Source organism: Sinohyriopsis cumingii, unplaced genomic scaffold (genome assembly GCF_028554795.1).
Source record: "Sinohyriopsis cumingii isolate HCF-2022 unplaced genomic scaffold, ASM2855479v2 utg002317l, whole genome shotgun sequence".
Lineage (NCBI taxonomy): Eukaryota > Metazoa > Mollusca > Bivalvia > Unionida > Unionidae > Sinohyriopsis > Sinohyriopsis cumingii.
The window spans coordinates 332,092-404,180 of record NW_028316184.1 but is presented as its reverse complement, the minus strand read 5'-3'; the positions used below and the strand labels follow the sequence as shown (position 1 = coordinate 404,180).

General features: G+C 36.7%; 2 protein-coding genes across 3 annotated transcripts in view; one reads left to right on the top strand and one right to left on the bottom strand.

The window, feature by feature from the left end:
• LOC149770803 (uncharacterized) overlaps positions 1–1,112 on the bottom strand; it is an 8,348-nt gene extending 7,236 nt beyond the window's left edge. The window contains exon 1 of the mRNA XM_089949103.1: positions 541–1,112. The gene's annotated coding sequence lies outside the window, so the exon portion shown is untranslated. The remainder of the gene's footprint in view (positions 1–540) is intronic.
• An 18,178-nt stretch (positions 1,113–19,290) lies between these two features.
• On the top strand, positions 19,291–66,467 carry LOC149770802 (trafficking protein particle complex subunit 14-like). Of its 2 annotated transcripts, XM_089949106.1 has the most exons (12): positions 19,291–19,652; positions 23,500–23,743; positions 25,174–25,260; positions 34,969–35,089; positions 38,831–38,963; positions 44,003–44,076; positions 47,265–47,348; positions 48,955–49,040; positions 52,067–52,145; positions 57,954–58,023; positions 60,095–60,372; positions 65,832–66,467. In XM_089949106.1, the coding sequence occupies exons 1-12, from the start codon at positions 19,350–19,352 to the stop codon at positions 65,968–65,970; spliced, it is 1,698 nt and encodes a 565-aa protein (XP_089805232.1). In that variant the 5' UTR covers positions 19,291–19,349; the 3' UTR covers positions 65,971–66,467. The 2 variants fall into 2 exon arrangements, with proteins under 2 accessions (XP_089805232.1, XP_089805233.1); XM_089949107.1 differs by lacking the exons at positions 60,095–60,372; positions 65,832–66,467 and adding an exon at positions 59,534–60,065.
• Positions 66,468–72,089: the final 5,622 nt, after the last annotated feature.

Sequence of the window (72,089 nt, the reverse complement as noted above, 5' to 3'; positions counted from 1 at the left end):
GTAATATGACTATCTATATATTTATATATATTAATATATATTTCCTACACAAGCGTACCAAATCCACAATATTCACATTCAAATGGTGATAAACGGCAATCCGTTACTCAATGGCAAAATCTATCATTACGTAAACAAATTTCTTGTCTACCAAAATATAACTACGCAAAGAATTACAATATTAATTCTTATAGCGGCTAGCGAGCAATGCAATTCTTCACAAATACAAATCGTCCTTTCAAAAGGGCGTAAACGTAATAATCCACGAAATAATATGCACACATATTACTAGCGAAAGAAGAGAACATTTTCGCCTCACAAATAAGGTGTACATAGTAACATTATGAATAATGATGCAACGAATCAACATCGTAATCAATCGTAAACAAAAGTACTAGCTAAAGTCATGAAAAAAATGCAAAATATTAAGGTCATAATTAACTATTCATACTTCAATACAAGTAAAATGTATACATACGACAAATTCTCTTCAATTAACAGCAGTCGTATCAAGCAGAATCAACGTAACATCAAACTTACCTGATCGAAGCTATTTCATGAATTTCCTAAATTCCGCCAATTTTTACGAATGGCTAACGGAGTGTGTGTCACTGCGACTCTTAAACACCAACTGACGAATTTCAGGCTTGTACAAGTCTTATGCCAGTTTCTCGAATCAAGTCCCACCTACAACGCATCCCGATTGGATGGCGACGGACTCTGGTCGTTTGATCGAACTGTCAATCATAAAAATGTCAGTCTGTGTGTCCCCATGTACTGTCCAGCCTACCATTGTCGACTTCCGGCTCTTTGAAGTTGTCTACGTCACGTGTTCCCATGTACAAAGATTCCCGCCAGATTTCCACTCAAGAGCTCAAACAAAGACTGGGTTACGTAAGAGGATTAGCCAACTTAGGTACTTGGAAAAACAAAGCTTACCTGGCTCCACTTACAGACTTACAAATACATGTATAATACAAGGGGTTGGGGTAAAACATCACATTGCGTTTATTGGATACTCTCTAGATCTTGGTTGATCTCGCTCGTCAAGTCGGATATCAAGTCTGGTTTCAGGACCACAGTAATTATATCCAGGAAGATGTTTTTCTCCTGGGTATTTAGCCCATGGAGGTCCTGGTAATTTTCCTAATGAAGTAGCGATATCACGACCAATTTTCCTTGACTTGTCAAGGGAGATAAATCTATATTTATTTGTACCACATCTTACACATTTTCCTGTATGCACATTTTTTATTTTTTTGTGAGTATTGTTGTCAATCTACTTGTGGGAGTGGATGCTCTACATCGAACACAATAAAGACCCATATTATTTATTATATTTCTACAACATGGATATCACTGATTTCTCAGCGACCCGAAAACAAGAGCCAGTAAAACATATTTCAGCATTACCGAATTCTATCAGAGTGATAATAATAGGTCCATCTGGGTCCGGGAAAACGCAATTATTACATAATTTGATAATGAGTTGGCTCAAGTGGGACAAGTTATATTTAGTGGCTCCGTCAGTTGATGATCAGAGATGTTACTATGTACTTAAAGATTTTAATGAAAATGCAAAGTTATTAAATGAAGATGGCGATGGTATCTTAATTTTATAACTGATATTAATGAAGCACCGTCCGTAGATGAATAAGATGGATTTATGAATAATTTAGTTGTGTAAGATGATGTTATGCTTGACAAACAAATCCAGCATGAATATTTTCCCGTGGAAGGCATACAAATACTGATGTGATTTATGTTACTCACCGATATACACAAACACATAAAGTGATTAGAGATAACTGTACTATTTTAGTTGTGTTTCATGGAGTTGAGACACATACTTTGAGGAACATTCATCAGACTTGGAGTGGTGGGGATATGGACATGATTAAGTTCAAAAATTTCTTTTCAAAAGCACAATGTACTCCACACGGATTTGTAACAATAAATTTACACGATCCCAGAACAAGATATCGTTTAATTCTTGATAAAATATTTGGTTGATATAATAATGATTTAATTATAGCAGCAGAGAGGGTGCGACCTTAATGAAACGTCCCTGCGGTAAACGAAAACACACATATAACTTTAGAAAAACACGAACGACAAAGATAAAGTAACAAAATAAACCAACCCAGTTAGAGAAACTCTCGGTAAATTTAGAGGCTTTGGTTTAGCGTTATTACGCTTATAGTTTTTTTTTTTCGTATGAGGTTTTAGTTTTCAATGTGACGTTTCAGCAAAAGGTCTGTTTACCCCCTCTGCTGCTACAATGGACGAGAGGGAGAACTACACCCTAGCTGTCCTTTGACAAAGGAAGAAAAATGCCTCATTGTCACTGAGGGACGTTAACATCAGAACAATCAGTGGCGTCACTATGGGGGTTCAGACCGCACAGGGTGACACCATCAGAGGGGGTGATACCAAAATGACTGTCTATACAATTTTTGAATTTTTGTGCAGGAAGGAGGTCCAAGGGGGTGACACCATGAGTTACCGCACATGACTGTCTATAACATTTTTGAATTTTATGCGGGAAGGAGGTCCATAGGGGTGACACCATGAATTACTGCACCGGGTGACACCAACCCTAGTGACGCCACTAAAGGCAACGTTAGGAAGTGGAGTCAGTTCTCACAGATTACCCAACTGTCTTGACAGAACGACGTGGCAAGACCGATGTTTTGGAGTTCAGTTTGAAGCTATTGGAAGAAAAGCCCGTGGAATTAAAACCCTATCACCACAACACTTAAAACTGGAAACTGTCAGTAATGAAATCCAAGCCATGATCGACTAAGAATTCACAGAGCCAGCTGAATTAGCATATAGCTCTACTGTTGTTTTGGTGCAGAAGAGAAACCACAGTCTCCAATTTTATGTCGACAAAAAGGATTACAGAATTCAAAGTAGAAATGTTACCGGAGCCAGAGTCTATATTTGCCAGAGTGAACAAGGTGACATATTTTTCGAAAATAGATCTGTCATAGGGTATTGCTAAATTCCACTCCGAAGTGAAGACAGCCATCGCAACTGGAACTACTGGAGGAAAAGCCCGTGAAATTAAAACCCTGTCAATGCAACAAGCTATCCTTCGCAAACAAGGATGTGATGTACCAATGGGTAGTCATGCCATTCGGGGTCCAGAATGATGAAGAAATTACTCGAACTATTAAACAGGACTGAAATTTCGAACTTCATGAACGAGTTATTATTAGCGATCTTTCGTTGGGACGAACACATAACCTTGCTGAGGAAAGTTCTAGAGCTACTTAGACGGGGACTCACTGTCTGACTGGTGAAAAGGTAAATCGATTCTGGCGTGTCCGGAACAAAAATAAGAAAGGAAGTTTATAAACATGCTCACCCACGCACATTATATTTTAATGGGGATGCTACAACAACAACAACAACAGCAACAAAAACGAAAGAACAAAAAAAAGAAAAAAAAGAAAACAATTATGAATTTTTTTAAAGACCCCCCAAAAAGAAAAAAAGAAAAGAGAAATAGACAAAAGAAAAAGATAAAAAGAATAAGAAAGAACACCAGCGCTTATAAAGTGAACGAACATACATATAATGAGAATGAGTGATTCATGTTAACTACCTAAAGCGATTTAAAACAAGTTGGCTATATTTAGTTACTTAGCTTTGATACAAGGTTGATGCAAGGTAATTCCTGTCAAGGAACTATCACACGACTGGAAGTGTGCTGGTTAAAAAAATAAATAAATAAAAAATAAAAATAAAATAAAAATATGCAACAGTTTTTTTTGCAGAAAAAAAAAATAACCTCCCCCGGTCTGTAGACTGTCTGACGCTAAAATTGTCTACTTTTACTTTTTGTTTTCAGAGAATTCTCTGTGATGGTTTTGCATTTATTTGTTCTGAGGTGTTATGTCTGCCTATTTTATATATTACCAAGAAACGTTCCTTGGTGTGAACAACCGTGTATACTCGCCTATATGTCGAGTCCAGCTGCAAACTGCAAAGACCATGATCTACCAGAGCATAATGAGCTGACAGATCTGGGTCCATGCAGTTTGTTGGGAGTAATCAGGACAAACAGCATAGGCTCTAATCTACCGGTGCATTATGTTACGATAGATCTAGGTCCATATTGCTTGTAGTTGGACTCGACTTAAAGGCAAGTATAGACGGTATTTAGTTTTATACATATTTCTGTTCGTGTGTATGTTTTTAACAATGTTTGTACATCATGTTGGAAAATTTGTCCACTTTGGAAAACCGTACTCCCAAAAATGGAAATTAAAATTTAATTTAGCATTGTTTGATTGTTTCATAAGGATATTTACAAGGGTTTCAGCATTATTGGGAAGGAGAGGAAACGGGTTTGGGTGGGTTGGATGGCTGCTGGAAGTTGGTTCATGGACCGATGGTCGGGGTCCGAAATTGCATTATATTAAGGTCCTGTGATAAATTATGTTTTACCGAACTGTTTTTATCGGGATGTCGATGAAGAGACCTCGGTTCAAATGCCATAACCTGGATAACAGATGATATGTTTATCACGACCCCTATCCCCAATCTCTCATCCCCATCTCCCTACACCCTATTCCAAAGATCAATCAGAGTTTTTCTATTTTGTTAAAGTTGTTGTTGCTGCTGCTGTTGCTGTCATTTTATTGGACATTCGAAACGCGTTGGAATAACACCACTCTAAAGTAATTGATGATATCTACATAACAACACAACGTGGATGCAGCAGCAGAGGGGGCGAATCGGACATTTTGTCCAATCGTTATTTTGCTTAATTATTACTTTCTGCAACTCAACGATCTAGTGTCGTCAGCGCCTGGTAAAAAAAAAACGACGTCGTCGTTGGGGGATCGTCCAAACGTCATTTGGTTTAATTAACACCTTCTGCGCGCCGATCCCCAGCGTCGTCAGCGTCCGGTAAGCACATCGACGACCGCGTCGATGTCATTGCCCCCCTCTGCTCTTGAATATTTGCCTGATTTATATGAATTCATGTGTGACATTTCCTCATAACTCCGTTATGGATGATTCTGTCATTGATGACTCTGTCATCCATGATTTATCATGGTGGGGAAACTGTCATATTTCCTAATAATAATAATTATGACACTTTCCCCACTATCTGGGCTGACATTTCCCCATAACTCCGTTATGGATGACTCTGTCATTGACACCATTGTTGATGACTCTGTCACCATGACAAGTCATGGTGATAAAATCATGGGTCATTGTTGTTGTTGTTGTTGTTGCAAAATAAAAAATTTTTTTATTAAATAATGCCCCATCGGCGGATATTAACCGACGATGATACCAATGAAATAATAAGACTCCGTGGGAAAACACCAATATCGGAAATAGCAGATCGATACAAAATCAGTTACCAGCGGATATACAAAATATGGAAAAATGAAACCCATAACTCCGTTATCAATGACAGGGTCATCAACAATAGTGTCAATGATAAAATCATCATGACAAGTCATGGTGACAGAGTCGACAACGATATCAGAATGATGGATCTCAGTATCGACGATGAAATAAACCAGATTGTTGATGCACCCAGTAATGCGAATTCATCCATGGACGCCATCGTGGATAAACAGACCATTCAGGATTTGCAATGGCGGCTGAATAATTTAATCAACGAGAATAAATCATTGCAACGACAACTCAAGCACGCGTCAAGCACGGCCGATTATAATCGTATACAACGGCGTTATGATTATTTGCAACAGCGTTATGATGATTTACAACAGCGCCACTATGACATGCAACGGCGTCACGATGATGTGCAACGGCGACATGATGATGCGCAACGGCGTCACGATGATATGCGACGCACCGTTAGTGGGCTTCAACATGAACTCGGAAATGTTCGGAAGGAATTGAATGAAGTGCAACACGATAATGCGCTACTGATTCAGCGAATCACCGAAATGACCGCAGTCTCCCCCCATAACTCCGTCATGGACACCATCGTGGATGATTTTATCATGGATGACTCCGTCATTAATGACTCTGTCCATAACAAAGTCACCATGACTTGTCATGGACCTGAAATAATCAGAAAAAAGAATAAAAACCCCAAGAATAATTCTCCCGAGAAATCTCGGGGGGATAATAAATTCACGATCAACGAAATTCCCGGTGTAGTATCTCGCAGCGATATTAGATTTGTGAACCGCATGGACAAGGTGCTTCAAAATAGCGACTAGGGTTTTCGTTCGGTAATTACCCATACTGTACCAAATCGTTTGACATCGTGGTTGGGAAACATTTTTTCATATTCTCGTTGGTAATATTTGTCGCGGAGACACAACCGAGCTTTCGCTGAACGGCTTTCAAATACCATACAATCGTATTTATCCCCGCTGGGGAATTTCTGAACTGCATGATACTTTCCGTTTTTAAATTTGACACTGATCGGCGTTTTCGGGCAGGATTTTTTATAGTCGCTGATGACGCTGTCGAATTTCACCGGGTGATATTCCAACAGTGACATTATAATTAAAGCAGTTATTTAATTAAATATTAAAATGATATCAGATAATAATGTTTGGACGAACCTGGATGAACAATTGCGTCGAAAACCGCTCCAGACAAGCTAGTCAATTTGTTGACGATTTTGCCTCGGGGCGACTTAAACCAGCACCACCGAAGTTACCATTATTTCGGTACAACAAAACCAGAAACATTTCTTCGACGAAACAGCGTTACGCGGACACTAGAGTCAATACTATCTGTTTAAATATCGACAGGAAAAAGATCATCGAATTTGATTCCATCGCGGACACGTGTAAATGGTTTGGCCTCAGACCGGACACAATCCAAAAACCCTCTTTTTATGCACGATGGGGATTGTGGATTGTGTTGCGCGGTGATATTGACGCGGAAAAGCGGGTTTGGTTTGATGACATTGATACGTTATTCGATAACGCGATTAATAGTATACCAGAAATATATCGGCCTAACACCCGACCATGACTCTGTCATGGACACCATTGTGGATGATTCTGAGGTATCGCGAATGCTTTGGTGATCTATTCAAAACCAATCGTGATTTACCGTGGTCGTAGAAGCCTTATTTCGTCGTAAGAACGACTTATTGATGGGGAAACTGTCATATTTTTTATATAATAATAATTATGACACTTTCCCCACCATGACAGAGTCATCCATAACGGAGTTATGGGGAAAACCATCCATTGACCGACCACACATGAAATCGTAACATTGTAGTGTGTTCGTCCGTCGCGGTAACATCTCCCCCGGCGAATCCAACATCATCAATGACCTCGTTGATCCACGCCGGATCGTCCACAAAATCAGATTTGGGCCACTCAGGATAATACAGCACATAGTCGGATCGATCAGCGTGTTTAGTGTCATCGGATATCAATTGCCCGCCGAATCCCTTGTATATCGATTTGATTTTTTCAACGATGTTTTTTAGCGTTAATTTACCCCTTCGGAATCTCATGTCCGGAAATATATCGCCGAAATGTTTCAACAGCGTGTTGTACTTGTCAAGTCGGTCTGGTTGCGCTAGCATTTCTGAGACGCTATTGATTAACCCGGCGCGGCTCACAGGAACACTCTTCACATCAAGTCGATCCGGAATCACATCGGGGAGACTCAACGCACCAATAACATTTCTGATAATTTTGAGTTGTTGCCGCGGACTGATTTTATCAGAACGACATGGCGTCGTTGCTACGGCGTTACCGTTATTATACTTGTCGACGAAAACGCGCTGATATCGTTGCAGCCGTGAAACATTTTTATTCAGATGCTCTATTCGGTATTTATCCAGTTTCCTTACGTCGGTCTGAAACACGTAGTTGAGATATGTCAGCGCCTTTTCATATGGCTGCAGCCGCTGTTCGGGGTCGTATTGGTAGTATTTATCACCGATTTCATCGCCGGTGTTATCACCAATTTCATTACTGCCGGTGTCATCACCGGTGGCGATTTCATCACCACCGGTAATTTCATTACTGGTGATAAAATCACCCGTGACAGTATTTCCCGCTGCAGCAATTCTCTCTCCGACGGACGATTTTAAAAAATCATCTACGCGTGGATCACTATCGAGTACAGCGTCGCTGACTCGTTTCTGCCCTTGATGTTTTTTTTTCTTCCATATTTCGTATTCATCTGGTAATTCCCATTCAACTGAATAACCGGTTCGTTTCATCATTTCAACGAGTCTGCACGTGAAATAACGTTTTGAATTGTTCTCGTCGATGATTGTGCTAATAAACATGTATCCGTAACCGGTATGTACATCACAGCGGTTTGGCGTTCTAAACAGCAACTCTGTCGACGATAAATCCCTTTCATGTGATTCGATTGCGGAAATAATATCATCGCGGGTCAGTGGAAGCTCTGTGCGACTCCGTTTTGTTGCTGAATAATGTATTTCAGAAATATTTCGGAAACGATGGATGGCTTGTTTGGTAGCCTCTACAGAACCTAATTCCTCGGAAAACACCGTCATGTACTTGAATCGCGGGTCCACAATGGATATCCCGGCCTCGACAGTACAATTGTAGATCACCACGTCGATGTTTTCAAACGCCGCAGTGGTATCGGCGAAATCTCGTTGTTTTTCGGCCGGGTCAGTGTCCGCGTGATAGTACTTTACTCGGTATCCTAAGTGCTGTAACAATTTAGCGAGTTTCTCCACGGAATAATTTCCGCGTCGTTTATTGTGAGTGAATACAACCGCGCGATTTCCTCGTCGTAGCGTGTCTAACAGTTTACTGTAGTTGTCTCGGTGAGATTGTTCCACAATAAATTTTTTACCATGATCGGGCCGATATTCGTTGATGATGAATTTCATGTCCGGGCGATTTAAGTATTTCTTGAATAATTCCAAGTCGTCATTGTTAGCGTCCGCGTCAAGTACAATTACCCGCGCCGCGGATGAAATCAGCCATGTTAGTGTCCCCCAAATTTGTTTACCGCGTCTTGATGAGACTATTTGTCGAAGAATTCCATGCCACTCATCCAGCAATATAACATCGGGAATCCCCCCGACCCGTACAATTGATTCTACTTGTGAAATGACTTTACGAGGCTTTTTAACGTCGAATATAATGTCTCCATGGACACTCTCGTACGATTCGAGATTGTAGTCGATGGCGGTCTTTCTGGTAAAAGTCTTTCTGTACGATACGCACAATACAGACTGATCATCTCGTATTGATTTCCACGCTGACTCTGACTTGCCGAGTCCACAGTGGGATCCGTCCATGTAGTCATCGTTGAGAATGATTTTACATCCCCGGCCACCTTCATGAACTGGCGACTCGCGATAAGTATAATCGGGAGTCCTCTTGGGAAACTCTCCACTGTAGTCGCTGCGGCGATAATTAAAACCCCTTACATATCTTTCGTAGAGGGTTTTATCGTCAGTGATTTCATCACCACGCTGTACTATTATTCGCTGCGTGCTTCTGTAACAACCGATCACAAACTGATCAGAGTAAACACGCACAAATGCGTCAATGGCTTTTCCCTCGATGAATCCACCTATCTCATTGTACCCGTGACGTCGCTGACATATGTTGCAAAATGAGCCTGCAACTCGCCGTAGCGACACTATGTTGCCAAGCCGATTTGTAATCCCGGTTATTTGATCGGGTTGTCCGGACAACAACGTGGAAAATTGTCGAATTTGTTCAGCGGTGATTTCATCGCCGGTAATTTCATTACTGGTAATTTCATCATCACCGGTGATTTTATTGCCAATTTCAGGTTTTAGTTGTTCGTAACACGGCTGAATAGAGACCGGACAAGATAGCAGCGTGCTGGTGAATCCAACAGGATAAATCAATCGCTTATCAACGCTATTTGGTCGCGCCGACCTGGTTCCGGACAATTTGATGCTATACAGCCCAGCTTGCGTATCAACATTCCATGTTGGTCTATCCGCGGCGACTTTCTTCAACAGCGATTGATGTTCCTCGAAATCTACCGGGATCGTTTTCAACATGATGTGATAACCGCCGCTGGTTTCAAAAACCAAAACATCGTTGACGGAGTCAACTAACTCATGGAAATACAACAACAACTCGGCCAGCGATGGCGTCTTGGAATCCACGTCGATGGTAGGATATCTGCATCGGTGTTTTGGAATGATTTCATTAACAGCGGAATATCCCTGAAAATCCCTTATGTCGGGATCATCTACGAACACGTGAAATCGCCCCATTTGTTGTATGATTACTCCACGAATTTGATAGTCTGCCACAGTGAGAAGATCAATTGCGGATTTTTTACTGGAAACACTCCAAGATGGACCTAAATGCCTTCGGTAGTATTCTCGTACATCGTGATACGTTTCCGGGTGTGTAAAAAATTCATCCGGGGATTCTTCGTAGTAAGATGTTCCGCGCCCCAATTCGTCGATGAAGGTGTTATTGGAATAATGATTATCCATTATACTATATGCTTTTTAATATTTAATTGAATATTTAATAATGGTTAATAATAATGGTTAATCCGGCGCTTGCTGTCAATAAATGCAAATGGCTCCCCCAGGGATCAGGAGTCCCATGCGGAAAAAACTGCTACGGTGAGTTTTGCGGGGTGCATAACAGTAGATCAAAACAAGGGAGTAAGAACGGTCCTCAGCCCTGTCTCAGATGTGGAACGGGCGTCCGAGGAAAGATCAGAATTTGTATCAGCTGTGGAAGCCCACAGTATCGGTCCGCGGTAGAATACTGCCAACGAAAGAATAAACCGATACCATCCCAGGAAGAATTCTTGAAATCACGATGGGGCGACCCGTCATTGTACCACCATGACTCTGTCATGGACAGGATTATGGAAGGAAATATCCCGTCCATGACTCTGTCATTGGTGGGGAAAGTGTCATAATTATTATTATATAGAAAATATGACACTTTCCCCACCATGATAAATCATGGATGACGAAGGAAATGTCAATAGTACTTCATCGGCGGAAACTGGTCAGAGTAAAAAAAAATATAATTATTATTCTTGTTAATTCTGACTGATTTTTGGTCATTTTTGACTGATTTTTGGTCATTTTTGACTGTTTTCAGTCATTTTTCGACTGTTTTCAGTCATTTTTTTACCATTTGTGAGGGCAAAAACCCAAGGAAATCATTTAGAGAAAATCGATGTTTTTCTGAAAAATCGAGAAAAAAACGACTATAGTTGTCAAAAAACGATCAAAAATCAAGAAAAAACCAGAAAAAATCAAGAAAAAACAGGTTTTTAATAGAGTGTAAAAACCCAAGGAAATTTTGATAAATTCATTATGGTTTTTAACAGGAATAAATTCCCATGGTCGACCCACCACCCCCATGATAAATCAACGATGACGGACTTATTACACCATGAAAATGACTCTATCATCGATGACGAGTCATGGAAGGAATTGTAATAATGACACTTTCCCCATTGATGGGAAATTATCTCCGCTGATGAGGAAACTGTCCTAGTTGTTATAAATAATAATTATGACATTTTCCTCACTATCTGGGACTGATTGACATTTCCTTCATGACTGTCATGAGACTGTAGGGTAATGATTTCACAAGTGAATTACCTATCGCGGCGATGAATTACAAAAAAAATATCGCGGCAATAATTACAATTAATTTTTTTCTCCGCGGTAGAAATATATCAGTTGTTTTTATTGTTATTGTTATTGACCCCTAAGTAGTTACTATTAATAGTGACCTTGCTATAACAATAACAATAAAAACAACTGATATATTTCTACCGCGGAGAAAAAAATTAATTGTAATTATTGCCGCGATATTTTTTTTGTAATTCATCGCCGCGATAGGTAATTCACTTGTGAAATCATTACCCTACAGTCTCATGACAGTCATGAAGGAAATGTCAATCAGTCCCAGATAGTGAGGAAAATGTCATAATTATTATTTATAACAACTAGGACAGTTTCCTCATCAGCGGAGATAATTTCCCATCAATGGGGAAAGTGTCATTATTACAATTCCTTCCATGACTCGTCATCGATGATAGAGTCATTTTCATGGTGTAATAAGTCCGTCATCGTTGATTTATCATGGGGGTGGTGGGTCGACCATGGGAATTTATTCCTGTTAAAAACCATAATGAATTTATCAAAATTTCCTTGGGTTTTTACACTCGATAAAAATCCTGTTTTTTCTTGATTTTTTCTGGTTTTTTCTTGATTTTTGATCGTTTTTTGACAACTATAGTCGTTTTTTCTCGATTTTTCAGAAAAACATCGATTTTCTCTAAATGATTTCCTTGGGTTTTTGCCCTCACAAATGGTAAAAAAATGACTGAAAACAGTCGAAAAATGACTGAAAACAGTCAAAAATGACCAAAAATCAGTCAAAAATGACCAAAAATCAGTCAGAATTAACAAGAATAATAATTATATTTTTTTTTACTCTGACCAGTTTCCGCCGATGAAGTACTATTGACATTTCCTTCGTCATCCATGATTTATCATGGTGGGGAAAGTGTCATATTTTCTATATAATAATAATTATGACACTTTCCCCACCAATGACAGAGTCATGGACGGGATATTTCCTTCCATAATCCTGTCCATGACAGAGTCATGGTGGTACAATGACGGGTCGCCCCATCGTGATTTCAAGAATTCTTCCTGGGATGGTATCGGTTTATTCTTTCGTTGGCAGTATTCTACCGCGGACCGATACTGTGGGCTTCCACAGCTGATACAAATTCTGATCTTTCCTCGGACGCCCGTTCCACATCTGAGACAGGGCTGAGGACCGTTCTTACTCCCTTGTTTTGATCTACTGTTATGCACCCCGCAAAACTCACCGTAGCAGTTTTTTCCGCATGGGACTCCTGATCCCTGGGGGAGCCATTTGCATTTATTGACAGCAAGCGCCGGATTAACCATTATTATTAACCATTATTAAATATTCAATTAAATATTAAAAAGCATATAGTATAATGGATAATCATTATTCCAATAACACCTTCATCGACGAATTGGGGCGCGGAACATCTTACTACGAAGAATCCCCGGATGAATTTTTTACACACCCGGAAACGTATCACGATGTACGAGAATACTACCGAAGGCATTTAGGTCCATCTTGGAGTGTTTCCAGTAAAAAATCCGCAATTGATCTTCTCACTGTGGCAGACTATCAAATTCGTGGAGTAATCATACAACAAATGGGGCGATTTCACGTGTTCGTAGATGATCCCGACATAAGGGATTTTCAGGGATATTCCGCTGTTAATGAAATCATTCCAAAACACCGATGCAGATATCCTACCATCGACGTGGATTCCAAGACGCCATCGCTGGCCGAGTTGTTGTTGTATTTCCATGAGTTAGTTGACTCCGTCAACGATGTTTTGGTTTTTGAAACCAGCGGCGGTTATCACATCATGTTGAAAACGATCCCGGTAGATTTCGAGGAACATCAATCGCTGTTGAAGAAAGTCGCCGCGGATAGACCAACATGGAATGTTGATACGCAAGCTGGGCTGTATAGCATCAAATTGTCCGGAACCAGGTCGGCGCGACCAAATAGCGTTGATAAGCGATTGATTTATCCTGTTGGATTCACCAGCACGCTGCTATCTTGTCCGGTCTCTATTCAGCCGTGTTACGAACAACTAAAACCTGAAATTGGCAATAAAATCACCGGTGATGATGAAATTACCAGTAATGAAATTACCGGCGATGAAATCACCGCTGAACAAATTCGACAATTTTCCACGTTGTTGTCCGGACAACCCGATCAAATAACCGGGATTACAAATCGGCTTGGCAACATAGTGTCGCTACGGCGAGTTGCAGGCTCATTTTGCAACATATGTCAGCGACGTCACGGGTACAATGAGATAGGTGGATTCATCGAGGGAAAAGCCATTGACGCATTTGTGCGTGTTTACTCTGATCAGTTTGTGATCGGTTGTTACAGAAGCACGCAGCGAATAATAGTACAGCGTGGTGATGAAATCACTGACGATAAAACCCTCTACGAAAGATATGTAAGGGGTTTTAATTATCGCCGCAGCGACTACAGTGGAGAGTTTCCCAAGAGGACTCCCGATTATACTTATCGCGAGTCGCCAGTTCATGAAGGTGGCCGGGGATGTAAAATCATTCTCAACGATGACTACATGGACGGATCCCACTGTGGACTCGGCAAGTCAGAGTCAGCGTGGAAATCAATACGAGATGATCAGTCTGTATTGTGCGTATCGTACAGAAAGACTTTTACCAGAAAGACCGCCATCGACTACAATCTCGAATCGTACGAGAGTGTCCATGGAGACATTATATTCGACGTTAAAAAGCCTCGTAAAGTCATTTCACAAGTAGAATCAATTGTACGGGTCGGGGGGATTCCCGATGTTATATTGCTGGATGAGTGGCATGGAATTCTTCGACAAATAGTCTCATCAAGACGCGGTAAACAAATTTGGGGGACACTAACATGGCTGATTTCATCCGCGGCGCGGGTAATTGTACTTGACGCGGACGCTAACAATGACGACTTGGAATTATTCAAGAAATACTTAAATCGCCCGGACATGAAATTCATCATCAACGAATATCGGCCCGATCATGGTAAAAAATTTATTGTGGAACAATCTCACCGAGACAACTACAGTAAACTGTTAGACACGCTACGACGAGGAAATCGCGCGGTTGTATTCACTCACAATAAACGACGCGGAAATTATTCCGTGGAGAAACTCGCTAAATTGTTACAGCACTTAGGATACCGAGTAAAGTACTATCACGCGGACACTGACCCGGCCGAAAAACAACGAGATTTCGCCGATACCACTGCGGCGTTTGAAAACATCGACGTGGTGATCTACAATTGTACTGTCGAGGCCGGGATATCCATTGTGGACCCGCGATTCAAGTACATGACGGTGTTTTCCGAGGAATTAGGTTCTGTAGAGGCTACCAAACAAGCCATCCATCGTTTCCGAAATATTTCTGAAATACATTATTCAGCAACAAAACGGAGTCGCACAGAGCTTCCACTGACCCGCGATGATATTATTTCCGCAATCGAATCACATGAAAGGGATTTATCGTCGACAGAGTTGCTGTTTAGAACGCCAAACCGCTGTGATGTACATACCGGTTACGGATACATGTTTATTAGCACAATCATCGACGAGAACAATTCAAAACGTTATTTCACGTGCAGACTCGTTGAAATGATGAAACGAACCGGTTATTCAGTTGAATGGGAATTACCAGATGAATACGAAATATGGAAGAAAAAAAAACATCAAGGGCAGAAACGAGTCAGCGACGCTGTACTCGATAGTGATCCACGCGTAGATGATTTTTTAAAATCGTCCGTCGGAGAGAGAATTGCTGCAGCGGGAAATACTGTCACGGGTGATTTTATCACCAGTAATGAAATTACCGGTGGTGATGAAATCGCCACCGGTGATGACACCGGCAGTAATGAAATTGGTGATAACACCGGCGATGAAATCGGTGATAAATACTACCAATACGACCCCGAACAGCGGCTGCAGCCATATGAAAAGGCGCTGACATATCTCAACTACGTGTTTCAGACCGACGTAAGGAAACTGGATAAATACCGAATAGAGCATCTGAATAAAAATGTTTCACGGCTGCAACGATATCAGCGCGTTTTCGTCGACAAGTATAATAACGGTAACGCCGTAGCAACGACGCCATGTCGTTCTGATAAAATCAGTCCGCGGCAACAACTCAAAATTATCAGAAATGTTATTGGTGCGTTGAGTCTCCCCGATGTGATTCCGGATCGACTTGATGTGAAGAGTGTTCCTGTGAGCCGCGCCGGGTTAATCAATAGCGTCTCAGAAATGCTAGCGCAACCAGACCGACTTGACAAGTACAACACGCTGTTGAAACATTTCGGCGATATATTTCCGGACATGAGATTCCGAAGGGGTAAATTAACGCTAAAAAACATCGTTGAAAAAATCAAATCGATATACAAGGGATTCGGCGGGCAATTGATATCCGATGACACTAAACACGCTGATCGATCCGACTATGTGCTGTATTATCCTGAGTGGCCCAAATCTGATTTTGTGGACGATCCGGCGTGGATCAACGAGGTCATTGATGATGTTGGATTCGCCGGGGGAGATGTTACCGCGACGGACGAACACACTACAATGTTACGATTTCATGTGTGGTCGGTCAATGGATGGTTTTCCCCATAACTCCGTTATGGATGACTCTGTCATGGTGGGGAAAGTGTCATAATTATTATTATATAAAAAATATGACAGTTTCCCCATCAATAAGTCGTTCTTACGACGAAATAAGGCTTCTACGACCACGGTAAATCACGATTGGTTTTGAATAGATCACCAAAGCATTCGCGATACCTCAGAATCATCCACAATGGTGTCCATGACAGAGTCATGGTCGGGTGTTAGGCCGATATATTTCTGGTATACTATTAATCGCGTTATCGAATAACGTATCAATGTCATCAAACCAAACCCGCTTTTCCGCGTCAATATCACCGCGCAACACAATCCACAATCCCCATCGTGCATAAAAAGAGGGTTTTTGGATTGTGTCCGGTCTGAGGCCAAACCATTTACACGTGTCCGCGATGGAATCAAATTCGATGATCTTTTTCCTGTCGATATTTAAACAGATAGTATTGACTCTAGTGTCCGCGTAACGCTGTTTCGTCGAAGAAATGTTTCTGGTTTTGTTGTACCGAAATAATGGTAACTTCGGTGGTGCTGGTTTAAGTCGCCCCGAGGCAAAATCGTCAACAAATTGACTAGCTTGTCTGGAGCGGTTTTCGACGCAATTGTTCATCCAGGTTCGTCCAAACATTATTATCTGATATCATTTTAATATTTAATTAAATAACTGCTTTAATTATAATGTCACTGTTGGAATATCACCCGGTGAAATTCGACAGCGTCATCAGCGACTATAAAAAATCCTGCCCGAAAACGCCGATCAGTGTCAAATTTAAAAACGGAAAGTATCATGCAGTTCAGAAATTCCCCAGCGGGGATAAATACGATTGTATGGTATTTGAAAGCCGTTCAGCGAAAGCTCGGTTGTGTCTCCGCGACAAATATTACCAACGAGAATATGAAAAAATGTTTCCCAACCACGATGTCAAACGATTTGGTACAGTATGGGTAATTACCGAACGAAAACCCTAGTCGCTATTTTGAAGCACCTTGTCCATGCGGTTCACAAATCTAATATCGCTGCGAGATACTACACCGGGAATTTCGTTGATCGTGAATTTATTATCCCCCCGAGATTTCTCGGGAGAATTATTCTTGGGGTTTTTATTCTTTTTTCTGATTATTTCAGGTCCATGACAAGTCATGGTGACTTTGTTATGGACAGAGTCATTAATGACGGAGTCATCCATGATAAAATCATCCACGATGGTGTCCATGACGGAGTTATGGGGGGAGACTGCGGTCATTTCGGTGATTCGCTGAATCAGTAGCGCATTATCGTGTTGCACTTCATTCAATTCCTTCCGAACATTTCCGAGTTCATGTTGAAGCCCACTAACGGTGCGTCGCATATCATCGTGACGCCGTTGCGCATCATCATGTCGCCGTTGCACATCATCGTGACGCCGTTGCATGTCATAGTGGCGCTGTTGTAAATCATCATAACGCTGTTGCAAATAATCATAACGCCGTTGTATACGATTATAATCGGCCGTGCTTGACGCGTGCTTGAGTTGTCGTTGCAATGATTTATTCTCGTTGATTAAATTATTCAGCCGCCATTGCAAATCCTGAATGGTCTGTTTATCCACGATGGCGTCCATGGATGAATTCGCATTACTGGGTGCATCAACAATCTGGTTTATTTCATCGTCGATACTGAGATCCATCATTCTGATATCGTTGTCGACTCTGTCACCATGACTTGTCATGATGATTTTATCATTGACACTATTGTTGATGACCCTGTCATTGATAACGGAGTTATGGGTTTCATTTTTCCATATTTTGTATATCCGCTGGTAACTGATTTTGTATCGATCTGCTATTTCCGATATTGGTGTTTTCCCACGGAGTCTTATTATTTCATTGGTATCATCGTCGGTTAATATCCGCCGATGGGGCATTATTTAATAAAAAAATTTTTTATTTTGCAACAACAACAACAACAACAATGACCCATGATTTTATCACCATGACTTGTCATGGTGACAGAGTCATCAACAATGGTGTCAATGACAGAGTCATCCATAACGGAGTTATGGGGAAATGTCAGCCCAGATAGTGGGGAAAGTGTCATAATTATTATTATTAGGAAATATGACAGTTTCCCCACCATGATAAATCATGGATGACAGAGTCATCAATGACAGAATCATCCATAACGGAGTTATGAGGAAATGTCACACATGAATTCATATAAATCAGGCAAATATTCAAGAGCAGAGGGGGGCAATGACATCGACGCGGTCGTCGATGTGCTTACCGGACGCTGACGACGCTGGGGATCGGCGCGCAGAAGGTGTTAATTAAACCAAATGACGTTTGGACGATCCCCCAACGACGACGTCGTTTTTTTTTTACCAGGCGCTGACGACACTAGATCGTTGAGTTGCAGAAAGTAATAATTAAGCAAAATAACGATTGGACAAAATGTCCGATTCGCCCCCTCTGCTGCTGATGCACCTGATTTCAATTTTTTAAAGCATTTATTTGTTTCATAAGTGTGGTCTGTGATCTCGCTTTGACTGGGATGCATTTATTAGCATATAAAAAAAATGATATATACATTTAATAATAATCTTACTGGAATATTTGCGTGAATTAAAGAGAAAAAACATCCCCCCCCCAAAAAAAAAACAACAACCCCACAAAAATTTAGTTCATCACCCCTCAACAAAACAACAACATGGAAACACACAATTGGCGGATGATGAAAAAATTATACCATTGATAAACTGTAGTATTTACATCTTATAATTTTATTGACAACCTCTATAATGATGGAAACTCTTTCCTAATATGTGATATCCTTGTCTTTAACTGTGGGTGTTTCCAACAATAAATATTGCACCAAAACATTCACAGTTTTTCATCATAATCACCTTTTTTCATGCACGTTAAGACTGAATCAAAATCACAATGTTTCATTAAACTGCGCGTTGTTAAAGAAAGAAGTGAGTTAATTCGTGACCGTGATGTATTTGCTATTGTTTTCGTATACCGGAGTAATTATTTTGCGAACGTTCTATTGGCATTAATTACAATCTACCAATATGGAGGACGAAATTGTCGATTGGGACTGTTCAGAATTAAATTTTCACGATGCTGTTAAAATGGACAAGCTCGGACCAACAAAAAAGGATTATATAATTATAGGACAAGCGGTTCATTTTACTATTGTATTTAAGCTCTCCAATATTGGTGTGGAAACAGCACGAAATCTTGACTCGAATCGGTCGGTTAAAGAATTTGTAGACAACTTACGACATGGATTTAGAGTTCATTCTCGAATAATGGCTTATAATAAACCCCATTTGCCCGCGGAGTTTATTTACAGTGGACCATTTAGGAAAGGTACATGGATGTATTGCAAAATTACTGGTAGCAACAAACTGGGAAACACAACTGCAAAACAGGTATATGTAAGAATGAACCTCAGGCACTTTTTAACATGTACGAGTTTCATCCCTTTTTAAAAAAACAATAGTATTTTTTAAACTCGTTTTACTTTCCTTAGTTTGAAAAATAGTAGGAAAATAACAGTTAAAATTTTTACCAAAACTCCACCGAGAGTGATCTCTGAGTGCTCTTGTGTTGGTAGTATAGACCACAGTAGTCCTACCTGTAAGACCTTTCGCTAAACAAAATCAAAATGGGCTATGTCTTAAATGTAGGACTAAGACCACAGGGGCTCGTATCGTTGCTTACAATTGACCTGTCATACATGTACTGTATAATAACTACAAGAGAGGACACGTGACCTGTTTAAGAATGCACGTTGATATTTCAAGCTACACTTTGCGTAGCTTAATAAATTTGGTACCAATATTTAGCTTAGGCATTCGTTTGTGTATTGCTATCAAAAATTTGACTTAATATCATACCTTTAGGGAATGCCAAATCAATTTCTTTACAGCAGTCACATGTCATCACCCCAATTCCATCTTTAAAAATATTTTTCAGCAACAGAAATTCACTTTTCCACTCATCCTTAAATTTTTTTTTAGCAATTTAGGAAATTTACTTTCCTTCTTAAAGAATTTGACACTAATCTTCTCTTTCTTTCGAGTAAGAAGGTCAGAAAATTCATCACTGCCAGTTCGTTAATAAGACTGAGACAGGAAAGAAAACATTTCTTTGTGTCGTTGTGATTTTAAAGTTCAGATATATTCACTGACTGTAATGTCCGGTACATTTTACAGAATGATACATTAATTAAAAACACACCATTTTTTAAAATGTTTTGCAAATTGAATCAAATTAAATGCCAAAAAACACAAAGTTTCTCCTTTTGCCTTTTACACCTGGCTTCATGACCCATCATATTTTCTCGTTTTTGTCTAATTGATTATAATTTTATGCAGAATCAAACAAATATCCTTATTGGATCAAAAATTAATCAATTCAGGTCATAATTGTTTTCCTTTTTCTCTGTCATAAACATCAAAGATTATCTCAGAACAATCTATCTTGATTCATTTATGTACATCTAAGTGTGACATGAGTGATGTGCTTCCTCCACCCAGTTTGTATTGATTTTACATAGGTGTGCAGGCTCGAATTTAACACAGATTTCTTTGTAGCCAGAAGGACTAGTTACTGAGAAATTTACTAGTCCTGCCAAATCTTTACTAGTCCTGTTCACAGAACAATGTCACACACTCATATTGAGATTAACACAAATTGTATTTCATAAATAGCATTATCATATGAAATGCAAAAGTACAGAAGTATAAATCCGGATCCAATTCCAGAAAGGGATCCAGGTGTCCTTTTTCCTCCACCTGCACTTGGAGTCCATATGGGGTTTGTTCTGGTCTCCTTACCCATCTCCCTAAAACATTGCATTGCAGTGGTGGTCACCTTCAGGATCCCTTCTGCCTTCTCTATACTATCAATTGCCAGGAATGATGATTTAATCTTTCCTCCTTTTCAAATTGTTATATATACAATTTCCTCCTCCTGAATTGAACTGTCAGCACCACTGTCGCACACTACTTCAAGAAACGTTGCTTCATTGACACCTTTGACAGATTTCTGCCTTTCACTTTCAGCCATGTCGTGAGTAAATGTAACAGCCTGTTTGTCATTCCTGTAAGTCTCTCCAATGTCAGCTACTTTTTTTTTTTATAGCTGACACATCCATACAAAATCAGTAAAGCGCCTCCAGTTCTTTATGATAGCATTTGCATTTTTAAACAAATTAACGCGCCTGTCAAATACATTCTGATTTAAAATTTCCAAGCTCTTACCAGTGGTTGATTCTTCTGGTATTATCTGCATAGCTGCTTTTCTCTCTGAATTCTTTGTGTTGCCCTCAGCTTTCATGTACATTTACCAATTCAGTTTTAAAGGTCGAACCATCTGCAGCAAAACTGGATGTTTTCTCTGTGCTTTCTTTTTGCGAATTCTGTACACCAGTTACACAACATAACATTCTTTTCCTCATCATAATTCAGCCATTCCCTGTCTTCTCCAAATCATCATGAATTTCTGTAATTTTGTAAGTTTCTCACCATTGCCAACAAAGACTTGTACATTTGAGCTCTTCATTTTGATTTTAAAATATGGTGAGGTTGCTTTACCTGTTATGTATGGTATTTAGCCGTCTGAACAGTACCAGTTCCAGCAAATACGAAGTAAGTCTTTCCACCCAGTAATATAAATTTGTCTCTAGTTGCCAGCGGTCAGTGTGAGTCACATTGTGACTTTGAGCTCCACGTAAACACATAATTTTAGTAAGATGCTGGCAGTGATCCTTGTGATTGCTTGTGGGAATAGCTAGGCTGGCTGGGAATCAATATATCGTTTGTGAAAATAAATTTAAAAACAATGGGTAAGGCTAAATAACTAATACCTTAGACTTTATTATTCACTGTCAGTGTCCACATAAATTTAATTGGTATGGTCATGTTTACTAGGCAGGACATGACACACAAGTAGGCATTGTTTACAATATTGGTATTGTAAATCAGTTTAAAGACACAACTGGTTTAGGTGACAATGATAAGTTGCAATTCTAAATGGTACGAATAATGAGTTTATTATTTTGGGCTTATTGTTGTTGTTGTTGTGGGGTTTAACACCATTTTTCAGCACACGATAGGCTATACATGGTGGCCAGTATAATTGGGCTTATAAGGAGAAATAAGGGAAGTTTGTAAGCCATCCAATGGCTGAATTGTGGATGTCCTGGAGAGGTTCAGTGTTAAACATGTTGGTATGTCTGTTAACAGAAACCTGGATGAATAATGCAAAGACATTTCTTAAGTTCATCATTTGTTTTTCATGTACAGTTAATTTCATTCTGATATTTGCAACTTGTTTGGTATGGTGTGTTCCACATGTATCTGATGTCTGGTGTTTTATCTCCATTTTTGACTCTTAGCAAAATGTACATTAAATATTCTATTTGGTGATAAATTGAAGAGTTGCAAAAATTCAACTGGATGGGAAGAGTTTTAGAAATTATATTATTATAGTTTTGACCATGTTTAAGTGATAACCTACAAAATCCAATGAACTGTTGGAGTTACCAATACCTCTTGTGTGGTGATGCACACTCTGGACTTGGGTTGCAAAATTAGTCACATATGCAATTCTGTAATGTATTTACAAGGCTATCACAGGGATAAGGAGGAAGTCAAAACATAGGCTTCTCATAATTAATGCACCTGAGCTCATGACAGAGTATTTTTTTTTAATACAGTAAATACTATTTGCTACATTTTTTGACATCGATGTGCTGCCTTCAGGAATTTTAAAATGGAAGTCAGGGATCACATCCTACTCCCTCCCCACCCCAAATGTTTAGCATGTAGATAATTATTCAGTACAGCAGAACCTCTCTTGAAAGATCACGCCTTTTGTTAAGAAATAATAGTACCTCAAGACAGGTTATCTCTTGTGACAGGTCATAAGACTATTTAATCAAAAAATCTGTTCATGGAGAACCTGGTCTTTGAAGACAGGTGGGCTTTCATGGCAGTAGTCTCTAAAGACAGGTTTTACTGTATTGATAAGACCTTCACTTTCAAGAACTCTGATGGTGACATGAGGGAATGTCTTGACAGTAGTTGTAATCCACCTGCATTTGATTTATTCTTTTGTGGTGTATGAAGCATGCTGCTGATGAATGGCATTACCATAACACATAGTACTTATTTTTTTTTTCAAGTTGTTACCATAACACATAGTACTTATTTATTTTCTTTAAGTTGGACATGTTCATCACAATAGTTTGTCTCATTGGTAATTTTCTAGGTCACAAGAAACCCCTGTTTGCAAGATGGCACACACTTTCATCTCCCAGTCGATGTGCATATGCCTGCGACCCTAGGCCACTGTGATGAAGCAGAAATTGTGGTAATGGTTAGCAAAGCAAATAATCCAGGCAGTCGGATGGATGAAGACTTTGGTCCCTTGTTCCAGCCACCTCTTTGTTTCAGTCCTGACAGTCCTCAGGCCCAGATATCAGTATCTCAGGATCTTCCTGTTGGCAAGACATGTAAAACCTTGCTAAGAAGTTTTAAAGGATATTATTCTGATATTTCTCACAGGAAAGGATATCCATTCAGACATTATTTGCAGTAAAGGTTATTCATTCTGATATTGTTTACAGTAAAGAATATTCATTCTGATATTGTTTACAGTAAAGAATATTCATTCTGATATTGTTTACAGTAAAGAATATTCATTCTGATATTGTTTACAGTAAAGAATACTCATTCTGATATTGTTTACAGTAAAGGATATTCATTCTGATATTGTTTACAGTAAAGAATATTCATTCTGATATTGTTTACAGTAAAAAATATTCATTCTGATATTGTTTACAGTAAAGGATATTCATTCTGATATGGTTTACAGTAAAGAATATTCATTCTGATATTGTTTACAGTAAAGGATATTCATTCTGATATTGTTTACAGTAAAGAATATTCATTCTGATATTGTTTACAGTAAAGGATATTGATTCTGATATTGTTTACAGTAAAGAATATTCATTCTGACATTGTTTACAGTAAGGAATATTCATTCAGACATTATTTGCAGTAAAGGATATTCATTCAGACATTATTTGCAGTAAAGGATATTTATTCTGACATTATTTACAATAAAGGATATTGATTCTGATATTGTTTACAGTAAAGGATATTCATTCAGACAGTATTTGCAGTAAAGGATATTCATTCAGACATTTGCAGTAAAGGATATTCTGACATTATTTACAATAAAGGATATTGATTCTGATATTGTTTACAGTAAGGGATATTCATTCAGACATTATTTGCAGTAAAGGATATTCATTCTAACTCTGTTTACAGTAAAGGATATTCATTCTGATATTATTACAGTAAAACCTGGAAGAATTTGAAAACAGAATGAAATTGATTTCTTATTTGTATTCTATCCTTAAGGCTCAGTCTGTTGAGGAAACATTGTACAGAATGTTATTTAGTCCATTCATACATGGATCTAGCTATCCTTTCCACAGAAACCTTTTCTAATGCAGGTGGTCTCTCAAATTCAGGCACGATTTCAAACACATTTGGAAGTTTTAACAAAATGATGCCACCTTTTAGTAGTTAAAAGAATTATTCTGATGGTTTTCACAACTCTTATAAGCAATATTAGGCCCTCTTGTAAACAATATTAGGCCCTCTTTTAAGCAATATTAGGCATTCTTGGCCCACCTGCTTACCCTGCTTGCCTATAATAAGTATATGGATATGTATCTTTTTTAAAGCACAGGATCAAGTTGGTTCAAATTATAAACTCCATGTATAATGCTGAGAATCAGTTTTGATTTAATTAACCTTAACCTTTGTGCTAGGATTATTAGATTGTATCAGTTAATTTTGTCAGATGACTATATAAAATTTTATGCATGAACAACGTAAGAATTTCATATAAATATTTTTTTTGTATTTACAGTCCAGTACCGTGTCAATATCATTCATCCTCCAGACATTTGTTTTTTGCACAGGAACTGTGCAGGGAAGCATCTTTTATTTATTCAGGGTATGTCACAAAGCATTATCAGGCTGTGTTTTGGTGTGGTTTACTGAATTAATTTTGAAAAATTAGGGTAAATAATTGTTTAACTGCATTAATTGAAAATGACTTTTTTTCAAGATAATAAACAAGCAAGATAATCAGTAAATAAACAAAATAAAACACACCCCAAAAAGTTGAAATTAAAAATTGCCTATTTTTGTGAATGGTATATTTACACTGCAGGGATTAAAGTGGCAAAAGATTTAGCAAAAACAAATGTTGACCCAATAAAATGGTTATGTTGTTATAAAAATAAATCATGATCATTTATAACTTTGACAAAATTGCAGAAGAACTGTATAAAAAAAATTAATTTTTTTATATATACTATTAATGACCTCAGCTTACTTATTTTGCACCCTGTTTCTTTTAGATGATATGTATTTTTCTTGGTCCTCATCAGTGATCATGTGGTAAAAATTTAAACGAAGTTAGCAACAAAAGCCATTGGCAAATATTAGGAGGTGGTTGCATATAATTGTTTAGATGCTGTTGATGATATAACCTGATTATAATAAAAATGTAATTGATGATATAACCTAATTATGATTAAAAATGGTTATATTGTTATAATCTAATTATGATAAAAGTGATTATATTGATATAGCCTAATTATGATAGAAGTGATTATATTGATGAATCCTAATTGTGATACAGCGAAACCCACTTTTCTTGCCCTCAGTTATCTAGAGAACCTGCGTATATTGTCTGTGTTGGTCCAATCCCAACAAATTATATCTTTGTTATGTTGGTTCTTCCCCTCTTATCTGAACCCCTGTTAATTCATTAAATCTATTATGTCGGGCATAAGTTTTTAAGTCCAAAGTATCTTGGACCCGCTTATTTCGATGAAGTGCAACTTTTATTGTCCATCTCCGAGATGATTTACAAGAAATGATCAGCAAAAGTGATCAATTTTCACAAACAGTTTTGGTCAGCTTTGCTGCTAGTCCCAAGCCATCACTAACAAAAGTAAATAATTTAAACTATAAATTTTCTCATTTGTTGCTTAGACTGAACAGGAAGATGTCAGCATCAGTTTTACAATCAACAGTAGGGAAGTCCTCATAAATTTTGATCCAGTGCTGGACATGATCAGATAAGTTGAAATAACTCCATAGCACAGTTTTAGCCTCTTCAACATCCTCTTCTGTGAATTACTTAAAATCACAATCCTATTGATGAAATAAGCTTTCCTTTACCTAGATGTCTCTGTTATGTGATTAAATGTCTTAATTCACTCATGATTTCTGATAAAGACTAAACTCACTTTTAAATCTGATTTCACTGGAATGTAATGCTTAATTTTTCAATAGACCTTATTTGTACTGTAGCTACATTATGGAAATGAACATGTATCTCATCTGGGCTGCACTGCAACTGATTACAGGTAGCAGTGGCAAGTTAAAAAAACATGTCTCTGCTAATCTTTTTGTCATCTGTTTCCTTGTATCATTAAATAATGCTCGACAATAAGCTGGTCTTCTGTATAAACATTGAGCTGTGTTTACAGAGAAAAAGTCACTGATCTGTTAGGGTGGCTTTAGTTCTAAAGGCAAATTTGACAGTCATGTGTACTTTAGCCAATACATTAGTTCAAATGGACCAGTGACAGTTATGGCTTAGTAGAGACATGGGTAATTTTGGATGTTCAGTAGCATGTTAGCAATACAATACCTTACCTTGTGAATACAACAGTGGCTACACAATGACAGTAAAAACACTTTCTGGTAATGTCCAAATCAAGCACGGGGGTGGGGGTGCTTTCAGTTATAAGCTCTTAATAAATAATATAAATTATTTACAGCACATGTGCATCTCAATAACCATTTGAAATTTTTATAAAAAAGCCTTATCATTTCTCCTTCAGATACATTCCTTGATCACATTAATGTTAGGGATATAAGCCTGCTACCTCTTGAATCCAGCCCTACTAAAAGACGAAAATTCGTCTTTTCAGTCTATCTCATATAGACCAAAGGGCAATAACTCTTGCCCCTTACCTCCCCTTGCCACCGCCAGGTGTCACTAGTATTTAAGCTTCGCTTGTATGGATAACACGTACAGTATACCTCCAAATAATCCAAGCCATCTTAGCATTAAATTGGACCATCCGAAGTTAAATTTGGATTTATTGCGTTGGACAATCATTCTTCTACAGGTTGTATACATTATTTTAACAATTTTTTTCAAAACTGAGTGACTTTGTCACCCTTACGGATTTCGTTTACTGAAGACCATGTTACACACACTATCGCGGAACTCGTGTTGTCAATTAAGAGTTAACGCGACACGGACTAATTTCGTTTACTCCGTTAGTAACGGTTGTGGTATTAGCGAATTAATAACATGCTAATTGCTAATTTGTGCTTTGTTTTCTTTTCTTGTGTCGTTTCAATAGAAATGTCAACCAAATGCATGAAATGCAAAAAGTTCAAAGCAAAACAAGACAACCATGACTCTTGTATTGTATGTACCAAGTGTACATCATCTGTACCATGCAGCATTTGTAATACTTGGACAGAGCAAACGTGGGCTGATGTAGTCCAGAAGGCAGCAAAAGGGAGGGATAGACGGAATAAATCGAAGAAAGATAGAATTGATGTCCTCAGTATACATCCGAAGACAGCCTCCATTGTGAGACTTGTGGGGAATGTTGGGGTCCCCCCTCCACCTAAAGTTCATCGTTTGCAACTGTCAGCCACAGTAACATCAGCGGCAATGGAGGAAAATAATGTTGACAGGGTACAACAGTCCAACTTTGAACAGATGCGTTGTTTGGTCCAGGAAACGACGACGCAGCTATTGACATCAGGCCAGATTTTACCCTTATTTCCCTCGCTCGCTTCCACAGCTTTTTCTGACTCTTTGGGGGAATGTTCCCCCAATTTTAGGCTGCCCAGTGGGTGTAAGTCCCCCTTCATGTCCGAGCATGGCCTTCGGGCCTGTAAGTCAGGACACATGGGGTTTTTACCGGATCCATCATATCTTTATACAACCTCTACGTCACCGGCCGTCCAACTGTCCCAGCATGGGGACCCTATTGCTAAAACGGTCCGACCAAACATGACTTACGGGGATTTTAGTGATAAATCTGTCCATCAAGCTGTACCGCCGGCAACATACCATTACTTTGGCGGAGATTTTGGTGAGAAATCTGTCCGTCCAGCCAGGCCATTGGAGCAGGACCGTTGCCAACATTCAGACCAACCACAAGCCAGACAAACCAGCCGGCAGGGCCGGCCGTCCATATGTTCATGGCTTATCCACAAGGGAGAGTTAGTGACAGTGTTAATGATGACGGAATCGCATCATCTATGCCACCTGGTATGCTCTATCCAGACATGCAAGCTATTACAGAACACGACTCAGCACATAGTGAGGGTGACGAAACTCCTGCAAATCAGCCGTACACAGATCCAACCATGGAACGGACTGAGTTTGGCTTCAAGGCGGCAGTGGAAGAAATTTGTAGGGTGTTGGCAACTTCAGAATGCCCTCCACCTCCTACTGCCACTCAAGACTACAAAGTTAAGGCGTCTGTAGATCTTGATGGGGAGGAAGAGACGCCATCCTTCCGGCTCCTTCCCCAGTTGGCAAAAATTAAGGAGATCAGTGATCGTCTATCAGGACGAATAGGTGATCCGGGGAATGCTAAGGCGTTCTTTTCAGAAAGCCAAGTACCAGCGACGTTCTCGTGTCACTGGTACAAAACTCATTCAGATGCCTTGGATCTTCCAGCCCTGGACAAAAATATGGCAGCAGTTCACATGTCCGCTTCATTGTTTTACAAAGTGGACAAAAATGTGTTCCATGCCACGTCAAAGCTAGTCCAGAACGTAGTTGCTACGTCTTCAATGTTAGACTTGGCTTCATTAGCCATTTTCCGACTCGCAGAAAAATCTGACAATGACCACGCTTGGGAAGCGACGGCCCGGATTCCTAGAGTTATTAACAGGGCAGCTCACCATTCCATGGCTAATGCGTTGACTGCTTCTGCCAACTTAGACCTGATACGACGTGATGCATGTCTGCAGTCCACGTCGCTCAAGCCCCATCATACTCTGGCTTTACGGATGACTCCGTTTGGGTCGCCTTTACTCTTTGGAGGAAAAATTGAAGAAGTTCAGAAGCAGGCAGCTCAGGAACTGCCCCTCCAACTTGCCGCCCAGCCCTCGCAGGCGTTTAGAAAAAATCAGCCCTTGCCACAGCGGAGGGATGATTGGCGGACCAGGGACAAGGGATCCTTACAATCAAATGTGCATTATAGATCCCAATCCAATGCCAGAAGACAACAATCTAATCAAGCTAGGAGGCAACCATACAGCGGCGGTAAGAAACAAAGTTTCTCCGTCTTCAAGCCTCCTGCAATTTCAGGACCACTGGACCACCTTTTTTCCTCAGAACGATTGAGTGATCCAGGTCATTTCGGAGGGACTTTGGATTTCATTTATCCAACCCCCTCCCCTGTCCTCCTCTCCCCTCTTCATGGATGTACCGTCCGATCGGGGGAAAGATACCTTTCTACAACAGGAGATACGGTCGCTCATAGAAAAACGGGCTTTGGAGATTGTGAAAAAAACCGCAATCGCCAGGGTTTTATTCCAGGCTGTTTCTTATCCAGAAGGCAAATGGCAAGTTGAGGCCGATCATCAACCTGAGTTGCCTCAACCAATACATTTTACCACCGAAATTCAAGATGGAAATTGCGAGATCAATCCGTCTTTCCATCCGGCGGGACGAGTATGCCGTCAGTCTAGATATGACCGACGCATATTTTCACGTTCCTATCCACCCTGCGTCACGGAAATTTCTCCGATTCGCTTACCGCAACGCGGTTTATCAGTTCCAGGTCCTACCCTTTGGCCTCAACATCAGCCCTTGGGCTTTTACCAAGGTTATGGATTGCATCGTCACCATGTTCCGCTCGACTTCATCTACAGGGATGGCAGTGTACTTGGACGACATCCTCCAGAAACATATGGTAAGTTCTGTTCTGCTCAAAGGCAGAAACAATCTTTTAGCGCCTTTAGATCATCTAGGATTTCTCGTGAACTGGAAAAAGTCTGATCTCCATCCATCCCAGCGTTTTGTCCATCTGGGTATGGAGTTTCTCACTGACCTGAATCTGGTACGGCTTCCTCGTGCTCGCGTAATCTGGATCGTCGAACTCATCGAGTCCATTTCCAACAGGACATGGATTTCAGCGAGAGAACTCTTGCAACTCCTTGGATTATTCAATGCGGCAGCGGACTTGATCCTGCTTGGCCGTCTTTTTATGCGTCCCTTACAAATGACGTTACTGGCACAATGGCGCCCCTTTTCAAGTCCCCTCAATCAAATAATAATGATCACGCCCGAGATACAATCGTTCCTGCATCAGTGGCACAACCTCAGTTGGCTGTCCACGGGGATTCCTCTGGAGGTCCCCCAAGTGGAGATAACGGTATGTACCGACACCAGTACCTACGGTTGGGGTGCCCACCTGTTGCTGGACTTCGCTACAGTCAGCGGCACGTGGGAGCCAGGGGAGAGGCCTTTCCACATCAACCTTTTAGAAATGAGGGCTGTCGTCAATGCCTTTCATTTCTGGAAGAATCAACTCTCAGGAAAAACTGTCCTCATTATGTCAGACAACTCTTTGGTGGTGACTTACCTCCTCAAACAAGGGGGCACCAAATCACCAGACCTGTGCATTCTGATCTGGCAGTTTCTACGTTGGTGCGACAACCTCCACATCAACGTACAAATCAGACACATTCCCGGCAGACTCAATGTCTTGGCCGACACTCTATCAAGGAAAGGTCAAGTCATTCACATGGAATGGTCACTCCATCAATCAGTCTTTCTTCGGAATTGCACACTTTGGGGGCATCCTATGATCGATCTTTTTGCGACAAGGTGGAATCACGAAGTTGCCCACCTTCGTCTGTCCGGTTCCAGACCCAGAGACTTGGGCCGTGGACGCTCTGTCAATCAGCTGGGAGGGGTTGTGGGCATTCGCCTACCCTCCCATGGTTTTGGTACCAAAAATAATCCAGAGGTTAAGGGGTCGGAACTGTCGGATGATTCTGATTGCCCCTCTCAGATGGAACAAGTCCTGGGTCACAGATCTACTCGATCTAGCGATAGATCTACCCAGGAAGATTCCAACCAGCCCAAATCTTCTCAAACAACCGCGGTCACAGGTGTTTCACCCCTGCCCGGACCGTCTTCTTCTTCACGCTTGGCTCTTGTCCGGGCAGCCTTGCGAGACAAACAATTTAAACCTTCGATTGTGGAGAGAATCTCAAGAGCAAGAAGGCCCTCCACTTGGAAGGCTTATGAGGGAAAGTGGCATGTTTTCAGGGACTGGTGCCATATCAATAACATCGTCCCTTTGAGTGTCTCAATCCCTCAACTGGCTGACTTTTTTCTCTGGCTTTTCGAGGAGAAACAGTTGGCCCCAATTACTGTCAAAGGTTACCACTCCATGATATCAGACACATTCCGCCATCATGGTAGATGTGATATTGGGCATAACAAAGATCTATCAGATCTGATATTTTAGCCAATTTTGATTTCAATCGACCAAAATCACTCACCCTGTTTCCAAAATGGAATCTGTCCTGGGTTTTAACATGGCTCAATTCAGACAAATTTGAACCTTTAGCTCACACTTTGTTAAAGCTACTATCATACAAAACATGTTTCTTGATAGCCTTAGCTTCAGCATGCAGGGTGATTGAGTTCCATGCCCTTTCCAGTGACCCGAACTTTCTTCAGTTCAGATCAGATGGTTCGGTGGTCCTCCTGGCGCAACCAGGCTTTGTAGCTAAAAATAGGTTACCATCCATTGGCAATCAAAGAATCGTCATTCGCTCGCTCTCTTCCATAGATAAGTCAAGAGCAGCAGCCATGCAAGATCCTGTTCGTGCACTCAAGCACTATTTAAAATGCACAGAGGCATGTCGGGACACACGTAAGCGCCTCTTTCTTCCGGTCAAAGCTGGCAAACAGGATATCACCCCTCAAACCCTTGCTTCATGGCTGAAGTGGGTTATACGCTCAGCGTACTCTGAGGTCTCACAAGATCAGATTCGCCTCATGAAGATTACGGCTCATGAGATTAGAGCAATCTCGGTGAGCCTGGCATTCAAACGCAATGTTTCGATCCGAGATATAATAGAAGCTGTTGGCTGGCATGCAGAGTCGACCTTCTCCAGTTTTTATCTCAGAGATTTGGCTTCTCAGAGGCAAACCTTGAATCTGGTAGGTCCAGTGTCAGCAGCCCAGATGACCACCAGACCCATTTAAAACAATCAGCACAGCCTATCAGCTTCGCTGGATTTGCCAATGAAATTTCGTAGGTAAGAAGATTTCAATAACTATCTTCTTAACCGTATATAGGGGTCACATATCACGTGACCCTAGGCTGTGTTGCTGATGAAATTAGGAGAACGGGTTATCGTTCAAATGGGGAATCCAGCCATCATTCCCTAGAAGGTACCTGGGGTGGAGGTAGGATGCTCAGCATTCCCTCCTCCTATTACTTATTCTCCTAACATTAATGTGATCGGGGAATGTATTTGAAGGAGAAAGCAAATTTTTCATAAATTGTGTTTCTCCAAGAATACTTACCCGATCACATTACTTAAAAACCCTCCAACCACCCCGCTATGCGAGCATCCTCGTATAATATATATTGCTCAGCTTAAAAAACTAGTGATACCTGGCGGTGGCAAGGGGAGGTAAGGGACAAGAGTTATTGCCCTTTGGTCTATATGAGATAGACTGAAAAGACGAATTTTCATCTTTTAGTAGGGCTGGATTCGAGAGATAGCAGGCTTATATCCCTAACGTTAATGTGATCGGGTAAGTATTCTCGGAGAAACACAATTTACTAAAAATTTGCTTTCTTTTAGCCACTACAATGTATTAAGTGAGTTCAAATGCTTCTTAACGTTTTTTTTTTAAAAATTCTGATTCTGTCCTCAGCCTAACTATATTGACACAATACAGTGTATCAATTTCCATTAAATATTATCTATAGTTAGATTCATTGAGGCTGAAAGTACATGTATATTGTATTTCCTTCTCATTGGCAATAACACAAGCAAATCCATTTTGATTACATAGCGGTAGTCAAGTTTAGATCATATTTAGTTTTATTTCTTCAGGAGGTCAGGTTATTTTATTCACAGAGGAATACAAAAACTGTTATATCTTCACTGCAAAATATACATTTACTGTGGAATCAACAGAGAAAAGAGTACCTTTATTTCAGAGAGTACTCATAGATGTACACACAATGGGTGATTTATTACCAACACTGTTCTTTGTGTATTGTCTGTTATGTACAACTGGAGTCTGAGCTCCGTTTATAAAGCTATGACATCCCAACTGTTGTTATTAAACTAAAACTGTATATAAATAAAGCAATAATTAATCTTAAAACTATGACCTGTTTGTCAGCAGTGTTTCAGTCAACCTAAGAGTAAGAGACAGGAATCAAGGTCAAGGACATCTTATGAGCCCAATCTCAGGACCTGGTTATGTTGATGATTTTTTTGACACCCCCAACATAATCGAGATAACTGGATTTTACTGTAAAAGTGATTATATTTTACACAATCTAATTATGATAAAATGATTGTATTGATATGATCTAATTTTGGTAAAAATGATGATATTGATATGACTTAATTATGATAAAAATTACTATTGATATGACCTAATTATGATAAAAGTGATTATATTGATATGACCTAATTGATAAAAGTGATTATATTGACATGACCTAATTATGATAAAAATAATTATATTGATTTGACCTAATTATGATAAAAATAATTATATTGATATGACCTAATTATGATAATATGATTATATTGATATAACCTGATTATGATAAAAGTGATGATATTGATATAACAACCAGTAGTCACGTTAATGTTTTAATCAATAATACCACATGGGTGAGAACAAACCAGAGACCTGATAAGTTCAATATTTGCACTGTGTTTTCATCAGAGTGAGTAATGTCCTTGGAACCCAATGCAGCCAAGAAGACCAAAACAATACTAACATCTGTCAAGATCAATCACTCACACCATCTTATGATAAAAATGATTATATTGATATAACCTAATTATAATAAAAATAATTATATTGATATGACCTAATTATGATAATATGATTATATTGATATGACCTAATTATGATAAAAGTGATTATATTGATATAACCTAATTATGATAAAAGTGATGATATTGATATAACCTAATTATGATAAAAATGATTATATTGATATAACCTAATTATGATTAAAAAGATTATATTGAAAGAAATTTATTTATCAGTAAAGTAGGTAACTGAGAAAGCAGAACAATATTCCATCTTTTCAAATGCACAAAATATCCACCATTCAGATGGATAATACTACTGGTTGTTTTGATGCTGTTGATCTTAAGTGTTTAGGCCAAGATAGTGTACCATAAATATTCTCATACAAAGTTAAGCAGAAAAAGGCATTATATATGCAAAGTTATCACTGTTACATGTACCTACATCTTGGTTTCACACATTGTTGATAGTGAAGATAAGCAGAGTTATGTCTTTTTCTTTGCTCAAACATAAATGAATGAACTCTAATTGCGTTTGATGGTTAATGATTATTTTCTTTTCTTTCAGTGCAGAACCTATGCAAAAAGATTGTTTCCATTGAGAATTGTTTTGTTGTGCCAGATGCAAGTCCAAAGAGCTTAGAATCCCCAAACTGCAGTGGTTGTAAATTCAAAGAAAATCATCACAGGTACATTTATTTGTGTATTTTGAGTCAGACAAGTACACAGGTCAGTTGTCTGGGGCATAATGCCTTGGACAAGTAAAGTGTACATGACCAGGGTATTTGCTGAATTACACTTGTCCAAAACAGTCCCTAAAATATGTATACAGAGTGTATATGTATTTATGCAAGCACCAATGCATGTATGTAGTTTGGATGGTTGTGCTTATTTATGGTTTAATAGCACATCAGCACAATCCTAAAATATGTCTAATAGAAAATACATGCATGTGTAAAGGTGTAGAAAAGTGTGCAATCAGCTCTAAACATCTGGTTGTCCAGCAGATTTTTCTGACTGCCTGATAGATTGCTACAGTTGACCCCAAGATTGCTGCAGTCAAAATTATTAAAAACATTTGTCATGTATATAGTTATAACTCAAAATCAGTCCTGCTAATGGAAAGTGTCACACATTTTATCTATTTAACATCAGCAAATAAAAGATTATTAAACAATTTCTTTTTTTTGATGCACTCTTGTTGTCTGTCAGCATTCTAGTAAATGGCCACCCCTGACCACAAACTTTCGATATTGTATGTTTATCTGGGTTTACAACACCACAGTTCTTGTTATTGTTAATCTGATAGTATGAATACTGCATCTGCTCTTTCTTGAAACTGTAAACTATATCCAATTTTTGTTTAGTCATCATCCAAGAGGCCAATGTATTGTGTCATTTATTTTTGTGTGCTTTATCTTTTGTGGTTTTGTAAAAAAAAACTCAAAATGGACATTTTCATGCATACCTATTTTTGTGGTTTTTGCCTGTCATACTTCACCTAGTAGGTATTTAATTTTGTTGTTTATCCTTTTTAGATCCCCAAAATAAAGAATACAAAAGAATAAAACTCAACAACCAGTAGTCACGTTAATGTTTTAATCAATAATACCACATGGGTGAGAACAAACCAGAGACCTGATAAGTTAAATATTTGCACTGTGTTTTCCATCAGAGTGAGTAATGTCCTTGGAACCCAATGCAGCCAAGAAGACCAAAACAATACTAACATCTGTCAAGATCAATCACTCACACCATCTTTCGTCTGATTTCCCAACATCAAAGGAAGCCAATGCCGCCAATATGCAAAAATGCTGACTAGATCGAATCAATCTTTTGTTTGTGCCTGCCAGATGTACAGACCAACTTCAGCCATTAGACTTGACAATATTAAAAGCCTACCAAACAGATTATAATAGGAATTTTTTGAGTTCCTAGAAATACTGTGGAAAGCAGTTGACAGTTATTTATGACATGTGAAACTGTAAAGTGAAATTTTAGTAGAGACTTAGTACTATTTAATATGATCCACATGCATCTATGCTTACTTTTAAAAGTTTATCACAGTTAGTTACTTCTCCTACAAAGGTGTTTAACTAGTCCCAGTTGAGTTATCCAATTTGTATAGCCCTGGGAAGAGAATGCATAACGATCTCCCAAAAGGACAACTTATTTAATGTACAACTCACCATAGCTGACTTTGGGTTATGATTTTGGATATTGTGAGGGTCATTAATATTATTGATTGGTATTAAGGCTGTGCTTGATGAAGCCGGCAGAGCCCTATAGTAATCATATCCATTGGTGTCAACAGTTTGGTTTAATTTTTAAATGTGGAGTTAAATCAGATCTGTCCTGTACCCCACCTACCTTATTTTTGTTTCTGCAGATTAACTTGGCTAAGAATTTTGTTCTTATCTCAGTCAAATTTGTCACACATCTTTGTATTTAGGGACCTTAAATGTGTTTGAGTTGAAGTGTTCCATGATGTAATTTAAAGGAGTTATGATGGACAACATTTGATTTCATCAGCATTACTTAAATATGGATGGCAGGATTTCAATCATATTTGGCAAGCAGCATTATATTAATGAGATGGATTAGATTTGGATTCTGGCATTCCAGTACATGATTTACATGAGTTATTCCCCCTGATTTATACTAAAAACCAATCCAGCCAGGTAGTTCCCTGCTTGCTACCTGGCAACATTTCCCTACCTGTTCATCCATAAAATATACAACGTATTTTGAATCCATGCCATAGCAGCAGGTATTTCCAATACACAGAGTGAGAGAGACTAGTCTGCAATAGCTTATCCAAGCAGCTTATTCTTTTCACTTTATTGTCAATAAGCTTATTCTGTACAGATTATATCTACACTCATTAGGTCTGTTGAATAGTTTAAATTGCATTGTGTTCATACCATTACAAAGGGATACACAAAGAAAAAATAATCACCAAATGTGGCAGATTAAATCAAAGACCGCATGTTGCAGAATAAATAAAATAAAAACTTGTTTTATTATATCAAGTCTTAGTTGGGGAAGATTAGTTGCTTATCATTGATGTTGCATGTTTGTTGTGTACAGCAGCAGATGACATGCTAAGAATATATTTGCTTTGTGCTCCAGGGGCCCCAAGTGGCCGTGTGGTTTAAAGCGCTCTCCGTTACGGATCACTGCCATCTCACCTCTGTCTGCGTAGGTTTGAGTCTCAGATTCAGCCAGTTTGGGTATGTGAGAAAGCTTGTCAGTAGCTTCTCGTGGTTCGATGGTTCTTTCTGGGGTTTTCCCGGGTTCTTCCTCCACCATTAATACTGGCCGCCATGTATAGCCTATCATGTGCTGAAAAATGGCGTTAAACCCTACAACAAGCTTCGTGCTCCATATAATGAAACACAAAATCCTTATTAAAATGTAATGTGCCATTCCTGGAATTTAAACCTTTCAGCTGTATTTTACTTTGCTGTCTCTTTATAGTTAAATGTCCAGTTGAAAATCAAACTTTCACTTTGTGAATGAAAATGAGTTATTTTTTATTCTATAATCTTATGATCTTGTAGTGTTGATTTTTTATCCTTTTGTTTGCTCTCATTTGCTTGTGTATTCATGTGTTTCAAAATTCTCCTATTTTATGTTTTTCTTGTATGTTCACCTCTTTGTTCATTTATTGCTTCTTACACTTACTTTCTCACTCTGCTTCTGCATCTGTTTGCTCATTCATGTGGATATTACTACTAAACATTACAGATATACCACTCTGGTGACCAGAGTGGTTAGAGCACCTGCCTTGGATGCAGGAGGTTGCAGGTTCAAACCCTGGCTGAGTCATACCAAAGACTTATAAAAATGGTACTGGCAGCTGCCTTGCTAGGTGTTCAGCATTAAGGTGTTGGTATTAGGACTGGTCAGCCTGGTGTCAGGATAATGTGACTGGGTGTGACATTTTACTAAATGTCTGTGGCATGATGCTTCAATGCTAGACATCACTATTAACTGCCACACTACAGACATCATAGCGATATGACTGAAATATTGTTATAGCTACGTTAAAATCCAAATCACACACAACATTAAAATATCTTTATCTGAAAATAAATCTTCAAACATGGTTAGAAAGACACTTTAGTATTATGCAAGTGATATTGAAGTGTTTTTAAATATTGATGAAGATACTAAAATCAGAAAAGCCTTAAAATATCTATTTCATAACATTTGCAGTCAAGAGCATTGAAAGATCATTGTACAGAAAATATTCTACTGATCCATTTTCATGGCCAACTGCTATTACAGTTGTGTATTAGGTAAATTTCAATCTGGCGAGCAGTCTCAGGCCCATTTAGACCTCTTGTTAATATCTGTGAAATGTACCATATGCTTTACTTTACTTTGTTTTGTTTTACCTATTACAGTAATATTTGTGTTTACAGTAACCTGGTGAAGCTGGTGCAGCAGGAGGTGGATGGCCAGAGTTGTTTCCCTTGTCAGTTGGAGCATGGAGAAGTTCTATCTTTAGTGTACTCCCTACAGACTGATGGCATGGTACATGATCTTGCAATGCAGGTAGTTACAGGCGGAAATTTATGTCTGCAGCCATGCAGATCTAGAAGAAACTATGTTTTGGTGATGGTTGTTTTAGTTGTTGAGATAGCTAAAAAAAACTGAAGCTGTTATAATTATTGCAAATGATTGTGGATTAAAGCTAGAGTATAGCCTCAAAATCCAGAATCTTGACAGTTTTGCATTTTATCCAGAATAGGGGTCACGGGAGGCTGTGTGGTCTAAGCTGATTGCTCTTTCCGGATCACAAACACACACATCTTGTCAATGTCAGTTTCAGTGTTGGCTCAACCAACATGGGTATGTGAGAAAGGTTGCTGGTAGCTTTGCATTGGTTGATGGTTCCTCCATGGGTCTTCTCCCATTTATTCTCCATGCCACCATGTATAGCCTGTCATGTGCTGAAAATGGCATTGAACCACACAAAAGCAAACCAAATCATGAATGAGCTCAAGTGGAATTTGTTTTAGTAATATAACCCTGCCCTTATGAAGCATGCAGTATATAGAATTTGCTTTGCAGGCCATATTTCTCTGTATGTATGCATCCCTCTTTCCATCAGATCACACTTTTAATGTATTCTCACCATGATTGTGTTGTGTAGAGTGTCTGCTGTTTGTAATGGTTCTTTGTGGAAGTTATCACTAAAGGTTTATTGGATGAAAATACTGGTTGTTTTCTGGGATTTTGATGAAACCACTAGTTTAACAGTATTTCTTCCATGAAAAGACCAGTGCACCAGCCTTACAAAGTTGTCAAAAAGTTGGGTGTGGGGCATAATATGACACAAAGGCATTTGCAGTGCATATTTGCCAAAATTTTGAAAGATTAGGAGTGGGCTTATCATTGGATAAATATGGGAATTTCTGCTTTATTTCAGATTCAATTAAATATCAGTCCTCCCTTTGTGTAAAGTGAGGGCTTTCACTAAAATGGAGCCTTTGTAATCTGAAACTCAGATTGTATATAATTAAAACAGAAGTCTTAAAGTTATAATCAGTGTACTAATGTGTTTTTTTTTTCTTCTATAAGACTGATTGAGCTTTAGCACATAAAAAGTTTATTGTTTTGGTTCTGTGATTATTGTTGCCAAGTCATTCCAAGTCTTATTAGTTTTATAATGGTCTGGACCCTCAACTGACTCCTCTGGATCCTCAACTGACTCCCAGCAAAACTGACACAATGTATTTTGGCACCAGCATGGCTGCCAGCTATTGACAATTGTACCAGTAAATGTTTTCTTAGGGCACACATGCAGTAGTTAGTCTGCAAGTCATAGTGCATTTAATATGTCACAGACCATGCACATGATTGCCTGTATGTCATATTGCATTTATTATGTCATAGAGCACACACATCATTGCCTGTTTGTCATAGTGCACATACATCATTGCCTGTATGTCATAATGCATTTATTATGTCATAGAGCACACATATTATTGTCTGTATGTCATATTGCATTTATTATGTCACAGAGCATGCATATCATTGCCTGTATGTCATAGTGCATTTATTATGTCACAGAGCATGCACATCATTGCCTGTATGTCATAGTGCATTTATTATGTCAAAGAGCACACACATCATTGCTTGTATGTCATAGTGCACATTCATCATTGCCTGTATGTCATAGAGCACATACATCATTGCCTGTATGTCAAAGGAGAACACACATCATTGCCTGTATGTCAGAGAGCACACATATCAATGCCTTATGTCAAAGAGTACACACATCATTGCCTGTATGGCCAAGAGCACACACAGTATTGCCTGTATGTCACAGAGTGCACATATCATTGCCTGTATATCATAGTGCACATACATCATTGCCTGTATGTCAGAGAGCACACACATCATTGCCTGTATGTCATAGTGCACATACATCATTGCCTGTATGTCAGAGAGCACACACATCGTTGCCTGTATATCATAGTGCACATACATCATTGCCTGTATGTCAGAGAGCACACACATCATTGCCTGTATGTCATAGTGTACATACATCATTGCATGTATGCTACAGAGCACACACATCATTGCCTGTATGTCATAGTGCACATACATCATTGCCTGTATGTCAGAGAGCACACACATCATTGCCTGTATGTCATAGTACACATACATCATTGCCTGTGTGTCACAGAGCACACACAGTATTTCCTGTATGTCACAGTGCACACATCATTGCCTGTATGTCATAGTGCACATACATCTTTGTATATCAAAGAGAACTTAACAACATTTCCTGTATGTCATGGAGCAAATACATCATTGCCTGTCTGTCATAGAGCACACACAACATTGCATGTATGCTACAGAGCACACACATCATTGACTGTATGTCATAGTGCACATACATTATTGCCTGTATGTCATAGTGCACACACATCATTTCCTGTATGTCATAGAGCACACATCATTTCCTGTATGTCATTGTGCACTCATATCATTGCCTGTGTAACAAAGACCACACACATCATTGCCTGTTTGTCACAGTGCACATACATTATTGCCTGTATGTCATAGAGCTCACACTTCATTGCCTTTATGTCATAGTGCACTCACACCATTGGCTGTATGTCATAGTGCACTCACATCATTTCCTGTATGTCATAGTGCACTCACATCATTGCCTGTATGTCATAGTGCACATACATCATTGCCTGTATACCATAGTGCACTCACATCATTGCCTGTATGTCATAGTGCACTCACATCATTGCCTGTGTGTCACAGAGCACACACAGTATTGCCTGTATGTCACAGAGTGCACACATCATTGCCTGTATGTCATAGAGCACACACATCATTGCTTGTATGCCATAGTGCACTCACATCATTGCTTGTATGTCATAGAGCACACACATCATTGCCTGTATGCCATAGTACACATACATCATTGCCTGTATGTCATAGACCACACACATCATTGTTTGTGTCATAGAGCACACACATCATTGCCTCTATGTCATAGTGCACTCACATCATTGTCTGTATGTCATAGAGCACACACATAATTGCCTGTATGTCATAGTGCACTCACATCATTGCCTGTATATCATAGTACACATACATCATTGTGTGTATGCCATAGTGCACTCACATCATTGCCTGTATGTCATAGAGTACACACATCATTGCATGTATGCCATAGTGCACTCACATAATTGCCTGTATGTCATAGAGCACACACATCATTGCCTGTATGTCATAGTACACATACATCATTGCCTGTATGTCATAGAGCACATACCTCATTGCCTGTATGTCATAGATCACACACATCATTGCCTGTATGTCATAGAGCACACACATCATTTCCTGTATGTCATTGTGCACATACATCATTGACTGTATAGCATAGAACACACACATCATTTGCCTGTATGTCACAGTGCACATACATTATTGCCTGTATGTCACAGAGCATACACATCATTGCCTGTATGTCATAGTGCACTCACATCATTGCCTGTATGTCATAGTGCACTCACATCATTGCCTGTATGTCATAGAGCATATACCTAATATTGAAAGCTTAAATCACAGCACAAGCATGTGATAGTGAACAACAGAAATAACATCCCTTGTTAGTAGACTGGTTGAAAATATTACACTGTAGCATTTTATATCTGGGAAATGATAACAGTGTGATGGGCTAACATAACAGTGGCTGCTAACATAACAGTGGCTAACTAGTTGCTGATTACTTTGCAGGATGATTCAAATATGTTTTTGAAAAGGCCTGTGATGTTAACATTTTAGAATAAATTACAGCATAATAATTTAAAAAAGAAATAGTAACTTTTTAGTTTTTTGTACTATACCCAGCTTTTAGTGAGATATTGCTCCACATAATCTTTGTGTATAATTACTACAGTGTTTCAATATTTGTTGATTAGCATAGAAGTTCTACATCATCTTCGTAATTAGAAAGTACTTTTGGTCCATTACTGTAAATGAAAAACTTTTAACTTTGTTAGATGTATGGATACACATTGTTGAGGAATAATGCAGCACTGGATTAAGACCTTCCATTATTCTAAGCACTGAAAATATTATGGTGCCCTCCCTTCTCCTCTACAATTTGTGAAAGTACCCCACCCCAAAAAAAAAAAAAAGAAAACAATATTAAAAGCTAAATGGTTGGAAAATACCAGTATGGCCATCATTCCAGTTCTAAATACTCATACATGCAGATCAAAATGGTCATATATAATTCATTCAGTTTTATCATCAGCAATTAATTTGAATTTTTTTTTGGTAGCCCCTGTTGGGTTGTACCCTAAGCATGTGCTTTGTATGTTTAATGGGTAAACCTACACTGGAATAATGGATCAACATAGGGAAAAGTTAGGAGAATTTTCATGTTTTTGCTAACACTGTGCTAAATTTAAAAAGTAGAGAAATTTTATTTGGCAGTAAAGTCCATGTGTTTGAATGTTGGGTGAAAGAAGTTGTTGGCTGGAAGTATGACCTTTCCAGAGTAAAAAATATTCTTGACCTTTTAGGTCCTACCACTAATGTGGTAAGGCATTTAGCATTTCTCTTGTCCATTTGTCTATCAATATGTCTCTCTGTCCAGTTTAGTTTTGAATCTAGGTCATTGTTCAGGTATTGAGATCAGGAATCCATGTTATATGTTCTTGGAGCCTTTATCAGCTGTCAGGGTCAGAATCAGGATTTTCTTCTGGAGATTCAGTTACGAAATGGGGTTAGGTGGTTTGGCTTCAGATTGTTAACTTTCCATTTTTTTTTTTTTTACTGAAAAGGTTACTTTTTCAACTGGAAAATTGGAGGTGCCAGTTGAATTCATCAAACCTCCTATGGCTCTGTTACCAAGTATTTGAATCAGCCAAAACTGACAAAGGATTTTTATAGGATGCCAAACCTCCTGAGATAGAACACTTTGACTGTGAGTGGTATCCTATCTAGCTATTATCATGAGAGAGTTGGTAACATCACACAATCAGTGATTAATATTTTTGTCACAAAAAAAGAAAGAAGAAAAGCACATTTGATTATCCTATGTTAATTTTCAGGCCCTGCATTTAGTGGCACACCTCACCTGGAGATTGGTAGGGATCAGTTACTCTGATGTTGTAACAACCTACAAGTAAGTCTCAACCAATATCACATTTCCTGTTATCATAAGCTACACTCTCTTTGTCTCAACATACCACATTACCTTTTATTATACACTACACTGTCTCAACCTTATTATACACTACACTGTCTCAACCTTATTATACACTACACTGTCTCAACCTTATTATACACTACACTGTCTCAACCTTATTATACACTACACTGTCTCAACCTTATTATACACTACACTGTCTCAACCTTATTATACACTACACTGTCTCAACCTTATTATACACTACACTGTCTCAGCCTTATTATACACTACACTGTCTCAACCTTATTATACACTACACTCTCTTTGTTTCAACCTATACCATATTTTCCTTTTATTATACACTACACACTGTCTCATCCATAACCACATTCCCTGTTATTGTGCACTGTACTATCTTTGTAAGGTTCTTCTCTGGATTTATAAAAGTGAACAATTTTATAAGTGACAGAGACATATGCAAATGAATGTTCAACAAAGGCTGTGTTCAGATGGTGCATTAATACAAACATAGATTGTTGAATGATGTTTGAACATAGACTGTTGAATGATGGTAAAACATGTCATAATTTGTAATGAAAAGCCAATAACTAAAAGTGAATGAAAAAAGTTACAATGATCAAACTTAATTTGACCATTTTAATGGGATCCATGCTGATGTTGTACAAAGGGCAGAAGTGTACTGAGGGGCAGTATAGAGAGGGACTGTTCTAATTCACATATTTGAGAGTGTTTTCCATTGGTTTATCAGGGTCTGTGCTTAATTTTAAAATTAGTGGGAAAATCCCCTCCCAAAAAAGGGATGGGGGATTTTATAAATATATGTGCATTTTAACGAAGTAACAAAGGTATTGCTTGCAAATATGATTCACATTTTTTTGTATTATGCATTTGTAGTTTATTTTGCACTCATTTATGTATTAGTGTGAATATCACATTCAGAAATTATATAATAGATCTTGCTTTATTTCAAATCGTACCACTCTAGATCTGTTATTTCTCTCACTGGATCAAGCTTCTAATCAGTTCACATTCTTTTTTAGAGGTATCTCAGAATCTTGTTAAAAGAACAAACAGATATGATGAAATTCTCTACAAAAATCAATTACTATGATTTTAAGATATTCATCTCTGAAACAATTTTACTATTTAAAATTTTTATATTGTTAGATAGTTATGGGTCCAAGCAACTGTAAATCATTAACAAAAGGTGGATTTTCTCGCACAACTCATCGGTGAATATATTTCCTCAGTTTAGGATCATTACATGGAAAGATCTACCTGTCACCTATTGTCCATATTATAAGAACTGAATTCTAAAATTTCATAAAATGTACACAGGTTGAATATCATAGACTCATCTTATCAAATACACAAAGAGTGACTTTTGTTTTGTATAACACATCGCTATTATATCAGTTTTCTGCAATGAAGGCCTGCACAACCATGGCATGTGGTAAACTGGTATGGATTTCCCAAAGGTCTACTTTTCATTCTCTCTCATAACTATTATAAGTATTAAAAATGTATAATCTTTTGTTAGCTTCACTGGTCATAGACTAGGAGAGCTTATGGTATGGCCTGTTGCCCATTGTCCATCATCAAACATCTCTATATTGGCACAAGTTTTTTATTGCTGTTCCTCCTAAACTATTTGGATGATTGCCTTGAAACTTTAACAAACACATTCACCCCAAGGTCTAATTGTTCCAAAGTGAAAATGGTGCTGCTCAGACATCAAATATGGTTTGCTACAGCAGCCATCTTGAAAATCTTGTTATCGCTACTCTTTCTATATGGATGGTCATATCAACATGACCTTCTATTATGTCAGGTTGCTCCTAAATGAAAATGATGACGATCTGATATCCAGTATGGCTGTCATTGCCGATGTCTTGAAAAGCTTGTTATTGCATGAAGACTTCTTATGATGTCTAGTTGGTTATAAATGTAAATGGGGTCAGTCTGATATCCATTTTGGCCTACAACAGTAGCCATCTTGAAGATATTGTTATTGCTACCCCACCTGAACAGAAAGTCATATCAGCATATGTTTTTCACTTGAAGACTTCATTTCCAGTCTAGTTGGTCTTAAAAAAACTTTGTGCCAATCTGATATCCAATATGGCTGCCTCTATTCCTCCAAGATAAAAAGTCACTTCAACATTGAGTTTCCACCAGAAGACTTCCTATGGTGCCTGGTTGGTACTAAATAAAAATGGTGGTGATCTGACATACAGTATATTTGCCATGGAGCCATCTTGAAAATCATGTTATTGCTACTGCTTCTGAATGAAATGTCATATCAGCATGTAGTTTTTATCAAAATAAAACGATGCCAACCTGACCTCAAATACAGTTGTCACAATGAATATATTGAAAACCTTGTCAGTGATTCTCCTGATTGGATGTTCATATCATCATGGTATTTTCACCAAAAATGAAAATAGTGCCAGTCTTAATTCCATTATGACTACCACAGTAGTTAATTTGACAGTCTTATTACACAAGAATAGCAGAGACAGTTTCCAACACTAGGCAGATAAAAAGAAGAAAGTCTTATCTTGAATTCCTGGAATTCTTTCTAGACAGTAGAACATCACTTCTTTTGAGGGTTTCTTGTTTCTTTCTTATTATTTAATAAAAGATGTTGCAAATATGTCATTTTATGTTCAGTATCTCCCAGAATTAAGTACTTCTCAGACTTCATATTTATAAGTTACTCATGGATAACAAGTGATGTTTTATTGATCACAACATAATGTCACAATCACAAGATTTCAAACTGAGAAGGAAGTGTCCATTTTACAAAAGCAGACATCATTAAGTTTGTCTTACCAGAATTTGTACTTGGGGTATTGAAAAAAACGTTTCCAACTTCTTTGTTCCTTTCAACTTTTGAATAAGTCTGATGCAGTTCAGTTGAAAACATAATATTTGTTAAAACAAATCTGCAACTGTACAGCATGCCAGACACCTTCAGATAAAAACTTGTGATGTAACATAGGTAAATGACAGTTGGATAAAAAATGTTACAGTTGGAGACCATTCTGCTTCTGAGCCAAGAGCATACTGTAAAATCTGGGTGCTGTTAGTGTGTTCTTTATGATAAATGGTAACCAGCACCATTCTTTGCTTTTGTCATACAAGATTTATACTTCCAGGCTTCCTACCGTGAACATGAGGGAAATTCCATTTGTTGTTTCACCCAGGATGAAGTCCCAACATCCGGTTACAGCTGGTGAAAGGTAAAACATGTGATCCAGTTATCATTTACATTGCTTTTGTACTTTTCATTATTATCATATCTACATGTACATTTTAGATTCCAATTAGGCAAGTGGTCTAAGTTGCTTGCCTCTACAGATCACTCACACATCTCAACCATGTCCACTTGAGTTTGTGTCTCTGCTTGACCAGTGTGCGTATATGCATACATGACTTGCCAGTTGCTTCCTATGGCTATAGATCAGTGGTTCATCTTGGGGTCATCCAGGGTTCTTTCTCCACCAAATATACTGGCTGCCACGTATGGCTTATCACGTGCTGAAAAATGATGTTAAACCTCACAAACCGTATCAGACCAAACACGTACATTTTTTATATGACCTTGAGCGTGAAGCACCAGTATCGAAAGATGAATAAAACAGTGGGAATTTAATTTTCTTAACTGCTACATGTAAGTAAATTCTGTGTAAATAGAGTCAACATCAGTTTGTACCTTATTATAAAGTTTGCATGAAATTCATTTCATTCTAAATGTAAAAAATGAGATGAAAATATAAATGTAGGAATGATGTTTGGGTTTCTGTTTGTAAATAAAAGGTATGATGATTGGAATTGGTATCTGCAAGACGATGAAAATTTTCTTAATATGTGAGATTTTTGTCCAGTTTTATTAAATGTGTTTTCTAAACCCCTGCCATAGTGTGTGTAGGAAGCATGTTCCATTTATTCATATATACGTACATCTCTCCATACCTCGTATCACAGTATTTTGCCATGTAAATTACTCTTGAAGGACTCTGGATTCATTTGAATTATGTGTGATGTTTAATATAAAAAAGAGACCAAAGTCAAATTTGTCTCTCTCTTTTTCTCCAGACTTCTTATTTAGGAGTTTCCCGTGCCTCATTAACTTTCTTTCTGCCTGATAAGTTTTGAAGAAATGGATGGAATTTAACCAAATTTAATATAGTCCCAAAGGTCAGTAAGTTCTAGATGAAGTTAGATTTTTGTTGTTGTTGTTGTTGTTGTTTAACGCCATTTTTCAGCACACGATAGGCTATACATGGCGGCCAGTATTAATGGTGGAGGAAGAACGTGGGAAATCCCCGGAAAGAACCACCGACCCTCGAGAAGCTACTGGCAAGCTTTCTCATATACCCACGTTGGCTGAATTGGAGTCTCGAACCCACGTAGACAGAGGTGAGATGGCAGTGATCCATAACGGACAGCGCTTTAGATCACTCGGCCACTCGGGGCCCCTTAGATTTTTGTCTTTTTGCATTAAAGTTTGATTAAAGCTTGGGACCTGTTTGACTTATCACATATAATCACATATGTGAGATCCAACTTACTGAATAGATCCAGCTCTGCCGTCACATAATGCATTGATAGAACTGGGTCTGTGCACTCAGTAGGACAAGCAGCGTATCCTGTCACCACATACGGTAGATCAGGGTTCATGGTATTTGTAGTTGGACCCAACTTATGTGCAAGTGTAAACAGTAGAATTTTGCTTTTATATCTTGATTCAAGGTACTATATTGACATGGGAATCCATGTCATCAGGACAAATTATTGATGTACAATGTTACATTTACCAGACAATTGATTTAGGTGACATTTTAGTTTTCAGGTTATCTACAGCATCATCAACAAACTTCAGGACTTTGATGCAGTTTGTCTGTATTGGGGGCCTGATTTCCCTATGAAAGGTGAGCATCATTTAAATGATAGATCAACATTTATGCTGTTTCCAAGCAAAGTCAGTTAATTTTGATTGAAAAAGCAGGGGTTTCAGCTGCTTTGTGTACCAAACAGTTTTCAGATTCCAGAAGTTTGATTTATCATTTAATCTGCATCATATGATCTATTCATTGTAAGCATATGTGACATTTCTGGTCATCCAAAACTTACTTATAGCTAAATTTCTTGAAGACATGGGTTAAATTTAATTAGGGCTATGCATTAAAATGTTGGAGTCGTATTGTAATCACCTTTTACATTCGTCCATCTGATGGTCCATCTGTCCATCTGCTCACACTTCTTGATAACCATCAAAGGTCTGCAAAGTTATACATAATTGGATACCATTTAATAGTTGAATTGCCTATTATATGAAGAAATACCTTACAACGGTCTTTTTTTTGTATTGATTTCTGATTTTAATGGAGTTATTGCCCTTTTTCCATCAATTTTAAATCTTCACAACATCTCCTTGTGACAATTGTAGCTAAAGAACCATTCAACATATTCTGATGCAGTTTGGTCTTTGCATTGTCTTATAAATCTAAATGTGCCTTTTATTGGTTTTTATCTGATCAGCTCCACTTTCTTGACAGTTAATTTCATATCTTCACATGGGATGCTGCTTGTAACTTGCACAGCTCAAGAACCATTCAATATCTCCTGAGGCAGTTTGGTATGACCAGTGCCTCATATACTTAGATGTGTCTTTTATGCGTTTTTGTCTTATGAACTCCTGTTTTGATTGAGTTATGACCCATGTCATTTAACGTAATATTTTCTTATGAGCTGTTGGTTAAGGATGGCATAGCTGAAGTCTCATTCAACCTATTTTTGATGCCATCTGGTATGAATATTATATTAGAGTGTTATGTATATTTAAATTAATTGTTTGTCTGTTACTTTTAAAATATTTTTATTCCATTACATGTTACTGTAATGTAATCTTGTTTACTGGACTTGATTTATTTTCAGAATTAAGTTCAGTTCTGTTTGACTTGATTAATTTTAAAAAAATAATTTCATTGATATAAATACCTAATAATAGAAACATTGTATCTAGTTGCTGACCTTAAAATCAGTGACAGTTTTGGTAAACAACTTTTTAAATAATTTTTTAATTTTTTCTCAGAGTAAGAATGGTTTAGTTGAGTCAGTGTCAACAAGCTTCTATTTTTTTTCCAGAAAGTTGAACTCTTGACCCCATCCAGGAATCTGTTTTGCATTTTAGTTAGTCATGTTATGATAAGAATTCTATCAGTTGTACCTTAACACTTGACTTGAGAAGTCAAGTTGTTTTATGTTGTGTCCAGATTGGGGCTGAATTTTTATTTTCTTCAAATTTTTGATTTTCAAGTGATTGTTTTCCATGGAAATACTAAAGTGCTTTGATAATTTTTGGACAAAGTTACCGGAATTTTTACAGAATTCAAAAACTGGAATATTTTCTGTGATTCAACAAGAGACTGTTGAGACATCAGTACAAAGTTTCCTTGCCTACTGTAGCTAGAAAACTGTAGGCTTCAGTATCAACATATCTTATTTTTATTAATAGGCTATCTAATGTCAACACAATATCTATCATGGTATGAGCTATAGTACAAGCTTAATCTTTCCCATTAGTTACAGCATATTGATTACACCTTATACAGCAATTAACATACACATAGCAAATTTGTCCAATATAAGGTACTGGCCATTTAATTTTTGGGTGGACCGCTCCAGTGGCCTAGTGGTTAGAGCATCCGCCTCGGATGCAGGAGGTCATGGGTTCGATCCCCACCTGAGTCATACCAAGGACTTATAAAAATGTTACTAACAGCTGCCTCGCTTGGTGCTCAGCATTAAGAGCTTAATGTTAGGACTGGTTGGCCTGGTGTCAGGATAATGTGACTGGGTGGGACATCATGCTGCATGTCTGCGGCATGATGCCTCAGTGCTAGACATCACTATAAACTGTCACACTGCAGACATCTTAGCGATATAACTGAAAAATTGTTAATATTTTTTTTTCTTTTACCTCGAGATAATTCATATTTTATCCAGATTATATCATGGAAATAATATGGTGTTATTTTGATATAATTCAAAGCAATATATTTTTCCAGCTATTGAGAGAGGGAAATTGAACAAAAAAGTGTTTACCCTTAATATAATTATGGTATACCATTGTACATATTGTGTTACATTAAAAAATACTGCGGTATACCATGGTACAAAATTTGTTGTGGTACCCATCTCAAATATTCTGATGTCATTTGATGTGAACATTGTTTCTTAGATCTAGATTTGCCATTTGTTTCTTTCCCACTTAATCCAGTTTCGACATAGTTATGGCCCTTGTCTGTTAGATTCATATATCTTTACTTGGAATATTTCTTGTATTGATAAGACCTGGTAGAAGTTGGATTTTAAGCATCCAGTGTCATCTTTTATATCATTCATTGCCAGCTCAAGTTTTACTGTTGAAGGCCCTTAGGAGATAGCTTTAGTGAGTGTGGCCCAATTTCAGTGCACTCATCTCTAATACCTCCAGTTTTCATGGTTTCTTCTTTCCATATGACAAATTAGTTCATCATTTAAATTATTAGTTTATCGTTTCTATTATTAGTTCATTGTTTCTATTATTAGTTTATATGTTGTTTCCATTAATTCATGATACTGTTATTACTGTCAGCATTGAGATAACATGGTTAGAGATGCATACATGACTAAATCTGTTGACAAGGGTTAGCCATACATACATGACTAAATCTGTTGCATAATATACAACAGATAAAAGTGTAATTGTGGTAGTTATATAATCATTTAATAATAAAAAATTTGTGAATTTAGTTATGAAACTTAATGTGAAATTTGTAAATTATTTTTTGGCAGCAAATACTAAAGTGAGAGGTAATTTCATTAATAAAATTTTAACTAGTTAATGAAAAATAATTATAAATAAATTATAAAATGAAGCTAACATGTTATAATTTGTATATTTACTTTACAGGATTAAATGCTAAAGAGTTGCTGGAAGTCCAGAATCTTAAGAAGTTTGTCATTTGCCATGACCCTTACATTCAGCTTGGGTATACCTAGTTGTCTCCCTTATTATTGGTTCTTCAAGCTTTGTTTAGTTGTGGAAGGCTCTGTTCTTTGTTGTAAGTTTATTGAGTTATACTTTTAAAATTTCCTTTTTTTACTTAAAGTTTTGTTTAGCCTATTGTATTTGCTTGTTTATTTGCTTGCACCAAAAATGTTAAAACAGCATAAATTCAGATCTGACTGCTAATTGGGGCAAGATGATCTTTGGCCTTCAGGACACGCTTGTTGAAAGAGAGGATATGTTTATGGATTTCCTTAGTGTAATTATGGTAACATTTGCATTTGCAATTGAACAGTAATGAAAAATGTTGCCAAAAATTGATGCATACAGTGCACAGTTAAAATGTTATCAAATAAAATGTGCCAAAATTCCTGCATACAGTGCACACCTAAAATGTTATAAAATAAATGGTGCCAGAATTTATGTGTACAGTGCACAGCTAAAATGTTATCAAGTAAATGGTGCCAAAATTTATACATACTTAGCTGAAATGTTGTCAAATAAATAATGGCACAAATTGATGGATACAGTTCACATCTAAAATGCTTTCAGATAAATGGTGCCAAAAATGTATGCATATGGTAGACATCTTAAATATTGTCAGATGCCGTGTATTAAACTGTTGGAGGATTAAGACAGGACAACCCTCCTTCCCCCCCCCCCCCAAGAGGGCAGGTAGCACACAAGATAGGGCACTGCACACCTAGAGAGGGCTGGTCACCATCTAGGATTGGTATGGTGCAGTGCTCTCCTGAAACAGGCTAAGGATACATTGGAGCAGCTTATTTCTTGGGATCTTGAGTCACAGCAGATCAGAGTTTGTGCTATTTGCATTTTGGTGCATACCATAGACATGATCAAATATAGTAGCCATTTGTTGCAAGTCTTCTTTATGCCTGTTCTAGATGTTGTATATTTTGCTGTTGATGATTGTAAGGTAAGTCCATAACTTCATGTGTCTTTCATTTGAAGTTTGTAACCATTTTATTCCCCACCACAACAATGGCAGAGACTGGTAGTGTTACCCTAGACCATTTGTATATGTGTCAGACACACGTTGGTTAATTTTCATTTATTTCATTCATGCACTGTTGTTGGGCATTCTTGTTCCAAAGACACATTTTTAGTTTCAAATGAAGTCATTTGGAATAGATTGTATTATTTGGATTACAAAGAATACATTTATTTTACAGAATCTTATGATGATATTAACTTCTTCAGAATTATGACAGTATGAAAGGCTTTCAGTCTTTTCACAGAACAGAATACTTTCTATGAAAACAAATTAGTATTAAACCTTGAAAGAGGGCTTGTTTACTTTCAGGAAGTTGTTGAAGTGAATTGAGTGAACAGTTCTGTTGAACATCAGTTATTGATACCTTAGGTGTTAGAATTCTTATGCTTCCACCAAATCAATTAAAAGAGCTTATGGTATTATCCAGCCATCTAGTCCCATCGGTTGCAACTTTTGTTTATGCCCTATAACTTGGAAAGAATTAAATGGAATGAAACTGAATTTGGTATGAAGCTTTACATAGGAACATTCTGGTCATGTTCAATTTTCACAGAAAACAACAGTTGACTATTTTAGAGTTGTGGCCCCTATTTGACATCAAACATTGTCCTTTAGTTGCATCCTATTGGTGCACAATTCATATAATATGTACATATTTCTAGTTGGTTAATTGAAAGTTATGTTCCTCAAATATTGGTGACATATATACATGAGCAGTGGGTATTGTGAGTTGAAACTGTATTGCAGTATATTGTGATAAAACTATTGCAGTATGCAGTATATATCCATATTGCATCTTATATGTTCAAAGTGCAGATGCAGGAAAATATTGCTTCAAAATGGAGATGATTTGCAGTGCAGTAAAGGGGATTTTTGCCAACTTATTGACAAATTCACAATGGAATCTATTTCACCAAAGTTTTACATCAGTTAGGAAATTTTATGTATATGAAAATTAAAAGTGAAAGAAAAGAGAAAATTAAAAGTGAAAGAAGAGAGAAACAATTGCTGAAGATTGATTTTAGCTTCTTAGGAAAATTGTTGAATAATTTATGTGCTTCAAACAACTTCATGTACATCACTATGTAATTCACGAAACTGAAGTTTGTTTCTTAGAATCAACTCATTCTGACATAGTGTTTGAGAACAAAAAAGGCTGGTTTATATCATCAACTAATTGACAAAAGCATATTGGCTGGCATATATGCATTTAACCCCCCAAATGTTTATCCAAATTTGCAAACAGCATTTTCTCCTAGTCTCGATGTGAAAGCAACAAATGGTAGTAATATTTATTATTACAGGGTTAATCTTCTAATTTAATTTGAATCCTTAATACGTCATCCCTTCGAGATCATGTGCACTATACTTATTCAGCTACACTCCGAAATGAACACAATGCATAATTATTGAGCATGACTTCAACAGATGGCATAGAAAATCCTTGAGACCTTTGTTTTGAGAAACCTTGACCTTTTCTTCAAGCTGGAAATCGACATTGTCAGCAGTTTTTATTGCATCCTATGGTACTCTTAGGATGGGGTTTTAATGTATCACTTTTAATTTTATTGCTTCAGGGACACATATTTGTGCATTTTTGGAAGCCCTGGAGTTTCTGTGCTTTATTCCTCATTCTTTATGGCATGTTATGGCCATGTTGGAGTAGGAATGATGAGTTTCTGTGCCTTATCCCTCTTTATGGCAAGTACTGGATATACTACTGTAAGTCAGGTCTAACTGTGAATAGGCCCTCATCTGCATTCATATAATGCAGTGGTAGATAAGGGTGTATGTTGTTTGTTCTACTTATTAATTCAGACAAACTGTAAATATCCTGAGCAAATGGACCTGTTTTCCAGTTTTGTTGGCCTACATTTCAGTTGCCTTTAATGCGATGGAAGCAGGGAATACCAATTTCTGTTAAAAGGATGACAAGAATATTGAATGAAACAAAGCTTTCTAAACACTTTCTTCAGTATTAATATACTTGTATTCTTTTCATTAGAGAAACATACTTCAACTTAATCCGATTTTAGTATTTCTGGCTTCCATCACATTCCAGGTAACTAAATTGTTAGGTAGATAAAATGATAAATAATTTGAGTTTTGCAAGGTAGTACAAAGTTCAAAAATAAAAGTTTCATTAATGGGTGTCTTTTTGTTTAATGTTGTTCTTTGTGTCAATAATCACACACAAACATGTACTATACAACTATCTTCATTCCCATTCATTTTCCTAACTGTGAATTAAAAAAATCCACTTAAATTCAATGCATATGGTTACATGAAATTACACAGATGGTTACCATTACACTATACAGGGCTGATGATAATGATACGGTATATAATGGTGTTAATGTTGTAGATACATTGTACAGGTCTGATGATGTGTGTGTGTGTGTGTGATTTGGATTTTTAACGTAGCTATATATAAAAATCAGTCATATTTTTATGATGTCTGCAGTGTGGCAGTTTATATTGATGTCTAGCACTTGGGCATCATGCCGCAAACATGCAGCATGATGACCCACCAAGTCACATTATCATGACACCAGGCCGACCAGTCCTATCACTAACCTCTTAATGCTGAGCACATAGTGAGGCAGCTGTTAGTACCATCTGAAGCAGACGCTCTAACCACTAGGCCACTGGAGCGGTGTCTGATGATATTGATACAGTATATGGTGTTAAGACGATATACATGCTTGATATTGATACAGTGTATGGTGTTAGGAGTGTTGATACAGGATACAGCTTTGATTGTATTGATACAGTATATAGTATTAATGTTGTTTATACAGTATACAGGTTTGATTATATTGATACAGTATATAGTGTTAATGTTGTCGATACAGTATACAGGTTTGATGATATTGATACAGTATATAGTGTTAATGTTGTTGATACAGTATACAGGTTTGATGATATTGATACAGTATATAGTGTTAATGTTGTTGATACAGTGTACAGGTTTGATGATATTGATACAGTATATAGTGTTAATGTTGTTGATACAGTATACAGGTTTGATGATATTGATACAGTATATGGTGTTAATGTTGTTGATACAGTATACAGCTTTGATTATATTGATACAGTATATAGTGTTAATGTTGTTGATACAGTATACAGGTTTGATGATATTGATACAGTATATGGTGTTAATGTTGTTGATACAGTATACAGCTTTGATTATATTGATACAGTATATAGTGTTAATGTTGTTGATACAGTATACAGGTTTGATGATATTGATACAGTATATAGTGTTAATGTTGTTGATACAGTATACAGGTTTGATGATATTGATACAGTATATAGTGTTAATGTTGTTGATACAGTGTACAGCTTTGATGATATTGATACAGTATATAGTGTTAATGTTGTTGATACAGTATACAGGTTTGATGATATTGATACAGTATATAGTGTTAATGTTGTTGATACAGTATACAGGTTTGATGATATTGATACAGTATATAGTGTTAATGTTGTTGATACAGTATACAGGTTTGATGATATTGATACAGTATATAGTGTTAATGTTGTTGATACAATATAACAGGTTGCATATATTGATACTGCATATGGTGTTAATGTTGTTGATACATTATACAGGGTTGATGATATTGATACTGCATATGGTATTGATAGAGTATATGGTGTTAATGTTGTGATACAGTATACAGGTTTGATGATATTAATACAGTATATGGTGTTATTGTTGTTGAGACTGTATACACATCTGATGATATTGATACAGCATATTGTGTCAGCATTGTTGATACAGTATACAGGTTTGATGATATTGATAAAGCAAATGTTGATGATACAGTATATGGGGTTTATATTAATAAAGTATGTGATACAACATAGAAAGATGATAATTAAAAATGTAATGAAATGGATTTATGTCCTTGCTTAGTCAGTGGTCCACTGGTTTTGTATGCCCTTTGTGCTGCCTCAAACCAGTACAGCCTGATTTAGGTCAATATACCTGGCCATGGACCTATAACAAGGTCAATACAAAACTTCCATATAATAACCCCATAAAGTCCAGATATTAAATGCACAAAGGAAAATAAGTGCGTATAGTAAATAAGTGTACACTGAACTTTAAGTTTTTTTATTAGCTAAATAAGCATATATCGATATTATGCATGGAGAAATAAATAAAACTTCATGATTAGTTAAGAGTTTCTTTTTACGTGATTAGCAGTATACAGTACGTTATTCTATCACTTCCTTGTACTTCATGTTCTTCTTTAATCAATCATGTTTATTTTTTCTCTATTTGATGTAATAAAACAGTAGTAAACCTTTGTTTGGTAAACATGAAATTTTATGAACATAGACCTTGATTTGCCATCACATGATGCACCAGGCTCTGTGTTGTTTGTTCTACTGATTACTACTAACAAACATCATAGACCAAACTTTGCTGGTGCATTATGCAGTAGCAGATCTGGGTCTGTGCAGTTTTTAGGGTTTGATTGTTGAGAAATCAGGTTGAGACTATCTTGTTCTACCATTTTAACTCCATTCTTATTCAAGTTAGTATTTTTATAAATTTTCAGACTTTGAGCTAAATCTTGAGTTTTGTTGCTTAAAACGTTTTCAGAATAAAAGATCAAAGCACTCATTTGACAGCCATGTAAAAATTTTCATGTCAGGTGCTTTTATTGAAATATTACTGTGCTCAGTTATGGTGCTGACATGAACAGTGTATTTGCCTTTAGAATGGTGTCTCATGATGTGTTATATCAACTGTTTCAGGGCCTGTCCTACTGGTTGTACTCTTCAGGTTCAAGTTGGATTCCAGATCCTCCAACCTGGACTCTATGAGGTGAGACCATGAGATTCTCTCTTTGCTGATTTGGGCAATGATTAAACCCTGTCCTTCTGCATAGGATCATTACCATATCTACTAACCAGTTACGGTATAAAATGTAATGATAATCAGTTTATTAATTAAGGTTGTCCAAAAAACATGTGTAATGAGACTTGTAAATGGAAGACATACCACTGTTCCACTACTTTATACTTCATATTGACAAAATGAGAATCAAAATGGGCCTGATTATATATTTAATTCACCAAAATGAATCTACTGCTAGATATTTAAAACATTAAGATATACCAGCCATAACAAATTAGGTTAGAAAGATTAAATAAAATCATGATTAAAAAAAATGACTCAAGGAGTTGTAGCATATTATGTATATACTATTTGCTGAAAAATGTTTTTAATAATTTGTAATTGTTTCTGAAAAATCTGTTTTTATCAAAAATGATCAGTATAACTCTGCTTGATGTAATTCGTTGATGAGCATTATGTCTTATTACAAGACCATGTCATTCAGATGCAACAATAATAAAGCTTTAAAACTCTAAAACTGATTACTTATAACTTTTTCCTTCTTTTATCAGTTAATTTTCTCCAGTATTGGAAATGCTAGAAGTTGAAAATCAACTTGTTTTCATAGAAAGAACATACAGTATTGTTTTCTTTGGAAAATATACTTGATATTCATGGGTGCAGGAGAGATATTAATCATAAGATGAAAGTTGCACTGCATTACCATGCTGTCTGCATACATTGCATTGATCATCAGAAATAATTTATGGTTTGTCAGAAGTAGTCAGCCATCATTATAGGAATAGTTAGGCCATGCACTGGAGTTAGACGGGAGAAAGAAAAAAACTGTGGTTTGACAGTGGCTCAGACCTGGGACCTAACATGAACCCATTGCTCAGCCAACTGCCCTATCTGAGCCAAAATGTCTATCTGGTTCCTGTGGTATGGCACACTTGTTTTAATAAGACAGTTCCCCATGTCTCCATTAACTATGTTCATGCAGCATTTCTGCGGTCAAATGTAAAACTTTTTATTCACTTTGACTGGTATATATTGTTATGTATATTTGTATTGTGTGATTGATCTTTGTCCATAATAGAGAATAGGAGTTGAGCCTACCTAACTTAATGTCTTTTTTTGTAAACAAGATATTACATAGCCAATTTTTGTTTATGATTTAGATTATATTTTAAGATCAGTATTACTGAGTTCAGGACATTGGTATTCCCCTGGGAAAATCGGGCATAACCTGCTCTTTGCATTCAATACATAGGTTTTAGCAATAGACCTGATATTGTTGACAATTTGAATTTTCTAGAAATAAACTTTTGACCCTCAATCTTGTCCTCATATTGTGAACTAGGTTTACAAATTATTTATTCCTATCTTAACATCACTCTTTAGAGGAATTAATTTTAGTTGTTTCAGTTAATATTGAGAGGATTTTTTTATTTATTTTATTCAATGGAAATAAAAAGTGCTCATTAATTTTTTTCAGACTAAATCACTAGTTTGGGATTATTGTGAGTTTATTTAGAGACATTTTGGACTATATCATTGTGATACATCAAGACTTGTAGCACATCATCACTTCCAGACTAATGGTACATCAGCACTTTCAAGATTGGAGTTCATTTGGAATACTCTGCACATTTGGACTTGTGATAGAACTTTAGGACTATTTGGAATTTAATTTACAATACTGTTAGTTCTTTTAAAATTTTCATTTTGCATTCTATGGAAATAAATTATTTGTTGAATTTTACAAAACTTGTTGGTTTTCGCTCCTTTCTATTAGTTTAAGATCATAGAGTTGTAATAATTTGTATGAGCTCACTACTGCCATCAAATAAATTTTTCACCTGGGATCAATATGTAGTGTGTTATACAGATTTGAACTTGGGACCATCTCAAAGCAAGTTGCATGCTCCACCACCCAGTTGACACCTTTTGCAGGTTCCAGTGGCAGTTAAGCAATTGCATAAGTTTTTATTGTCAGATTCTTTTACATAAATTATTTCCTGTTTAGGATCTAGTTCAGTAGTTTTGAAATTTGCAGCTTGGAAGATACATGAAGCTGAATCTGAGGTACAACTTGCCAAATGAAGATGGCCAGTCTCTCCCCTGCCTTCTGACACCCCAGTCCGCTGACGATCAGCTGATTGCCTCAGAGGAATTGTGGCGAGACCGTAGTGGGAGCACATCATCCTGGACTGAAGATGATGTTCGTGGCAGGAATGCTGCAGAGAGGAGACAGTCATTTGCTGCAAAATCCTATTCCTTTGGAGACTTGGTTCACACAACGTCCACTGAATCAGATGAGGCTCAGAGAAAAAAGTAAGACTTTTGTTGTTAGAACGTCTTGCACAGGTATTCAAACTTGACTATGAAATGAATTGAATAATTTTTTCCGTGAACTTCTAGTTGTGAGTGGCAGATTTATTATTTAGTGAGTTGTATAAATTTCATGTCAAAGAATACGGTTTTGTTTGGTGTTTATGGCACAGCGTCACAGTGCAATCAGAGTTAAGTGCCTTGCCTGAAGGCAAAACCATGGTAGTTGACTTGCGTTGGTCAGATGTTAGGATTTGGACCCACACCCTTTCAGTTGTGAGTCCAGAATCAAATACATCTGATATCTTGACAGATCATAAAAGTTAAGTGTAGAATCCCATAAAACTATCAACTCATGGCACCCCCAAAATATTTTGGTTTTGAGAAGTTTTCGGTTTACTGAGGATTTTGCATATGTGAAAAAGTCTTTTTCTAAGTACTTATATGATGAGAGAGCAAGGATGTAATTATGAGAGCATCACTATGTGTGTGTAAGAGTGTTCTTAATTAAGAAAGCTGTTATTCTTTTTTTTTAATACATGTATTTAATGAGACTTAGCTGAACAGTATATATTCCTTCTGAAAATCGCATCCAGTCAGATAAATAAAGTTATTCCACATATATAAATAGTACAAGAAACATGAGAGGGATGAGATACATTTATAGCTTTACTACAAGTCCATTGGAATTATGAATGATACTCCACAATGTTTAAATACTCCATATAATTCACAGTTCTTGAGCATGGGTTCAAGAAGGCATGGAACATATCTTTTTTTTCTTGCTTATTTTTTAACTAGTGTGGCTTTTGTTATTGACTATATATGTTGTGCCATTGACTCCATTTCTTGTGCCATAGACAAATAATGCTCATCCTTAGCAATTGTGAAGTTTTTTAATTTCTGTTTAGGATCTAAAAATTCAGAGTATGTCACAAAGTGGACCTAATTTTTGTACTGCTTTGCTGATCTGCATAAGTAAAATATCAAAAAAGTGAAGCCACATTCATGGTTAATAAAGTCCTGATATTTAATTATAAAACACGCAAGCATTGCTCTGTCGATCTTGTATAAATATGAATAGCATCAATCACAATTTGATAATAAGCAGAAAAACATAAATTACTTATGTACGTGTGGGGTGGGTGGGCTGGTTGATGTGGGGTTGATTGGCAGATTGTACCTTCTTACAAGGTGTCTTTGGTTACCATTATCTAGAGGGTGATAGCCCTCAGTGTTGTTGCCTGGATTGAGAGAATATTAAATATTAAGTAAATATTAAGTGTGAAACTTACAGATGGAATAAACAGAGATCTGAGCAGATATATAGAACAGAATGACACGAGCCCCCATACATGAAATACAACAATTTAATCAATTACATAAACAACTGTGATAATATATTATATTAGGAAGATACACTTTTCTTTTGAAATAAATAAATTCAAAGAATTTCAAACACAATCATACTTATATAAATATACTTATATAAATAGCCGATCTGTTTTAAAAGATAGAATTGGTTCATCATAGAATCGAGTGAACAGTCGAAGTCATTGTCATGTACAACTTCGTAACCAACTTATTTCCAGTTCACTCCATCTTCACTGTGGCTGTTCTTGGTCTTTTTGCTTTTTCCTTTTACAAAGTCTCTATTGTCTCGCCTCTTTTGGCCCTCAGACTTTGTGTGGGTTGGTGGATATGTAGGTACATAGATACGTAGATACTTGAATAAGTAGTTATGTGGATATATCAGTGGAGCTATTTCCCCTTTCAAAATAAACAGAGAAGCAACCTAAATTTTCTTTCAGTTATCCTACTGGAAATAGATCATTACTTCCCTCTCATTATGTCAGATATTGTCCTATTGGAATTCAAACAGATACCAAAGGCTATCTGGTCAAGCCAAACATGGCAGATCATAAACAAACCTAGTTTCATAAGATTAATGTACTTCCTAACAGTTATTTCATCGCTGACTCAGATTAACATCACATGAGACATAACAGTTCTGTTCTTGTCTCAGTTGCACAAATTATTGAATGAAATTCATTACATGGCTTAACTACATTATTTTCAGTGAATACACACATTCAGGTCTTTAGCAAACATGAAATCTCACTTCATAGCTTAATGTTAATTTCAGTCAATATGCACTCAAGTCTTTATCATATGTGAAATCATCTAAGATCAGAGAATTTACACGGATTCTCGTAACTCATATCAACTAAAGTAATGCATGAAATTCTTAAATTACATGATTCCTTATAACAGTCAGGATGACAAATTCAAACAATTCGTCAAACTTATATAAAGAAGATCATTGTACGAATTCGAACAGATGAACTCACAGTTATACTAATATCAAGAAAATTGATCTATGGATTTAAAAAAATAAATTCATGCAAATGTAAGTAAATAAATTACATTGGTATCAACAAATTACATGAGATTGATGCAAATACATTGTGCTTTCAAACTTTTCTCACTTCTACCGCCAGAATTGTGTCCATCAACTTTCCAGACATCCAGTCCCTTGGATAAATGTTTTACAAGAGAGTTTCTTCTAAATTCGATCTTGAAGTCTCCTATTTTTCTTTCCTCTTGCAGGAAAGCGTAGACTGACTTAATTTTACGATGGGGCATATTAAATCAAGAAATTTTGTTTGGGGAACACGCCTCTTATTTAGCATAACCAATCAGGATTAAATATGTCTACCATCTTTTATAACTAGGCACCAAAATTGCATTCAGCCTGACTTCTAGATTTCCAAATAACTGATCCTGGACAATTTCAACTCTGACATGTTCGATACAAAGATCAAAGTTAACCTTTTCCCTTCCAGTCTGTCTGATGGTTAAATAAAGAAGGCTTAATTAAGAATCACTTCCTCTTACAACACAGACATTAAAAATCATTGCAGTATAGCAATTTAACATGCACCTGTCCCCATAAATCTAATTATTTTGTTTTCTTTCCCAAATTAATGTGCTCTGTATAGATTAACAGAAATTTGCACCCTTACAGTACAGGTGTTTAGTTATTAATAATTCACTTTAAAAAGTAGCTCTTTTCTGTGGTCCGGAGAGTTCAGATAACCGTATTATCAATCTTAATCCATGTCGGCACAGGGTTTTAAGTATATTTTAACCTCACATGCCCTTGGAACATTTTGGGGTCTTTGTCTTGGAGAGCAGCCCACTACAGTACCTGCTAACTGTACTTAATCTGTGTCAGGAATTTAGTTGCTAAGATAATATATCCAAGTTTTAATTGCTTTTCTGATTCATTTGGAAGGAAAGGTTTTAGCATAAAATTGAAATTTGGGATTACAAATTTGTTTCATCATTTGGAGTTGTAGGGTTTTAGGTTTACTGGGATAAAATGATATAAAAGAAGAAAAGATTAGTTATAAATTCAGTCTTGAAGGGATTACAGTATGCTGAGGTTTCTGTTTTGACGAGTTTCACTGTAGTAAACTTTAAATGTAACAGTTAAACTTGAAACCAGTAATTGCAGAGTGGATTAAAAAGGAACAATGCTTCTTGGTCATTTTCAAGATCCATTGCATTTCTTGAATATATTCTTGAGTTCAGTATATGTATACAATGTTGTAAAAATAATCAATTCTCCAAAATCTTCATGGATATAGTGTATTTTTAAAATCAAAGAAATTAAATTTTATTTTCAAAATCTTCATGAATACAGTGTAGTTTTAAAATCTATGAAAGTGAATCACATTTTCAAAATCTCCTTGATTACAGTGTATGTTTAAAATCTAGGAAAGTGAATCACATTTTCAAAATCTTCACAAATAACAGTTGATGTTTACATTCTAGGAATATGAATTACATTTTCAAAATCTTCATATCACTGAGTGTTACAGTACTACTCCTAGTCTACAAGACCAGGGTTTTCCTAAAGTCAAAATAGTCAGACTGGATGGTCTGGTAAAAATGTTTAAGATGAGATGAGGTGAGGTGACAATATTAATAAAAAAATTAATAATCAAACTCATTGCACCTGGAATATAAAATATCAAACTCCAATATTGCTTCACTGAAATTTATATTCGTTTCATTTTAATAAAATTACTATCCTTATATAACATTCAGCTGTTGAATGTGTCACAAAGCATATCAAATTCTTTATCAGAGCATGAATTCAAGTCAATACAGGGTCATGTAATTAAGTTACTTTCTATGGAACATAATATAATCTTTAGGTACGGAAATATATTCCTACTAGCCATAAGTGTATAGTCCAAAAATTTAAACATCCACAGGACCTGAAACATCAGTTAGATAGCTCTGTTGTTTAGGTCAGCTAGGTTTAATCATAATTTTAAACAAGATCAGGTGATCCAGGGTTTCAGAGTGAATGAGAATATACTGTTGTTAAATGTTATTTTGAGTGAGATCAATGGAAATTGCATTCAGACATAGAAAGGAGTAATGATTTTGGATATTTTTACTTAATATAAACAGCTACGTGAAAGACTGAGCTTCTAATATTACAAGAGTATTTTGTTGCCAGGAAAATTGTAATTAAAATCCCTACTGTTGGTTATTATAAAATACTGATTCCAGCTATTCTTTGATTTAAACAACTACTTTAACAAAGTTGGGAAATTAAGTTTCTTAACAAAAAAGTCTTTGAGAGAATTGAATGTCAGTACAGTACCAGCCAAATCAGTTGCACATGCAGTATAAAATATTCCTCTTTTATATAGTCACATGCATTATAAAAATATAGTACACTTGGTCACATGCAATATAAAATATATTCCACTTGGTTACATGTATTATGTGAATATATTCCACTTGGTCACATGTATTATGTGAATATATTCCACTTGGTCACATGTATTATGTGAATATATTCTACTTGGTTACATGTATTATGTGAATATATTCTACTTGGTTACATGTATTATGTGAATATATTCTACTTGGTTACATGTATTATGTGAATATATTCCACTTGGTCACATGTATTATGTGAATATATTCTACTTGGTTACATGTATTATGTGAATATATTCTACTTGGTTACATGTATTATGTGAATATATTCCACTTGGTCACATGCAATATAAAAAGATATTCTACTTGGTTACATGCACTATAAACATATAATCCACTTGGTCACATGCAGGATAAACATATTTGTCACATGCATTATAAAAATACATTCCACTTTGTCACATGCCAAATAAAGATATATTCCATTTGGTTACATGCAGTATAAAAATATATTCCACTTCATTTCATTCAATATAAAAATCTATTCATGCACTATAAACGGATATTCCACTTGATCAAGCTGTTGCAATACATATTTTATTAATTGTACATCTTTCTTATTGTAGCAAGCCATCACTTTGATTGCTACAGTCATTATTTGGTATTTCTGGTTTGGAAAGATCTATCAATAATTCACTGCTTACTTGGCATTTCAGGTTTAGAATGGTTGAGAGGTCATCAACAGTATTGGTATGGCAGCGTAAGAATACCAGCCGTGGTGTGACCTTAACACTGAGTCCCAACAATTTCTTTAAGAACAGTCTACAGGTGTATGTGAGGCACAAGGAAATCTAACATCTTAGCAGTGATGGCTACCTCAGAGCACTTGCTTGAACCTTTAGAGCAGTAAGGGATTTGTCTATGCCACATAATGCAGAGTACTTAAAATTTATTATACATAACAGTTTGGAATAAATAAACTTGACCTGAGGGGTCAGTAATGTGGATAGGCGTAAAACCATAATGCATGTAAATTTCCAGTGATTGATTCATTTTGGTTGTATGTTTGACCCCAGAAATTTGATGGTTGAAATAAATGTTTAATCTTTTGTACATTCTTTGATAAGATGGGAAGAAATGCTTGTGAGGAAAGATTTGTTTGTAGAATCACCAAATGATGCATAGTTTGTTTAGAATGTGAACAAAATTAAACAAAACTGTATATACAAACCATAAATGCTTGTGTATTGTAAGATTTAGTAGTATCTTATGAGGATCCCATGATAAATGCATCTTGAAGATGTACAAATTTGATAACTTTTTTCTTCAGTGGATTAAAAATTTGAATTGTAGTGTTTTTTTCTTTTTAATTTATTTAAGATTTACTTCCCTTTATCTAATGTTTATACCATTCAGCAGTATGAATTAATGTGGTTCAAGATAGTTCATTCAGAATTGGGATTTGTCATCATGAAATAGTATTTTGGAATGTTTTCTTACATTAATTGCACACCATTTCATTTCAATACATCATTTAAGAAAGTAAGATGTCAACTTTTGTGTTCATTTTCCCTACAAAGAGGATGGGGGAGAGATAGAAAAGAAGTCATATGTTCTATAATCAAGTTTAGTGCTATTTTTATGATTGTTAAATACAAAAAATTACATTGCTTTTTACAGAATTCTGACCATATATTCACACATGATCCTTGAAAAACATGGGAAAAGTTGAATTTCTTTTGCTTAGCCTGAAACAAATTATGACTTGGTGGACTTGTGCTGATCCATTACTGATAAAATTAATCATTTTATCCAATATTTCACTATATTAACATATGAAAAGAAGCCGTCTACTGTGGAAGACTTTGCCAGTTTTCGACTGTTACCTATTTATGAAATAATAAAAGTCCCAATATTTTCATAACTTTTAAAATCATTTTAATAACCAGACATGAAAATATGCAAACAACATTAGTCTAATGTGACTATTTTTAACTTTTCACACCACTTCTCCCTATTTTCACCAACATTGTCTATTTTGGCTGGAGAGGTAATTTCGACCATGAAAGGATATTAATAAAATGTTAAAAAAAAAGACTTCTAGCAAGCAAGATTTTTTTATATTAACTTTCAATTGGGATGTTTCAAAATGAAAATTCTGGGGCAGCCTTTGAAAGCTGGGGCTACCAGGCAGACCTAATTAATATAGCCTAATTAAGACTAATTTATTCCATTGATGAAAGTGGAATTTCTGTTAAAAAATAAATTTGACAGCAAAGAGGTACCATCTGTACTTGCTTATAAGACAAGTCAAACAGATAACTGCCCAGACTCAAATCTAACATCTCAATATGTGCCAACAGATCAGGGTCTGTGCAGTTTGTTAGGAGTAATCAGTATAACAAATAATGTAGACCCTGATCTTCAGATGCATTATTCTACAGCAGAGCAAGATATTTGTTGCTAGCAGATTGACTCGACTTATAAGCGTGTACATATGGTAGTTTAGGATAGAACAGGAGATTTGGCAAATTTGGTCAGGAGTTTTGACATCAGATCAAGAGGATTTTAATCAACCTGATTGTTAGCATGCAGCTGGATAAATATGACACAATTCCTTCTCCTGTATTAAAATATCACATCAGTCCTTTCACAGTATTGTGTTGCCTTTCATACTGACTGTCTTTCACAGCATTGTGTTGCCTTTCATACTGACCGTCTTTCACAGTATTGTGTTGCCTTTCATACTGACCATCTTTTAGAGTATTGTGTTGCCTTTCATACTGACCATCTTTCACATTATTGTGTTGCCTTTCATACTGACCGTCTTTCACAGTATTGTGATGCCTTTCATACTGACCATCTTTCACAGTATTGTGTTGCCTTTCATTCTGACCATCTTTCACAGTATTGTGTTGTCTTTAATACTGACCTTATATGAAGTACACAAATGTTTGGTCTTTCTTAGTATCTGGATCATTATCTGGATTATATTTGTGGCATTCCACATCATTGTTAATCTCGACACTTAGGAGACAATGTGATAAAATTTCCTTTCAGTATCTGCGTTGGAATGTGGCAATGTCAGTACAACTTTATACAGTCCACTGAGAAGTTTAAATTATTTCCTGCACTTAAATGTGGCAATGTCAGTGCAACTTTACACAGTCCAATGAGAAGTTTAAATTATTTCCTGCATTGGAATGTGGCAATGTCAGTACAACTTTACACAGTCCACCGACAAGTTTAAATTATTTCCTGCCTGTGTGTAGATTCAGATTGCTGACTGTCTGCCAGAACTACTCAAGATTGGTGCTGTATGGATTGAATTTAGAAACTTCATGTTAAAGTCAACTTTAAAGGAATCAGAATACATATTCATGTCCTTTGAACTTGATTCCAACCACTGAAATTCTTATTAACAGTCATTATTAAATTTTGTGTGATGTTTTGGTTGTTTAGATTTTGGTGTTTTAGCATTGGAGATAAAGCACACTTAGAGATCTTGGCAAACTTTTAATATTGAAACAAAATGGTCTTGTTAAGCTATTTTATAATGAATAATCAAACCATAATTAATTAACATCTTGAATCGTTTTTGAAGTACTACTGATCACACATAGTATAATCCATCTAAAAAAAACTTAAAACAACAAAGCAAACCAACCTTGCTGAAAGAATCCAAGTAATGTTAATCGTTTTATGCTGCTTGAGCTATTTAGTAATCCAACAATATTACATTAATGTCTTTTATCCTCTCTGAATTATTTCTGGTCACACATAATATAATCCAGTAATTAGTTTTAGGTTATTGTCTGTCAAATTAAAAGAAAAAGTCATGCACCGAATAATTGCTGATCACACATAGTATAATCTGATAATTACTTTTAGGTTATTGTCTGTCAAATTAACAGTAAAAAAGTCATAGAATGCCTAAGACAGTTCAAAGTCACACGATCACAGACTTTACCATGAATATACCAGTACTACATGGGAATCAGTGTGTAAATAAAAATAACATTTTTTTCCCAGCCTTTTTTTAAGTAACAATTTTGAGTATGCAGGAGATTTTAGTCAATGTTGATATGGATGGGAGACACTCCTGATATTGGAAGAAATGTACACCTAGATGTGAGGTTCCTATGCATGATTCTTTTAGCTCTTGAATATACTGTTGCATTGGCTGAAATGGGTTTGTGGGTTATTTTATATGAATAAAATTTGTTACTTACTTTGGTCTTTCGCACATTGAAAATGTAATCTTATAAATGACTGAATTCAAATCAGCCTGATATGAATAAATCCATGAATAAAGAAGTCATTGAACCTTCTTTCATTCTTTCTCATTATTAGCATCCCTTCACTGCAGGTTTTAGGCAATACTGAACTGTTGTAGCATTGCCTCCTGAAAGGGTTCTTCTCTCATTCTCAGTACATACCATTTTTGTGTCTTGTGTTGTTTTTTCTACCGATTATTCCTAACAAAATGCATTGACCCAGATCTGCCAGTGCATTATGTGACAGCAGATATGGATTTGTGCTGATTGCAGTTGGACTTGACTTTCAAGGAAGTTTATACTGTATATATACTATTAGAAATTACTGGTGGATATGTGATTTTTCAGATTATACTGGAAGGCATGGTATTTTAGGTTTAAATAATTGATGCTTTGAAGTCTAATAAATATATTCTTCTTCTTTTATTATTAACAATTTATTTCTATAGGTGTTTTATTTACGACATGTATGATTTGTTTAAGAGTCAGATAGAGGGAAGAAATATGGTTTGGTTTACATTCCTATTGAATTCATTTAAGATTCCTCACAGTTACTTCCCTTTAATATTTCTTGATAAAATTTATTATTTTTAGAGATATTTCAGAAAGAGGATGCATATAATTAGTTATTCTGCAGTATTTTCTATCAACAACATAGCTGTTTGGATAACTTTATGCTGCATTGTAAGCAATAACTTCTGTTTTCTGTAATTAAACCAGTCTGGACAATGGGTGGGTGGGTGTGGGATGGAGTCTTACCTGAGTGCATATTTGAAACGAAATTTACAAGAAACATACAGTGACATATCTTTTCAAACTACTGAAATTATTATATGATTGCATAAATTTAATTTCAAATGAGTACTAATGGAAGATCCTGTATGTCACATGACATACCATTTTAGTTTTTTTTTTAAAGAAACCATATAAAAGCAAAGTGAAAAGATTTTGCAATACATTTGAATTCCACATTCATTATGCCTTGGTATTACATATTGATTAAAAGCAGTAAAAAGTTTATTGTTTTCCTTTAATTTCTAAAAGAAGAACAATGCATTAAATGGGTATCTGCCAATGATAGTGTCAAACCAGGAAGTATTGTGGATAGCTTTCTAAACGAACATTACAGTTCATTCCGTATTTTATACAGTAATAAAATAATATAGGCAATCAAATGATCTCAAATACTTATAAATGTTCAAAAACGGATTTAAGCATATTTTGGCAATCATTGGGAAAAAATGACAGATAAAACAAATGAGATCGAGAAGATGAAGAATGTTGAAAATAAGTCTTCACCTTTATTAGGGTACATGATTTTGAACTGTATATTAATCAATTTATTAACCATTGCTTTATATATTTATCATGGAGAAATAAGAGCAGCAAAATATAAAGAAAAACATGATGAAATACTATGTTAGGATATGAGAGGTTACATTTAAGCAAGGAAGCCTTTTAGTCAGGTGACCCATATTACAAGTGAGAGCCTTATATTGAGGTGACCTGCATTAGAAGTGAGAGTCTTACTCTGAGGTGAACTGCATCACAAGTGAGGAAGCCCTATAGTGAGTGACCTGCAATCTAGTGAAGTAGCCATTTAGTGAGGTGACCCACATTACAAGTGAGAGACTTATAGTGAATTGACCTGCATTACAAGTGAGAGCCTTACAGTGAGGTGAACTGCATTACAAGTGAGGAAGCCTTATAGTGAGTGACTTGCATTTTAAATGAGAAAGCCATTTAGTGAGGTGACCTGCATTACAAGTGAGAGCCTTATAGTGAGGTGACATACATAATAACTGCTACTCCTCCTGAACAAAAAATAACATCGTCTTGGGTTTTTTACTAGCATTCTTATAATATCTGGTTGTTCCTAAATGAAAAGGGTGCCGCATGTATGTCCATTATGTTTTTGAAAATCATAAATAATTATATTTTATTTTAGTCCAAAAAGAAAGAATTGGCGATTGATCAGAGTATTTGTCTTCATTTATGAAAGTTGTGGCATAATGGCAAGATGAATTGTTTACTGAGGCATCTGATATTTCATATTCTAGTATTTATTGAGGACACCTATCATTTGTTAAAAGAAGTTAAGCAATATACACAACCACATCCATTAACCTTAAATATGGACCCATTTGTAAATGCTATGGTGCTTAAGTCATCACATTGTTCATCAGTCCATCTGTCCTTCGGCGCACACCTCTTGAAATCGGTAATTAATTCATGTGTCAACATGAGCATGTGTCTTTAAAAGATTTTTCTTTCCAACTCCATTTTTGACAAAGTTACAGTCAATTTTTAATTCATTTTCGATCTTTACCAAAATGATTTTTGTAACCAGTATAGCTAAGGAACTATACAGCATAACCTTATGTAATTTGGTGTGAGTACTTTTTCCAGACTTGCATGTACATTTTAGGGGATCAATTTCTCTACTCCATTTTCAACAGAGTTAATGACCTTTCTTGATCAATTCAGATCTTCATTTTGTGATTGGTGTGAACACTTTTAGATGTAGACATGCATTTTAGGGGCTTTGTCTCATCTACTTTTGATGAACTTATGGGCTGTGACAATCGATTTCATATATTCACTAATTAAAGTTTGATGGATTTATGGGCTGTGTCAATCAATTTTGTATTTTCATCAATGAAAGTTGCATATAACCAGGATAACTCATGAAAAACA

Bases quoted from the DNA above. Each gene is read 5' to 3' on its own strand.
- LOC149770802 (XM_089949106.1), top strand. From the start codon at position 19,350: ATGGACAAGCTCGGACCAACAAAAAAGGATTATATAATTATAGGACAA. The intron at 44,077-47,264 runs GTAAGTCTCAAC...TTATACTTCCAG, and splicing joins GATGTTGTAACAACCTACAA to GCTTCCTACCGTGAACATGA. The intron at 60,373-65,831 runs GTAAGACTTTTG...TTGGCATTTCAG, and splicing joins GATGAGGCTCAGAGAAAAAA to GTTTAGAATGGTTGAGAGGT.